The sequence below is a fragment of the Mus musculus genome, chromosome 3 (genome assembly GCF_000001635.26).
Source record: "Mus musculus strain C57BL/6J chromosome 3, GRCm38.p6 C57BL/6J".
In the NCBI taxonomy this organism is placed as follows: domain Eukaryota; kingdom Metazoa; phylum Chordata; class Mammalia; order Rodentia; family Muridae; genus Mus; species Mus musculus.
In genome coordinates, this window is record NC_000069.6 from 12,258,205 (window position 1) to 12,330,293 (window position 72,089).

The following is a 72,089-nucleotide window of genomic DNA, read 5'->3' on the forward strand; positions in this document are numbered from 1 at the left end:
AACATAAAGAAACAAGATGGACAAGCAGTTCTTTTTTAAAAATTCACTTAAATTACCTTCTTTAATCTCATTATTGCACAGTAGTTCTTATGCCAAACTTCTATTTATTATATTTTTATTATAAGCTCTGAAAAAAAAAAAGTCCTAACACCAGGAAGCAAATGAAAGCTAACATATCTAAGACCTAAGGAACTGAAGTAGAAGATTACAAGTAAGGAAAAAACAAAAACAAAAACAAAAGCAAAGAACAAACATACAAAAATACTATTTTTTTTTACAATCTCAATGAATTAAAGTGGATATAGATTGCATAATAAATTAATTTTGAAATATTTAAAGTAAAATGAGAAACACTGAACATATCACACAGAATTACAATAGTTAAATAAGCTTGCATAATTTGTATTATTTAATGGATTTCTTATATGCATAAATTTATGTTAAGTAATACTGTTTCTTTGATTTCATTACTCATTTATTTGAGGCAGACTAAGAAATAGTTATTTGAAATACTTTCTGTTTCCCATTGCTAATTGGTCACTACTAAGATAAGCTCTCTCATTGTTACTTTTGAGTTAGCCCATTATTTAATTACACATAAAACAGGAATAAATTATTCTGTTGGTTAAGTATAATTTGGTTATCATTAGCTACATATATTCTCTAAATATTTATAGAATCTGTGTCAAACAATGTAATGTATAGATTGTGGTACAAAACTAAATGGGAGCCAGTTTTATACATGCAACTCTTTGTTCTGATACATTTTTCTTCAATTGTTCTCTTTGCTGTAAGCCTTGTCTTTCATTGCTGTTAACACTACAATATTAAAAAAGGATAGTGAAGGCTAGCAATATAACATAGAATGTGCTTGCTTGCTATGCAAGTCTGGCAACCTGAATTTGATCCCTAAAACACATTTAATCTAATTCCAGTTCTGCACAAACTATTTCCCAAAATAGAAGTAGAAGGTATTCTACCCAACTCATTTTATGAAGCCACAATTACTCTGATACCTAAACCACAGAAAGATCCAACAAAGATAGAGAACTTCAGACCAATTTCTCTTATGAATATCCATGCAAAAATACTCAATAAAATTCTCGCTAACCGAATCCAAGAACACATTAAAGCAATCATCCTTCTGAACCAAGTAGGTTTTATTCCAGGGATGCAGGGATGGTTTAATATACGAAAATCCATCAATGTAATCCATTATATAAACAAACTCAAAGACAAAAACCACATGATCGTCTCGTTAGATGCAGAAAAAGCATTTGACAAGATCCAAAACTCATTCATGATAAAAGTCTTGGGAAGATCAGGAATTCAAGGCCCATACCTAAACATGATAAGAGCAATCTACAGCAAACCAGTAGCCAGCATCAAAGTAAAAGGTGAGAAGCTGGAAGCAATCCCACTAAAATCAGGGACTAGAAAAGGCTGCCCACTTTCTCCCTACCTTTTCAACATAGTACTTGAAGTATTAGCCAGAGCAATTCGACAACAAAAGGAGATCAAGGGGATACAAATTGGAAAAGAGGAAGTCAAAATATCACTTTTTGCAGATGATATGATAGTATATATAAGTGACCCTAAAAATTCCACCAGAGAACTCCTAAACCTCATAAACAACTTCGGTGAAGTAGCTGGATATAAAATAAACTCAAACAAGTCAATGACCTTTCTCTATACAAAGAATAAACAGGCTGAGAAAGAAATTAGGGAAACAACACCCTTCTCAATAGTCACAAATAATATAAAATATCTCGGCGTGACTCTAACTAAGGAAGTGAAAGATCTCTATGATAAAAACTTCAAGTCTCTGAAGAAAGAAATTAAAGAAGATCTCAGAAGATGGAAAGATCTCCCATGCTCATGGATTGGCAGGATCAACATTGTAAAAATGGCTATCTTGCCAAAAGCAATCTACAGATTCAATGCAATCCCCATCAAAATTCCAACTCAATTCTTCAACGAATTAGAAAGAGCAATCTGCAAATTCATCTGGAATAACAAAAAACCTAGGATAGAAAAAAGTCTTCTCAAGGATAAAAGAACCTCTGGTGGAATCACCATGCCTGACCTAAAGCTTTACTACAGAGCAATTGTGGTTAAAAACTGCATGGTACTGGTATAGAGACCAATTGGTATAGTAGACCAATGGAATAGAAGTGAAGACCCAGAAATGAACCCACACACCTATGGTCACTTGATCTTCGACAAGGGAGCCAAAACCATCCAGTGGAAGAAAGACAGCATTTTCAACAATTGGTGCTGGCACAACTGGTTGTTATCATGTAGAAGAATGCGAATCGATCCATACCTATCTCCTTGTACTAAAGTCAAATCTAAGTGGATCAAGGAACTTCACATAAAACTAGAGACAATGAAACTTATAGAGGAGAAAGTGGGGAAAAGCCTTGAAGATATGGGCACAGGGGAAAAATTCCTGAATAGAACAGCAATGGCTTGTGCTGTAAGATCGAGAATTGACAAATGGGACCTCATGAAATGCCAAAGCTTCTGCAAGGCAAAAGACACCATCAATAAGACAAAGAGACCACCAACAGATTGGGAAAGGATATTTACCTATCCTAAATCAGATAGGGGACTAATATCCAACATATATAAAGAACTCAAGAAGGTGGACTTCAGAAAATCAAATAACCCCATTAAAAAATGGAGCTCAGAACTGAACAAAGAATTCTCCCCTGAGGAATACCGAATGGCAGAGAAGCACCTGAAAAAATGTTCAACATCCTTAATCATCAGGGAAATGCAAATCAAAACAACCCTGAGATTCCACCTCACACCAGTCAGAATGGCTAAGATGAAAAATTCAGGTGACAGCAGATGCTGGTGAGGATGTGGAGAAAGAGGAATGCTCCTCCATTGTTGGTGGGATTGCAAGCTTGTACAACCACTCTGGAAATCAGCCTGGCGGTTCCTCAGAAAATTGGACATAGTACTACCGGAGGATCCAGCAATACCTCTCCTGGGCATATATCCAGAAGATGCCCCAACTGGTAAGAAGGACACATGCTCCACTATGTTTATAGCAGCCTTATTTATAATAGCCAGAAGCTGGAAAGAACCCAGATGCCCCTCAACAGAGGAATGGATACAGAAAATGCGGTACATTTACACAATGGAGTACTACTCAGCTATTAAAAAGAATGAATTTATGAAATTCCTAGCCAAATGGATGGACCTGGAGGGCAGCATCCTGAGTGAGGTAACACATTCACAAAGGAACTCACACAATATGTACTTACTGATAAGTGGATATTAGCTCAAAACCTAGGATACCCAAGATATAAGATACAATTTGCTAAATACATGAAATTCAAGAAGAATGAAGACTGAAGTGTGGACACTATGCCCCTCCTTAGAATTGGGAACAAAACACCCATGGAAGGAGTTACAGAGACACAGTTTGGAGCTGAGACAAAAGGATGGACTATCTAGAGACTGCCATATCCAGGGATCCACCCCATAATCAGCTTCCAAACGCTGACACCATTGCATACACTAGCAAGATTTTGCTGAAAGGACCCAGATGTAGCTGTCTCTTGTGAGACTATGCCGGGGCCTAGCAAACACAGAAGTGAATGCTCACAGTCAGCTATTGGATGGATCACAGGACTCCCAATGGAGGAGCTAGAGAAAGTACCCAAGGAGCTAAAGGAATCTGCAACCATATAGGTGGAAGTATATTATGAACTAACCAGTACCCTGGAGCTCTTGACTCTAGCTGCATATGTATCAAAAGATGGCCTAGTCGGCCATCACTGAAAAGAGAGGCCCATTGGACACGCAAACTGTATATGCCCCAGTACAGGGGAACGCCAGGGCCAAAAAAAAAATGGGAATGAGTGTGTAGGGAAGTAAGGGTTGAGGGTATGGGGGACTTTTGGGATAGCATTGGAAATGTAATTGAGGAAAATATGTAATAAAAATATTAATTAAAAAAAGTGTAAGGAGAAAACTAAGTATACTAATTTGTATTCTGACCTCTGTTGCACACCATGGCACACTTACCATATTAATACATGCCAAATCATTATAAAAACAGAAAAATTCATGGTGATACTTAACATAGTTTTAAAAAGCTGTCTCCATTCTGTTTTTTATTGAAGTCTCTCTGGATGAATTCATTAATTCTGCTTTCTACATTGTAAAACGGACAGTATGTCATTTCTGTAAATGTTGTAATTCTTTTTGCATCCACACCAAAGTCAACATTCCTTTTAAACAGAAATCTCATCTCCACATGCATCTTGTTGCTTCATCTAAGGAGCTTTGTATCCCATTCACCTCTGCTTGCTGGAACTGTTGCACAATGATCATACTCCAGAATTGATGACTCATCTTCTAAGACATCTGGGAACATTTATGGCCTTCTGCTGCTGCAGTTTCATTATCATTGACCAGCTAGTTCCTACTTCTTACTGTTTGTTCTTTACATAAAAACATTATTAGTTGTGACTACATGATATTCTGTTGGATGATAGAAAATGAATAGACTGATCTTAAAGTATATCAGTGTGCCCAATCACACCAAATAAATGTACATTTTAAGTAAAAATATGTGACTGTCATGTACACAGAGCTCATTGAAAATTCCTTTTTCTTTTTAATATATTTAATACTACTACATCAAAGATCTTACTTAAAAATGATAAGTTCAGTGCCTCTATATGTTGGAATATTGCTTTATTCATAGTGTTTTCTGTAGTAAGTGGAAAAGATGCTAAGTTTGTATTTGTTGAATAAATGAAAAAGGAACTTATATGCTGTATTTGAATATCAATACAAATTTAATTTTTTAGTAAGGAAATGTGTTGCACTCTTCAAGTTAGACAACAATTTCCATAGTTAGTATGAATAATATCATAACCCTTTCTAATAAAAAAAAGCACAAATACACTTGACGTAGCTCATTGCACATGTGGAAATCAGGTCTTGATTCTTTCTTATCAAGTGTATCAAAGCTGTAATGTTCTTCTATGAAAACTTTTAATGGCGATTGACTATGCAATTATCAGTAAAAAATTAAAGGCAAGTAAAGAAAGAAAGAAATTTCTTCCAAATAATAGTTTTGTTAGACTTTGGAATTTCATATAATAAGCAAACTTATAGAACATGAACTAGGAAGAAATAAAGGCACAATCTGCACCCAATCAGTCTACTTCAATAGCACCTGATGGTGCGTGACCCAAAAAGTGACCTACAAGGCTGATACACAGTTTTTATTTGCAATTTATAACTAGCTTTTGATCCCAACAGTAATCCTCCAAACAAAGGCTGACTAATAAAGAATGTTGATTGAAAAGAATCAGCACAAGGTATTAATTTTTATCTCTGAAATATAAAAAATAATCAAGACTAAATCAGACTGGAAATATCATCTCTTTTTCTCTGAACTTGTCCCTTAAAGTCTGTGTTTAAGTTATTGTCTTCATAATTACTGACTTTAAATGCCAGAACAACACATTATCATTATTTTTAATATAATACTTCTTCTGTCTTCTAAAGATTACCTATTGTTAGAAAAGAAAGGATGATGATAAATAAAGAAAGCTTACAGTGATGATCTTCTCTATCTAAATCTTCTGGTACATTTTTATGATAATTCCAAAGTGAACAGCAAGGAGAAGGAGTGCTTATATCATAACAGTGTGATGCAGAAAACTGAAAATTACACAGTTTAATATGAAAAAGAAACTCGACCTACCAGAAGCAAACCCAGGAACCTAGAACAGGTTGGGACTGAGATGTTTTTAAATAGGGAGGAATCACATAGGAAAGTGAAAATGTCTACTGGAAAGGTCTCCTCTTGCAGGGAAGGTGCCCAGAGGTCTCGAGCTCAGCTCTGCCTCCTGGCTGAAGATGAAGGCCTGAAAGGGAACCTGTCCCAGAAGCTATGTTGCTTCTGCAGCCCGTGTGCTCTCATGTGCAGACTGATCTCTGAAAGACCTGGGATACAAGCTGGCATTCTCACCTGGTCCCGTAGTCAGAGCCCTTCCTGGAGGCTGATTCAATGTAATATATTCTTACTGAGAATCTTTGAAAATAATCTTCAAAGCAAAAGTAAAAATTACTTATAATGTCAACATATGGAAGAATAGAGAGAAGAGGAGAACAAATAGTCCAAATGGCAAAACTTCATCTAACATAAATGAAAAACAAAACCAGTTCTACATAAGATCCAACATGATTAAATGTCCTTATGAAACATTTACAGGTATGTAAAAAAAATCTGGTCAGATTATAAATGCAAAAACTCCAAGAAAAAAAAAATTGGTTTAAATAGATAAAATCTTGACAAAGCTTCCATTGGAGAAAGTGCAGATATTGTATTCATCAAATCATTCAGACTAGTGTTATCAGTCAAAGTTCATCAGATAACCTTTCACATAATGGGACGAAAAGGGCACTTCAGCTCTGTGATATTAGCCTCAAAAATCTATAACCCAAAATAATAAGAAGAAAATATCAAGCAAAACCAAGTTAATAGAAAATTTTATAAAATGCCTGAATTTTTGGCTTCCAAATGTTAATTTCCTGAAAAGCAAGGCAAGACTAAAAAGCTATCAGATATTAAAAGACACCAAATTGTTTAACTACCTGAGATGCTGAAGTTGAAAGACATACTAATAGAAAACCTGGCAATATCCAACAAAAATTACAGAGTAATTGAGTGTTTTACTAATGTAATACTACTTAAGAGAAATATTATGTTAGTATTAAACAAAGATGCATGCTTGGAGCAGAGATGTCCTATTATTGCTTTGTTTGGCAGGAAATATAACATAATTTCAAAATACAAAATTAAATACTAATAAGAAAATAGTAAAAGTTAAAAATAACAATAATGTAAAATAGATTTTAGGAATAATATACAAAATATACAAAATGCTCAAGAAGTTGGACTCTAGAAAACAAAATCCAATTAAAAATGGGGTTCAGAGCAAAACAAAGAGTTCTCAACTGAGGAATCTCAAACTTCAGAGATGAACCTGAAGAAATATACAACTTGCTTGATCATCAGGGGAATGCAAATCAAAATGACCTTGAGATTCCAGCTCACACCAGTCAGAATCGCTAAGGTCAAAAACTCAGGTGACAGCAGATGCTGGTGAGGATGTGGAGATAGAGGAGAACTCCTCAATTGCTGGTGGGATTACAAGCTGGTACAGCAACTTTGGAAATCAATTTGGTGGTTCCTCAGAAAATTGAGAATAGCTCTACATGAAGACCTAGCTATACCCAAAAGATGCTCCAACACATAGTAAGGATGTGTGCTCCACTATGTTCAGAGCAGCCTTATTTATAATGGCCAGAAGTTGTGGAACCCATATGTCCCACAACGGAAGAATGGATTCAGACAATGTGAACATGGTATATTTACACAATGGAATACTACTCAGATATCAAAATGACATCTTCAAGAAGTGTGTAGGCAAATTGATGGAACTAGAGAATATTATCCTGAATAAGGTAACAGAGGCACAAATGGACATACATGGTATATTTTCACTGATAAGTGGATATTAGCCCAAAAGCTTAGAATACTGACCATCTAATTCATAGACCATTTGAAGTTTAACTAGAAGAAAAGCCAAAGTGTGGATACTTCAAATTCACTTAGAAGAGGGAACAAAATAATCACTGGAAGCAGAGGTAGGGAGGGGGAGAAAATGGGGGGAGCAGACAGGACCAGATATAGGAAGATACAGGAGAGAAGTCTAGGGGCCCAGGAGAATGAATAAAATATTTGTAGCAGTGTGTGTGTGTGTGTGTGTGTGTGTGTGTGTGTGTGTGCGTGATTTAGGGAACCACCAGAAAATCCTAGATACCAGGGATGCCAGAGGCTCCCAGGATTCAATGGAGATGGCTTTTGCTGAAATACACAACAGCAGAGAGACAGAACCTGAAGAGATCACTTCCAATAAATAGGCATGGGCCCCAGTGGAGGGACTTGGATACCATCCCACCTAAAATTTTTAACCTGGAAATGTCCCTGTCTAAATGTAATGCAGGGTCAAAAATGGAGTAGACACTGAAGGAAAGGGTATCCAGAGACTGCCCCACTTTGGGATCCTTTCCATCAGCAGACACCAAACCTCAAGAATGTTACTGATGCTAAGAAGCACTTGATGACAGGAGCCTGGTATAGCTATTCAGTGAGAGGCTCTGCCAGCAGCTAAGACAGATGCAGATACTTACAGCCAACCATTGGACTGAGGCAAGGCACCCCAATGGAATAAAGAAGCTGAAGGAGATTGCAACTCCATAGGAAGAACGAAGGTGTCAATTAACCAGACACCTCAGAGCTCCCTGGGATTAAACTACTAACCTTAGGGTATAAATGGGTGGGGCCATGGCCCCAGCTACATATATATCAGAGGATTGCCTCATCTAGCATCAGTGGAAGGGGAGGTACCTGATCTTATGGAGACTTGATTCTCCATAGAAGATGAATGCTAGAGAGGTGGAGAGGGGTGCCCTCTTAGACACTTGGAGGCAAAGGAGAGGGGTATGGGGTGGGGTGGGGTGATTGTGTAGGAGAGACCAAGAAGGAGAATAACATTTGAAATGTAAACAAATTAAAGGATTAAAAACAAAACAAAAAGTCACCAGATGCTGAGACTCAATAGAACACTCTGAAGATTCTAATTGGTCATATCAAATCATACTGTATAAGAACAATAAAAGCCCAAAGAAAACAAAACTGACATTAAAAAACATTGAATATCAGATGGGGTGTGGCTAGTTTGGAAGATAGGCAAGGAAGACATAATCAGTTCAGACACCTGGGCTCCTCAGATGTAACTGACCTTTAAATTGTGAATTTCAATGTTTTTGGAACTGAAAGAGAATCTCAATCTCTTTACTACAAAGGCCACAGCTAAGATTTGTTAACAAGATAATGGAGCTAAAATATTCCAGTGTCTCCAGCTAAAAACATCCAGTCACACATAAACACTATTCTGAGGGGCAAAGAGGAGACTGCATTTCAAAGTGGCATGGAAAGGGCATGGGTGTGTAGGAATGTGCAAGAGTGTGGGAATATGAGCAAAGTAGATCATATGGAATTCCCAAAAACTCTTAAAATATTTTAAAAGTTTAGAGATAAAGAGTATCAAATAATTTAGCAGAGTGCAATTTTTATGTCTAAAGATGCTTTATTACTCAAATGTAAAATGAGTCCAGCCATTTATTCTGTGTGTTAACCAATTGTCAAGTTTTCATATTTATTTCTATTATTGTTATTTCATGCTTTGAAGATGAGGATTCAACATGTGTGCAGAAATTAGGTTAGTAGGCTGCAGGATGACTACCATTAAGAGACATCTTGATGATAGCAAAATGGAGGATGGTGAAGATGGAGATAGGATAATCAATCTGACCCACTTCCCATGGAAGAATGTGCATTTCTTAATGTCTAGATTTGGTAAGAAGCAGTCAGAGCCTCAGGTCTTGTATCCCAGGTATCTCAGAGACCAGTCCAATCAGGAGAGCCTGTGGGCCACAGAAGCAACATTGCTACTTGGACAGGTTACCTTCCAGCATTCATCCACAGCCAAGAGGTGAAGCTAAGATCCAGACCTCTGGAAAACTTCCCTGCAACAGGAGAGCTTAGCTGCAGAGAAAGTTCTGACCTCGGGGACTCAGGAGAGAGATGGACTCCCAGGAGTGCTGACAGAGGCTAACAGGATCACAGGAGGAAAAAGCTCCAGCCAGAGACAGCTAGAACATCTAACACCAGAGATTTTCAGATGGCAAAGGCATCTTACTGACAGAAGAATCTTACTGATAGAAACCGAGACAACTTAGCATCATCAGAACCTAGTACGCCCACCACAACGAGTCCTGGATACCCCAACACACCTGGAAAGCAAGATACAATTTAAAATCATATCTCATGATGCTTGTAGAGGATTATAAAAAGGGCACTAATGACTCACTTAAAGAAATACAGGAGAACACTGCTAAACAGGTAGAAGCCATTAAAGAGGAAGCACAAAAATCTCTAAAAGAACTACAGGAAAACAATGCTAAACAGGTAGAAGTCCTTAAAGAGGAAACACAAACATCCTTTAAAGAAATAACAGGAAACCACAACCAAACAGGGGATGAAATTGAACAAAACTATCCAAGATCTAAAAATGGAAGTAGAAACAATGAAGAAAAGTCAAAGGGAGACAATTCTGGAGATAGAAATCCTAGGAAAGAAATCAGGACCCATAGATGTGAGCATCAGCAACAGAATACAAGAGATGGAAGAGAGAATCTCAGTTGCGGAAGATTCCATAGAAAAGATGGACACACTATCAAAGAAAATGCAAAATGCAAAAATAACCTAACTCAAAACACGAAGGAAGTCTAGAACACAATGAGAAAACCAAACCTTAGGATAATAGGTATAGATGAAAGTGAAGGCTTTCAATTAAAGGACCAGAAGATATCTTCAATAAAATTGTAGAAGAAAACTTCCCTAACCTAAAGAAAGAGAAGCCCATAAATATACAAGAAGCCTACAGAAATCCAAATAGACTGGACCAGAAAAGAAATTCTTCCTGTCACATAATAATCAGAACAACAAATACATTAAATAAGGATAGAACATTAAAAGAAGTAAAGGAAAAATGTAAAGCAATATATAAAGGCAGACCTATTAGAATTACACCAGACTTCTCACCAGAGACTATGAAAGCCAGAAGATCCTGGACAGATGTTATACAGACTCTAAGGGAACACAAAAGCCTGCCCAGGCTAATATACCGAGCAAAATTCTCAAATACCATAGATGGATAAACCAAAGTATTCCATGACAAAACCAAATTCACACAATATCTTTCCAGAAATCTAGTCCTTCAAAGGATAATAAAGGGAAAATGCCAACACAAGGACAGAAATTATACCCTAAGAAACACAAGAAAGTTATCCTTCAACAAACCTAAAAGAAGACAGCCAGAAGAACAAAATCCCAACTTTAACAACAAAAATAACAGGAAGGAACAGTTACTTTTCCTTAATATTTCTTAATATCAATGGACTCAATTCCCAAATAAAGAGACATAGACTAGCAGACTGGCTGCATAGTGGTAACCCATCTCAGGGACAAAGACAGACAGTACCTCAGAATAAAAGGCTAGAAAACAATTTTCCAAGTAAGTGGACCAAAGAAACAAGCTACAGTAGTCTCTCTAATATAAAATAAAATCGTCTTCCATTCCCAAGTTATCAAAAAGACATGGAGGGGCACTTCATATTCATCAAAGGTAAAATCTTCCAAGATGAATAGACAATTCTGAATATCTATGCTCCAAATGAAAGGGCATCCACATTAATGAAGGAAACTTTAGTAAAGCTCACAGCACACATTGCACCTCCCACAATAATAGTGGGAGACTTCAATACCTCACTCTCATCAATGGAGAGATCCTGGAAACAGAAAACAAAACAAAACAAAACAACAACAACAACAACAACAACAACAACAACAACAACAACAGAGACACACTGAAACTAACAGAAGTTATGAAACAAATGGATTTAGCAATTATCTACAGAACATTTTATGCTAAAACAAAAGGATATACCATCTTCTCAGCATCTCAGGTTTCCTTCTACAAAATGGACCCTATAATCAGTCATAAAACAGGCATTAATAGATACAAAAATATTGAAATTATGCAATCCATCCTATCAGATCAACATGGACTAAGGCTGATATTCAATAACAACATAAATAATAGAAAGCCAACACTCAAGTGGAAGCTGAACAACATTCTACTCAAAGATAACTGGGTCAAAGAAAAAAAGTAAAGAAATTAAAGACTTTTTAGATTTTAATGAAAATGAAGAAACAACATACCAAAAATTATGGAAAACAATGAAAGCATTCCTAAGAGGAAAATGCATAGCTATGAGTGCCTCCAAAAAGAAACTAGAGAGAGCACACAATAGCATCTTGACAGCACACCTAAAAACTCTAGAAGAAACGGAAACAAATTCACCCAAGAGGAGTAGACAGCTGGAAATAATCAAACTCAGGGCTGAAATTAACCAATTGGAAACAAAAAGAAGTATACAAAGAATTAACCAAACCAGGAGCTATTTCTTGGAGAAAATCTACAAGCTAGATAATCACTTAGCCAGACTAACTAGAGGGCACAGGGACAGTATCCTAATTAACAAAATCAGAAATGAAAAAGGAGACATAACAACAGAATCTGAGGAAATCCTAAACATCATCAGATCCTACTACAAAAGGCTATACTCGACAAAACTGAAAAACCTGGATGAAATGGAAAAATTTACAGATAGATACCAAGTACCAAAGTTCAATCAAGATCAGATTAATGACCTAAAGAGCTCCATATCCTCTAAAGAAATAGAAACAATCATTAATACCCTCCCAGGAGCAACAACAACAACAACAAAAAGCCCAAGACCAGATTGGTTTAGTGTAGAGTTCTATCAGACCTTCAAAAAAGACTTAATTACAATTCGCCTCAAACTATTTAACAAAATAGAAACAGAAGTTACTCTATCCAGTTCATCCTATGAAGTTACAATTACTCTGATAACTAAACCAAACAACATCAAAGAAAGAGAACTTCAGAACAATTTCCCTTATGAATATCTATGCAAAAATACTCAATAAAATTCTTACTAACCGAATCTAAGAACACATCAAAAACGATCATTCAGCATGATCAAGTAGCCTTTGTCTCAGGGATGCAGGGATGGTTTAGTATACGGAAATCAATCAACATAATCCACTATATAGACAAATTCAAGACAGAAACCACATGATAATCTCCTTAGATGCTGGGAAAACATTTGATATAATCCAACATGCATTTTGATAAATGTCTTAGAAAGATCAGGAATTCAAGGCCCATACCTAAACATAATAAAAGCAATATACAGCAAACCAGTAGCCAACATCAAAAGAATTGGAGAGAAACTTGAAGCAATCCCACTAAAATCAGGGACTAGACAAGTCTGCCCACTTTCTCCCTACCTATTCAATATAGTACTTGAAATCCTACCCAGAGCAATTAGACAACCAAAGGAGATGAAGGGGATACAAATTGGAAAGGAAGAAGTGAAAATATCTGTATTTGCAGATGATATGATAATATATATAAGTGATGCTAAATATTCCACTAGAGAACTCCTAAACCTGATCAACAGCTTCAGTGCAGTAGCCTGATATAAAGTGAACTCAAACAAATCAGTGGCCTTTGTCTACAGAAAGAATAAACAGGCTAGAAAAAAATTAGGAAAAGAACACCCTTCACAATAGTAACAAATAATATAAAATATCTGGGTGTGACTCTAACTAAGGAAGTGAAAGGTATGTATAATAAGAACTTCAGGTCTCTGAAGAAAGAAATCGAAGAAGATCTCAGAAGATAAAAAGATCTTCCATGCTCATGGATTGGCAGGGTTAATATCTAAAAAGGCTATCTTGCCTAAAGCAATCTACAGATTCCATGCAATTCCTATCAAAATTCCAGCTCAATTCTTCACTGAGTTAGAAAGGGCAATTTGCAAATTCATCTGGAATAACAAAAAACCTACAATAGCAAAAACTATCATTAGTGAGTTAACTCAATCACAAAAGAAATCATTAGATATGCTCTCATTGATAAGTGGACAGTAACATAGAACACCCAAGATACAATTTGCAAAACACAAGAAAATCAAGAAGAGAGAAGACCAACAGTTGGATAGTTCATTCCTCCTTAGAATAGGGAACAAAATACCCATGAAATGAGTTATAGAGACAAAGTTTGGAGCTAAGATGAAAGAATGGACTACCCAGAGACTACCCCACCCGGAGATCCATCTTATAATCAGCCACCAAACCCGGACACTATTGCATATGCCAGCAAGATTTTCCTAAAGGGACCCTGGTATAGCTGTCTTGTATGAGGCTATGCTAGTGCCTGGCCAATACAGAGGTGGATGTTCACGGTCATCTATAAGATGGAACACAGGGCCCCTAATGGAGAAGCTAGAGAAAGCACCCAAGAGCTGAAAGGGTCTGCAACCTTATAGTTGGAACAATATGAACTAACCAATACCCTCAGAGCTCATGTCTCTAGCTGCATATGTAGCAGAAGATGGCCTAGTCGGCCATCACTGGAAAGAGAGGCCCCTTGGTATTGTAAACTTTATATGCCCCAGTACAGGAAAACGCCAGAGCCAAGAAGTGGAAGTGAGTGGGTAGGGGAGCAGGGCATGGGGAGGGTATAGGGAACTTTCAGGATAGCATTTGAAATATATATAAAGAAAATATCCAATAAAAAAATAAGTAAAAAAAAAACTATTCTTAATGATAAAAGAACCTCTGGTGGAATCACCATGCCTGACCTAAAGCTGTATTACAGAGCAATTGTGGTAAGAACTGCATGGTACTGGTACATTGACAGACAGGTAGACCAATGGAATAGAATTGTAGATCCAGAAATGAACCCACACAGCCTTTGGTCACTTGGTCTTTTACAAGGGAGCTAAAACCATCAGTGGAAATAAGACAGGATTTTCAACAAGTGGTACTGGCACAACTGGCAGTTATCATGTAGAAGAATGCAAATTGATCCATTCTTCTCTTCTTGTACAAAGCTCAAGTCAAAGTGGATCATGGAACTCCACATAAAACCAGAGACACGGAAATTTATAGAAGAGAAAGTGGGTGAAAGGATGGACCATGTAGAGACTGCCATATCCAGGGATCCACCCCATAATCAGCATCCAAACGCTGACACCATTGCATATACTAGCAAGATTTTATCGAAAGGACCCAGATGTAGCTGTCTCTTGTGAGACTATGCCGGGGCCTAGCAAACACAGAAGTGGATGCTCACAGTCAGCTAATGGATGGATCACAGGGCTCCCAATGGAGGAGCTAGAGAAAGTACCCAAGGAGCTAAAGGGATCTTCAACCCTATAGGTGGAACAACATTATGAACTAACCAGTACCCCTGAGCTCTTGACTCTAGCTGCATATGTATCAAAAGATGGCCTAGTCGGCCATCACTGGAAAGAGAGGCCCATTGGACACGCAGACTTTGTGTGCCCCGGTACAGGGGAACGCCAGGGCCAAAGGGGGGGAGTGGGTGGGTAGGGGAGTGGGGGTGGGTGGGTAAGGGGGACTTTTGGTATAGCATTGGAAATGTAAATGAGCTAAATACCTAATAAAAAATGGAAAAAAAAAAAAAAAAAAAAAAAGAAAGTGGGGAAAAGCCTTGAAGATATGGGCACAGGGGAAAAATTCCTGACCAGAATAGCAATGGCTTCTTCTGTAAGATTGAGAATAGACAAATGGGACATCATAAAATTCCAAAGTATCTGTAGGGTAAAAGACAATGTCAATAAGACACAAAGGCCATCCAGAGATTGGAAAAAGATCTTTACCAATCCTAAATCAGATAGGGCACTAATATCCAATATATAAAAAGAACTTAAGTTGCTAGACTCCAAAAAATCAAATAAACTTATTAAATTATGGGCTACAGAGCTAAACAAAGAATTCTCAACTGAGGAATACTGAATGGCTGAGAAGCACCTGAAAAAATGTTCAACATCCTTAGTCATCAGGGAAATGTGCATCAAAAGAACCCTGAGATTATACCTCATTCCAGTCATAATGGCTAAGGACAACAATTCAGCTGACAGCAGATGCTGGAGAGAATGTGGAGAAAGAGGAACACTCCTCCATTGCCGGTGGGAGTGCAAGCTGGTACAGCCACTCTGAAAATCAGTCTGGCGGCTCGTCAGAAAACTGAACATAGTACTACCACTAGATCCAGCAATACCTCTCCTGGACATATACCCAGAAGATGTTCCAACTAGCAATAAGGACACCTGTTTCACTATGTTCATAGCAGCCTTATTTATAATAGCCAGAAGCTGGATAGAAGCCGGATGTCCCTCAACAGAGGAATGGGTACAGAAAATGTGGTACATTTACACAATGGAGTACTACTCAGCTGTTAAAAACAATGAATTTATGAAATTCTTAGGCAAATGGATGTATCTGGAGGAAATCATCCTGAGTGAGATAACCCAATCACAAAAGAACACACATGATATGTACTTACTGATACATGGATATTAGCCCAGAAACTTAGAATACCCAATATTCAATTTGCAAAACACATAAAACTCAAGAAGAAGGAAGATCAAAGTATGGATACTTTGTTCCTTCTTAGAATGTGGAACAAAATATCCTTGGAAGAAGTTACATAGACAACATTCTGGGAAGAGCCTGAAGAAACAACCATCCAGAGATTGCCCCAGTCAGGGATCCACCCCATAAACAACCACCAAACCCAGTCACTAGGCAGATACCAACAAGAGACTGCTGACAGGAGCCTGATATAGCTGTCTCTAGCAAGGCTCTGCCAGTAGCTGGCAAATATAGAAGTGGATGCTCACAGATATCCATTGTACAGAGCACAACGTCCCCAATGAAGGAGCTAGAGAAATACCCAGGGAGCTGGAGGGTACTGAAGTCCCATAGGAGGAAAATCAATATGAACTAACCAGTACCTCCAGAGCTCCTTGGAACTATACCACCAATCAAGGAAAACACTTGGTGGCTTTAGCTGTATATTTAGCAGGGAGCAGCCTAGCCTGTCATCAATGGAAGGAGAGACCCTTGGTCCTGTGAAGGTTCTATTCCCAGTATAGGGGAATGACAAGATCAGGCATGGGAATGGTTGGGTTGGGGAGCAGGGGAGGGGGGATAGGAGATTTTCATTGGGAAAACTAGGAAAGGAGATAATATTTCAAATCCAAATAAAGAAAATATCTAATAAAATAATAAAAAGTAAAAAAAGAAATCATAAAAAATAAAAGAAGATACAGTGTATAAAATAGGTAAAATCCTTTGGTATTGTTAAATGCAAGTAAGGTTTAAAATTAAAATAAATACTAAACTTCTATTTCAGAATTACCTTCAACAAATACACTAAATAAGAATAGAACATTAAAAGCAGTAAAGGAAAAAGGTCAAGGAACATATAAAGGCAGACTTATTAGAATTACAGGAGATCTCACTAGAGACTATGAAAGCCAAAAGATTCTGGACAGGTGTTATACAGACCCTAAAAGAACACAAATGCCAGCCCAGGCTACTCTACCCAGCAAAACTCTCAAATACCATAGATGGAGAAACTAAAGTATTCCATGACAAAACCAAATTCGCACATCTTTCCATGAATCGAGCTCTTTAGAGGATAAAAATAGGAAAACACCAACACAAAGATGGAAACTACACCATAGAAAAAGCAAGAAAGTAATCCTTCAGCAAACCTAAAAGAAGACAGCTGAAGAACAGAATCCCAGCTCAAACAACAACAACAACAAAAAATCAGGAAGCAAACATGACTTTTCCTTAATACTCTTAATATCAATGGACTCAATTCCCAAATAAAAATACATAGACCAACATACTAGCTACATAAACAGGACCCAACTTTTTGCTGCTTACAGGAAACCCACCTCAAGAAAAAAAAAAAAAAAAAAAAGACAGACAGTACCTCAGGGTAAAAGGCTGGAAAACAATTTTCCAAGCAAATGGTCTAAAGAAACAAGCTGGAGTAGCCATTGTAATATTGAATAAAATCGTCTTTGAACCCAAGATATTAAAAAAGACAGGGAGGGGCACTTCATATTCATCAAAGGTAAAATCTTCTAAGGTGAACTCTCAATTCTGAATATCTATGCTCTAAATACAAGGGCATCTACATTCATTAAAGAAAATTTAGTAAAGCTCAAAGCACATATTGCACCTCACACAATAATAGGGGGAGACTTCAACACTCCATTCTCATCAATGGACAGATCCTGGAAAGAGAAACTAAACAAAGACACAGTAAAAGTAACAGAAGTTATGAAAAATATGGATTTAACAATTATCTACAGAAAATTTTATACCTTCTTCTAAGCACCTCATGGCGCTCCAAAATTGACCACATAAATGGTCACAAAACAGTCCTCAACAAATACAAAAATATTGGAATTATCCCATGCATCCAATCAGATCACCATGGACTAAGGCTGATCTTCTTTTTTTTTTCTTTTTTTTTCTTTTTTTTTCTTTCCATTTTTTATTAGGTATTTAGCTCATTTACATTTTCAATGCTATACCAAAAGTACCCCATACCCACCCACCCCCACTCCCCTACCCACCCACTCCCCCTTTTTGGCCCTGGCGTTCCCCTGTACTGGGGCATATAAAGTTTGCTTGTCCAATGGGCCTCTCTTTCCAGTGATGGCCGACTAGGCCATCTTTTGATACATATGCAGCTAGAGTCAAGAGCTCCGGGGTACTGGTTAGTTCATAATGTTGTTCCACCTATAGTGTTGCAGATCCCTTTAGCTCCTTGGGTACTTTCTCTAGCTCCTCCATTGGGAGCCCTGTGATCCATCCATTAGCTGACTGTGAGCATCCACTTCTGTGTTTGCTAGGCCCCAGCATAGTCTCACAAGAGACAGCTACATCTGGGTCCTTTGCTGATCTTCAGTAACAACATAAATAATAGAAAGCCAGCATTCACGTGGAAGCTGAAGAACACTCTACTCAATGTTACCTTCATCAAGGAAGAAATAAAGAAAGAAATTAAAGACTAGATAGAGGAGAAAGTGAGGAAAAGGCTGGAAGACATAGGCACGGGGGAAAATTCCTGAACAGAACACCAATGGCTTCTTCTGTAAGATTGAACATCAACAAATGGGAACTCATAAAATTGCAAAGCTTCTGTAAGGCAAAAGACACTGTCAATAAGACAAAAAGGCCACCAACAGATTGGGAAAGGATCTTTACCTATCCTAAATCAGATAGGGGACTAATATCCAATATATTTAAAGAATTGAATAAAATGGACCCCAGAAAATCAAATAACCCCATTAAAATTGGGGTACAGAGCTAAACAAAGAATTCTCAATGGAGGAATACTGAATGGCTGAGAAGCACCTGAAAAATGTTTAACATCCTTAGTCATCAGGGAAATGCAAATCAAAACAACCCTGAGATTCCACCTCACACCAGTCAGAATGGCTAAGATCAAAAATTCAGGTGACAGTAGATGCTGGAGAGGATGTGGAGAAAGAGGGACACTCCTCCATTGTTCGTGGGATTGCAAGCTGATACACAACTCTAGAAGTAAGTCTGGTGGTTCCTCAGAAAATTGGACAGAGCACTACCAGAAGATCCAGCAGTTTCTCTTCTGGACACATACCCAGAACATGTTCCCACTTGTAATAAGGACACATGTACCACGATGTTCATAATAGCCTTATTTATAATAGCCAGAAGATGGGAAGAACCCACATGTCCCTCAACAGAGGAATGGGTACAGAAAATATTGTACATTTACACAATGGAGTACTTCTCAACATTTAAAAACAATGAATTTATGAAATTCTTAGGCAAATAGATTCACCTGAAGGATATCATTCTGAGTGAGGTAACCCCATCACTAAAGAACACACATGGTATGATAAGCAGATATTAGGCCAGAAACTTAGAATATCCAAGATACAATTTGCAAAACACATGAAACTCAAGAATAAGGAAGACCAAAATGTGGATACTTCATTCCTTTTTAGAATGGTGAACAAAATACCCATGGAAGGATTTACAAAGACAAAGTTCAGAGCTGATATAGAAGGAAAGACAACCCATAGACTGCCCCACTTTGGGATCTGTCCCATATACAACCACCAAACCCAGACATTATTGGATATGTCAGAAAGATTTTGCTGACAGGACCCTGACATAGCTCTCTCGTGTGAGTCTATGCCAATGCCTGGCAAATACAGAAGTGGATGCTCACAGTCATCTATTGGATGGAACACAGGGCTCCAATGAAGGAGCTAAAGTACCCAAGGAGGTTAAGGGTCTGCAACCCTATAGGAGGAACAATGATATGAACTAACCAGTACCCCCTAGAGCTGTGTCTCTAGTTTCATATGTAACAGAGGATGACCTAGTCGCCCATCAATGGGAGGAGAGGCCCTTGGTATTGCGAAGATCATATGCCCCAATACAGGGGAATGCCAGGACCAGGAAGGACGAGTGCAAGGATTGGGGAGCAGGGTTGGGGGAGGTTATTGGGGGGTAGAATTTGAAATGTAAATGAAGAAAATATCTAATAAAAATTATCAAAAAGGATAAGAAAGGATACTTCATAATATTCAAAGGAAAAATCTTCCACGATAAACTTTCAATTCTGAACATCTATGCTCCAAATGCAAGGACCCACATTCATAAAAGAAACTTTAGTGAAGCTCCAAGCACACATCATACCCCACAAAATAATAGTGGGAGATTGCAACACCTCACTCTCAGCAATGGACTGATCGAGGAAACAGAAACTAAACAGAAACACAATGAAACTATCAGAAGTTATGAACCAAATGGACCTAACAGACATTTGTAGAACAGACATTTGTAGAACATTACATCTTTTTATTTTATTTTATTTTATTTTATTTTATTTTATTTTATTTTATTTTTGGTTTTTGGTTTTTGTTTGTTTGTTTGTTTGTTTGCTTGTTTGTTTTTTCGAGACAGGGTTTCTTTGTATAGCCCTGGGTGTCCTGAAACTCACTTTGTTGATCAGGCTGGCCTTGACTCAGAAATCCACCTGCCTCTGCCTCCCGGGTGCTGGGATTAAAGGCATGTGCCACCATGCCTGGTTTAGAATATTACATCTTAAAGCAAAAGAATATATCTTCTTCTCATACCTCAACCTACCTTCTCCAAAATTAACCATATACCTGGACAGAAAAGTGGCCTCAACAGACACAAGAACATTGAAATAATCCCATGCACCTTTTCAGATCACCATGGACGAAGGCTGATCTTAAATTCCAACAATAATAATGGTAGAAACACATACACATGGAAGATGAACAATGCTCTACTCAATGTTAACTTGGTCAAGGAAGAAAGAAAGAGAGAGAGAGAGAGAGAGAGAGAGAGAGAGAGAGAAATTAGTGTTTTTAGAATTAAATGAAAATGAAGACACATCATACCAAAATCTATGTTACACAATGAAAGCAGTGGTAAGAGGAAAACTCATAGCCGAGTGGCTCCAAAAACAAAATGGATAGAGCTTACATTAGCAGCTTGACAGCACACCTAAAGCTCTAGAACAAAAGGAAGAAAATTCACCTAAGATGAGTAGACAACAGGAATAATCAAACTCAGGGCTGAAATAAAGCAAATAGAAACAAAAAGAACTATAAAATGAATCGACCTAGCCAGGAGATGGCTCTTTGAGAAAATCAACAAGATAGATAAACATTTAGCCATACTAACTAGAGGGCACAAAGACAGTATACAAATTAATAAAATCAGAAATGAAAACAGAGACACAAAAACAGAAACCGTGGAAATCCAAAAAAGTAATTAGATCCTAATATTAAAGTTTATAGTCAACTAAGTTGGAAAATCTGGGTGAAATGGACAATTTTCTAGACACATACCAGGAACCAAGTTAAAACAGGATCAGATAAACCTTCTAAACCATCCCAGATCCCCTAAAGAAATAGAAGCAGTCATTAAAAGTCTCCCAACCAAAACATGTTCAGGACCAGATGGGTTTAGTGCAGAGTTTTATTAGACCTTCAAAGAGGACCTAATACATATACTCTTCAAACAATTTCTCAAAATAGAAATAGAAGAGACTGCCAGGCAGTGGTGGCTCATGCCTTTAATCCTATCAGTTGGCAGGCACAGGCAGGTGGATTTCTGAGTTCGAGGCCAGCCTGGTTTACAGAGTAAGTTCCAGGACAGCCAGGCATACACAGAGAAACCCTGTCTCGAAAAACTAAAAAAACAAAACAAAAAAACAAACAAAACAAAACAAAAACAAACAAACAATAAACACTCAAAAAGAAAGAAACAGAAACAGAAGGGACATTACCAAATTCCTTACTTGAAGCCACAATATGCCTATACCTAAACCGCACAAAGACCCACAAAGAAAGAGAATTTCAAACCAGTATCATTTTTGAATATTGATGCAAAATACTCAATAAAATTCTTGCCAACATAGTCCAAAGACACATCAAGACTATCCTTCAACAGAATCAACTAGGCTTCATCCAAGGGATGCAGGGATGGTTCAATATAAGGAAATCCATGAATACAATCAACTACATAAGCACACTCAAAGGAGAAAAAAAAATTGCATGATTATTTTATTAGATGCTGAAAAAGCATTTGACAAAACTCAGCATCCCTTCTTGTTAAAAGTCTTGGAAAGATCAGGAATTCAAGGCCCATACCTAAACATAGTAAAAGCAATACACAACAAACCAGTAGCCAACATCAATCTAAATGGAAGGAAACTTGAAGCAATCCCACTAAAATCAGGGACTAGAAGAGGCTTAGCACTCTCTTCCTATATATTTAATATATTACTCCTAATCTAGCTAGAACAATAACACAACAAAGGGAGGTCAAAGGAATACAAATTGGATAGGAAGAAGTCAAATATGACTATTTGCAGATGATATATGATCATATATTTAAGTGACCCCAAAAATTCCATTAGAGAACTCCTAAAGCTGATAAACAACTTCAACAAAGTGGCAGGATATAAAATTAACTCAAACAAATCATTAGGCTTCCTCTACTCCAAGGATTAACAGGCCCAGAAAGAAATTAGGGAAACAGCACACTTCACAATAGTCACAGATAATATTACATACTTTGATGTGACTCTAACCAAGGAAGTGAAAGATCTGTATGACAAGAACTTCAAGTCTCTGAAGAAACAAATTGAAGAAGTTCTCAGAAGTTGGAAAGATCTTCCATGCTCATGGGTTGGCAGGATTAATATAGTAAAAATGCCCATCTTGCTGAAAGCAATCTCAAGATTCAATGCAATCCTTATCAAAATTCCAACTCAACTCTTCATAGAGTTGTAAAGAGTACTTCACAAATTCATTTGGAATAACAAAAAACCCAGGATACTGAAAACTATTGTCAACAATAAAAAAACTTCTTGGGGAATCGCTATCCATGACCTCAAGCTGTATTACAGAGTTATAGAGATTTAAAAAAAAAACCAAAAAACAAAAAAACAAAAACAAAATAAAACAAAACAAAAACTGTATGGCATTGGTACAGAGAAAGGAAGATCAGTGGAATAGAATTGAAAAGCCAGAAATGAACCCACACACCTATGGAGCTAAAACCATCCAGTGAAAAAAAGACAGCATTTTTTAAATGCATATTTTTTTCTTTCTCCAATTTTTTTTTTTTTTTTTGATTTTTCGAGACAGGGTTTCTCTGTATAGTCCTGGCTGTCCTGGAACTCACTTTGTAGATCAGGCTGGCCTTGAACTCAGAAATCCGCCTGCCTCTGACTCCCACACACGGCTTCCAATTTTTTTATTAGGTTATTTTCTTCATTTATATTTCAAATGCTATCCTGAAAGTCCCCTTTAGGCCCCTTGGTCTTGCAAACTTAAAAGGCAGCATTTTTAACAAACCAATCAGGAAAAGATCGTTAAGAATCCTACATCCAATAGAGGGCTAATATCCAATATATACAAACAACCCAAGAAGTTAGACTCTAAAATGTAATAAGCCTATTAAAAATGGGATACGGAGCTAAACAAAGAATTTTCAACTGAACAATATTGAATGGCTGAGAAGCACCAAAGGAAACGTTCAATGCCCTTAGTCATCAGGGAAATGCGAATCATAACAACCCTGAGATTCCAGCTCATACCAGTCAGAATGGCTAAAATCAACACTTAGGTGACAGCAGATGCTGGCGAGGATGTGGAGAAAGAGGAACTCTCCTCCATTGCTGGTGGGATTGCAAGCTGGTACAGTCACTCTGGAAATCAGTTTGTCGATTCCTCAGAAAATTGGACAAAGTACTACAGTAAGATCCAGCAATACCTCTCCTGGGCATATAGCCAGAAGATGCTCCAACATGTAATAAGGACACATGCTCCACCATGTTCATAGCAGCCTTATTTATAATAGTCAGAAGCTGGAAAGTACCCAGATATCCTTCAATAGAGGAATGGACACAGAAAATGTGGTACATTTACACAATGGAGATATTATTCAGATATTAGAAACAATGAAATTCTTAGGCAAATGGATAGAACTAGAAAATATCATCCTGAGTGAGGTAAACCAGCAGCAAAACAACACACATGATACACACTCACTGATAAGTGGTTATTAGCTCAAAGGCTCCAATTACCAAGATACAATTCACAGACCACCTGAAGCTCAAGAAGCAAAACCAAAGTGTGGGTACTTCAGTCCTTATTAGAAGGAGAACAAAATGCTTACAGGAGCATATATGGACATAAAATGTAGAGCAGAGACTAAAGGAAGGGCCATCCAGAGTCTGTCTCATGTGGGGATTCATCCCATATAGAGTTCCCAAACCAATACACTGTTGTGGATTCCAAGAAGTGCATAATGAAAGGAGCCTGATATAGCTGTCTCCTGAGAAGCCCTGCCAAAGCCTTATAAACACAGAGATGGATGCCACAGCCAACCTTTGGACTGAGTGTGTGGTCCCCAGAAGAGGAGTTAGCTAAAGGACAGAAGGAGTTAAAGGTACTGCAACCTCACAGGAAGAACAACAACAATATCGTCCAACCAGTCCCCCAAGAGCTCCCTGGGGCTAAGCCAACAACAGAGCAGTATACATGGCTCCAGCTTCCATATGTTGCAGAGGATGGCCTTGCCATGCATCAGTTGGAGTAGAGGTCCTTGGTCCTTTGAAGGCTCAATAGATGTCTCACTATAGGGGAACTGAGGGCAGGAGGTAGAAGTGCATGGGTGGGTGTAGGAATACCCTCATAGAATCAAGGGGGGGGGAGAATGGAATAGGGGTTTTGGTGGTGGAAAGGGATTTGAAATGTAAATAAAGAAAATATCCAATAAAAAACATAAAAAAAGAAAAAAGAAATATTAATAGTGAAAAATAATATAAAAGTAAACCACATTTTAAATGCTTATTTTTATACTATTATATAAGAAACAATAAGTATTTAAAAACTAAATTTTAGTATATTTAATAATAGCAAGTGCAGTAATATGAGTTCATTCAACAAAGTAAAATAGTCATATTCATAAATAATAAAAAATGATATATTATTTTATAAGTAATAAAACAATATTGTTTATGAGCAATAATATAATTTAAATAATAATAATTCATAAATGTTATTATAATTTCTGGCTAAATCATATACTCACTAATACTCTTACGTGTTGAAATATATTTCACTGACCAAAGAGAGAAGTGAATAATAGGACATTTTTTTCTGTTATATCTGAATGCTTTAAACTCCACTAAATCATTTCCCCCAGGTGTCAGATGCATGGCAGTGATTAATGACATACTAATAAAATTCACCTGGCAGGTTGAAACTAAAATGTCAATTCTATGGGTAAAAATAATTTTCCAGTAAGTAGAGCTTTCTGCCAAAATTAGATGTATGCTCTTTGAAATATTTCAAATATTTTTAAAAGCAACAAAATATAAATCCAATATAGTTGGAATTAATTTGAAATAACGTGTTTGAAACAATGTTTTTTCACTTGCTGCCCATTGGAGCTTATTTCATTGTTTTCCGAAAACCTTGCATTTCTCTTAGTTTCCAGGTATCAGGGAACTCACTTGTAGTTGTTGCTGTTGTTGTTGTTTTTTTGAGGCAGGGTTTCTCTGTGTAGCTCTGGCTGTCCTGGAACTCACTCTGTAGACCAGGCCGGCCTTGAACTAAGAAATCCTCCTGCCTCTGCCTCCCAAGTGCTGGGATTAAAGGCGTACACCACCACCACCCAGCTAAGGGAACTCACTTTAATCATAACCATCTATACCTGAGACCTTGAACATGTCTAACACTTATGGGCCTAGTTCCCTGTTCCAAACTCTACCTTTAAATGAACCCAAATAAACATAATCCTTTTTGTGCCATGGGAAGTTATCAACACTATGATCAATTTTATCAGTTCACAGTAGAAATACATTTTAAATGAAAACTTTTAGTATTTCTTAGATTTTAATTCTTTACACATAAAACAAGTAGGTTTAAATTTGAAATTAGGAGTTCTTGGTATATTTAAATTTTAATTGATACATACTTTGAAAATATCAATATGCTTCTTAGTATATGGGACTATACATAGTTTATAATAATTATTAGAGTATTGCACCTAGATTGCATAGATCCTCATTTTTTTTCCACATTTACAGTTGTCTTAAAAATCAAACACAAAACAGAAGAAAACAAAACAAAACAAAACAAAACAAAACAAAACAAAACAAAACAAAACACCACTTTGGATTACCAGCCTTTTAGTCACCATTTCTTAATGTATCTGTCAAATGCAAGAGAACAAGCAACATTGGTTCTCACAGGTTCAAGATGTTATAATGTTTATCTAATATTAGTTGTAATTTTAGTGTTAGCTTTTTCTAGACCCTTTGTACTATGCAGTTAACTGGCAAAGTTCAGTTAGCTGAATTAAACTGTATTGTTAAGGATTGAATAATGCTTCAATTTAGTCCTTGGAAATATAACTCCATGCAAAAATAGACCTATAATTAACTATCAATAGCATTACAATCATTTTTAAAAGTTTTTTTTTTAATTGTGTTTTTTCTTTATTTACTTTTGCTCTGATAAAATTCTCACCAAAATCACCTTGGAGAGGAAAGAGTTGATTTCACGATCTATTTGTCATGTGAAAAAATATCAGATAGTTCCCATTACCTAGGTATTGTAAATTGGAAGGCAGTCAACATGGCTGACCATGAAGCCGTGAAGTAAGATTCTGATGCTATTGGGGAATGTGTCAAGGGATGAATAGCTGAGGCACATGGTGCATCTACGTTTGAATTTATTTTTAATATTATTTATTTCATATTTAAGCCCATAATAAAATTATATCACTTCCTTTCTTCTGTTCAAACACTCCTATATAAGCTTCCTTTCCTTTTTATCAAATCCATTTCCCTGTTTTTCATCAGTTGTTGTTACAACAAACACATGCGCGCGCACACACACACACACACACACACACTTCTAAGTATACAAGTGTGTGTGTGTGTGTGTGTGTGTGTGTGTTACTTTTATGTACATCTTTTCAGGGTTGACCATTTGTAAACACTGTTTGTATTTTCCTGAGTAAGGCCATTTCTCCCATTCTCAGCATTCCTTAATGGCCTGCAGTTATTTGGCTAGAGCGTTGGCCCCTGAAATTTTCCCCATTTCATGTTAGTATGTATACGGGTGTCATCTTTGTTCAGGTCATATTTGACATGGTAAAATCTCAATGTCAAAATAATTTTAACTTGCATTGCCATAATTCCTAACGATGGCAAATGCTTTTAAAGTTGTTTCTTAGCCAACTTTATCATTTCCACTACTAATGCTGTGTTTGTTTCTGAAACATCAAAGAGCCATATGACCTATAAAACTTTAATGTGAATTATTAACTTCAAAATGTTTTGCCAAATTTTGATTTATAATAAAGTCAAGGAGCTTATGATTTTTTCTTTTATATAGTAGAGTTTTAGCTGAATTTATTTGCTCAATTTTCTTTACATTTCAATGCAAGGGGAATGTATATTTTTTAAGGTTCAGTAATAATTTATCAGATTTTGTAGTAAGTATTCTGTTGCCATAAAATATCAATTGTTTCATAAAATATGTTGATGTTTTATAAACATCGTTATAATTTACCTGGGCAGAAAGGTTTTTTTATTGGAAGGTGTGCACTTAGGTATTTAATTCTATGATTTGCTTAGTTTTCATTCTTTACTATCTATTTCTTTAGCTATGGTAATAATTCTATTCAAGATATTTTCTTTGACTTGTTTGTTTCATAATTTCTTAGGGTGAAAGTATATATGCAATTGTATAATCTATAGTCTATTGATGTTATTGTAATCACCATGCTTTCTTTGAAACCTCTCTAAATTATTTTATTTTACATAGAAAATTGTACTTCCAATTCCTGTCATTTTTAAAATTAATTTATTGGGGCAAATTAACTTGTGGTTACTCTTCTTAGCCATGTGCAAAAATTTCTTCATTAGATAAGTTGTATTACATAAGTTCTCAATCTTCATAGGTATGGATATTCTTGCATTTCACCATGTTGTAGCAACTTCTCAAGACAGAAGTCATTCCACAAATTAATATGTGAAGGTATTACATTGTATATTTGCACTTCATTTCTATGTAGTCTTCCAATACTGATAACTTTTGTCAGAAGTCGCAATGTTGGCAAAACTTGAGGATATATTACTTGGTAAAATTAGGGAGCCATTAAATGGCAAATATTGTGCATGCTCCCACATACAAGGCTTCTGAAATAATTAGACTCAAGATTATAAAGTACAATGCCATATAGGGCTATAAGAAATAATTCATGGATGACAACAGGCTTTGTATAACTGGCCCTGCCCCTCCATGGATGTGACATTTTTGGAGAGCTGGCCTATCTCTCAGTTGCATTCAGGAAAGCAGACCTAGGAAGCACAATGAAGTTGGATCTGGGTGAGCAGGGTGTGGGTAAGTTAATGCTAAGGCCATGATTCTGGGAGAGTTGACCCTGCCACTGACCTGACATGGGTGGCACAGGTACATAGATAATGCCCACTGCCTTACCACCTCAGGCAGTTGGAAAAGTTGTCCATAGGTTCTTGAGGTTGGGAAAGCTCTCTTTGCTCCTCGCCAGCTGCAGCACTCAAAAGACCAGGTCATGTACTATTTATAAGGACAAACTATCGAGCCTCCACTAAGTAGGCCCTACTATGGCAGCCATAGGGGACCTCCTTAGTTCTGGGTTATACATATTTTAAAAAGTTCAGAGGTGGCTCTCTGAGGTCAGAAGAAATTTTCCATAGCAGCTTTGGGCTTTCCAAAAGTGACTAAGACCTTCCATCTCTTCATGGACAAGAGATCTCAGATAGTTAAAGGTATACTGTCTCAGACTCTAGGCCCTGGCACCAGCCAATGGCCTACCTGTCAAAGAATTTAGACACAGTTGCCAGAGGGAACTTTTTACATATCATTACAGTCATGGCCTTCCTGGTCAAAGACGCTGACAAGCTGTATTTTGGCTAAAGCCTGACCATCACCAATGCCAGAATTACTCATTACCTGTCTCTGTTCTTACATTACCCCAAGGTAACCTTTCAGGCACGAACTACCTTAAGTCTAGCTACACTGCTGCCCAACATACACATCAATTACCACTACATGACTGCTCAGACATTTTGCTCCACATACATGGGGCCAGATATAAATATTTACTAGCCCATATTCTAGAGGTTGACTAAAACTTTATTGTACATATAGACACCAGAGTTCAGCACAGGTATAGAAAATAAACAAAACCATAAAAGAGACCTTAATCAAATTGACCTATGAGACTGATAATGACTAAGTAACTCTCCTTCCCTTTGCTCTCTACCCAGTGTGAAACTCCCCTTACCAAATGTGAATCACCCCTTTTAAAATCTTGTTCAAGGCACCTCCTCATTGCTCTTAATACACAAGCAGAGATCATTACTAAATTCAAAGATCTACATTTGCTAGATGATTTTAAAGATGTCCAATGGGCTCATAAACATGTTTGGCCTAAATTCTATTCTGTATGAAAAAGGTTCCCCTCCAGCCAGGGTTCATTAGAGCCTTGATAAAAGGTCCCTAGTTTATCATCTTGACCACAGCCATCATCCTGAAGGTTGAAGAAATTACAGTATGGATCCAGTACACACCTGTTTACAGTTAAAGAAAACCAGGACCAGCAGGAGAAAACAGCCTTAGGACTGCCACACTGTCTCCCACTGATGGGGCCACTACCCAAGCCACAGAGACACCATGAAGACTAGATAATGACAACCATGACCCCCTCTGAAATATGATGCTCCAGTTCTTTTAGGTCACCAATACATCCAGGCCTAAATTAACTGTAACATGAGGACATAACCCTGTTACTAGCTGTTTATTATGAGATTAGATATACTGCCAGTCCCTCTATAACAAATCCTACATGCTCCAGGAAGCCAAATAATTGGGCCTTCTAGTTACCAGAGAGAGTAAGAAACGTGAGGACAAACCTACTCCATCCTGGGAGACAGAGCACCCACCAGTCAGCTTACAATAGACATTAAATTAGATGCTTGCCTGGATGGACCCCACACACATACACACTTGCTTCCATTTTCTATAAAACCTTGTCCTGATGAGAGTTTGGGGCTGCTTCACCAAATTGTCTTGTTGGTCTTCGGTGAGTAAGACCATATATGAGTTTATAATAAAAAAACCCTAATGTGCTTATATTAAAACAAACAAACAAATAATAAACAAAAAAACCCAAAAAACAAAGCAAAACAGAACAAAAAAATCAGCTCCTTAGAGGTCTTTTGGGGTTTACTAATGTTTCCTGACACATTTTCTCACTTGGGCAACACAGTAGATCTGACCCTAATGGTGAAGGCACAAGTGAGCCAGACCCAAGGTTATGAGAGCAGGAGAGTTGGCCCAGCCCCTCCCAGGCTGCAGCACTTTGGAGAATGGGTCCTATATATTGACAGGGCAGCACAATGGAGCCATCTCTGGAGGCACAGGTGCAAGTTAGCAGGCTCCCAAGAGCATGAGAGCAGGAGAACTGACCATGCCTCCTGTTGATGTGCTCAATAGGTGGCCTGGCCTGAGCAGTGCTGGAGAGCTCAAGCTGATGGTGCAGATAAGGGAAAGCTGGTAAGCAGACCAGGTCCTCTATCACCCAGGCTCAGATCTAGGGCTCTGAAGTAACTCAGACCAACATCAATAGCAACTGAGAGCAGTTGGTGGTGAGGAGTAAAAAGGCCAGTCTTGGTGACTCAAAGCTGCAGGATCTCTCTAACACAGAGCAGCAACAGGATAATGGGAGGAATCTTGGTAAGGATCCAATTATTGATGCTGTCACAAAAGCCAGAGACAACTTCATTGCAATGGCCATATTCAAGTGAAGATATGTAGACAAAAGGAATATACTGTGGGACCCACTGTGACATACTGCAAAAGAGTCCATGTTGAGATGTTTTCTATACCTTAGTTTTGTTGTTACTGTTGGTGGTGGTGGTGATGGTGTTGGTGTTGGTAGTGTGTGTGTGTGTGTGTGTGTGTGTGTGTGTGTATGTGTGTGTTTTATTTTGAGGGAAAGTTTGCAAGAGAAAAAGTAGCCCATGATGGGACAGGGAAATGAGTGGGAAGGCTCCCAGGACACAACAGGGGTGATATTTGCTGAAATACCCAACAACGGGAAGAGAGAACCTATAGAGACTATATCCAGAGGTCAGGCATCGCCCCTGGTTGACAGATGGGGTCACTCACCCATCTCAAAAATATTAACCCAGAATTGCTTCTGTCTAAAGGAAATACAGGGACAAAGAGTAGAGCTGAGACTCAAAAAAAGGCCATCCAGAGACTTTTCCATCTGGGAATCTATCCCATATGCAGTCACCAAACCCAGTCACTATTGTTGATGCCAAGAAGTGCTTGCTGTGAGGAATCTGATATAGCTGTCTCCTGAGAGGCTCTGCCAGAGCCTGACAAATACAGATGTAGATGCTTGCAGCCAACCATTGAACTAAGTACAGGGACCCCAATGAAAGAGTTCAGGGAATGTGGGAACTGAAGGGGTTAGCAACCCCATAGGAAGAAGAACAATGTCAACCAACCAGACCACCAAAGAGCTTCCAGGGGCTAAACCACAAACCAAAGAGTAAACATGGAGGTACCATGGCTCCAGCTGGATATATAACAGAGGACTGCCCTATCTGGCATCAGTGGGAGGGGAGACCCTAGTCCTCTGAAGGCTAGATATCCCAGAATAGAGGAATGGTAAGGTAGGGAGGCAGATGTAGGTGGGTGGGTGGGGGAGCACCCTCATAGAATCAGGGGAAGGGGATAGGATAGGAGGTTTGTATCAAGGAAACCAGGGAGGATAATGTAAATAAATAAATGTAACAGGACCCCCAATGGAGGAGCTAGAGAAAGTATCCAAGGAGCTAAAGAGATCTGCAACCCTGTAGGTGCAACAACGTTATGAACTAACCAGTACCCCGGAGCTCTTGACTCTAGCTGCATATGTATCAAAAGATGGCCTAGTCGGCCATCACTGGAAAGAGAGGCCCATTGGACATGCAAACTTTGTATGTCCCAGTACAGGGGAACGTCAGGGCCAAAAAGTGGGAATGGGTAGGTAGGGGAGTGGGGGGGAGGGTATGGGGGACTTTTGGGATAGCGTTGGAAATGTAATTGAGGAAAATACGCAATAAAAAATATTTAAAAAAAGAAAGAAAAGAAAAGAACCAATGGGAAGGGGGACCTTCATTCAGGTTTTTGAAAAAAGAATTTGAAGAAGCTATCAGAAAATGGAAAGAATGTTCATGCTTATGGATCAGTAGGATTGACAGAGTAAAAAATGGTCATCCTAACAAAAACATTCAAGAGGTTCAATGAAACCCCACATCGATATTCCAACACTACTCTTTACAGACTTTGAAAGAACAATTATAACATCATTTACACAAACGAATAAGCAGCTAGCAAACAAAGAGGATAGCTAAACTAATCCTGAAAACAAAACAAACAAACAAAACAAACAAAAAAGAACTTCTGGTCTTACCATTCATGATTTCGAGTTCTACTTGAAAATTATAATATTAAAAACCTCATGGTATTGGCATAAAAATGAAAGCATTGATCAATGGAATTGATGTTAAGACTCATTTATAAATTCAAACACCTATGAACACCTGATTTTTTTATTTTGAAGAAAGCCAGAAATACATAGTGGAAAAAGACATCTTGAACTAATGGTGCTGCTCTGCTGGATGTCTGCATGTATTAGAATAGGTACAAAATCATCACTCTGGACAAAACTCAGGTCCAAGCAGAGCAACAAAAGCTTCAATATAAAACTAGAAACACTGAAGAGATAGTGGTGGATGGTGGCAACTGCACTGGCCATAGGGAGAGACTCTTTAAACAGAATAGCAATAGTCTTAACTGTAAGATCAGCAATTACTTTATGTGACATTTTGAATCTTAAAAGCTTCACTGGGCAAGGACACTGTCAAGTAGAAAAAAACAACAGCTTATAACATGTAAAAATATTTCTACCAACTCCATGTCTGATAGATGACTAACATGCACAATATATAGTAAACACAAGGAACTAGATTCCAGGGAATCATTCAGTTAGCTGACTTAGATTAACTGCCTTGAGAAGTATGCATCATAGTATTTTCAGGTTAGAGTCCATGACTTCTGGAGTACAGTATGCCTTTCAGTTCTTGAGAATCCTATGTATTCCCTTAGACAGTGAATCATTCAAACCACTCCAATGTACTTTGTGTTTCTCTGTATGTTTCCTTGGATGTCAAGCAAGCATGAAAGCTTGGCAGAACAGTTGGTCTTAGACATTAATTTTATATAACACATTAAACTGGCAAAAGTCATTGTATCATGAACTGTACTGATCCTGCCTATTGCCATTATATTCTTTTTCTGATAAAGGTATCAAAAGTTGATTGCTTTCAATAAAATTGTGACAGATTCAATCTTTCTTTGTCCTCTCCAACATGACCCTTGGGTTTATTCCTGTGGCTGTATCAGGTGACTTTGCTCTGGTAAGCAAGTACTTACTTTAGAAAAAAACAACAGAAACAAACAAACAAGCCCCAAAACCCAAATAGGGTACAGATGTAAATAAATATCCATCATGAAAACTCAAAAGGCTCAGAAATAGCAGAAGTGGGTCGGCAGGTCTGAAAGCATCCTCATGAAAGCAAGGGAAGGGGGAGGGAATAGGGAGTTTGCAGAGGGGAAACCTGGAAGTGAGATAACATTTGAAATGTAAATAAAATAACCAATAAAAAATAAATAGATCAGAAAAAAAGGAAAAAGAAAAGGAAAGAAAAGAAAAGAAAAGAAAGAAAAGAAAAGAAGAGAAAAGAAAAGAAAAGAGAGAGAAGAACATCTTACCATCATTAGCATCAAGGAAATGCAAATCAAAACTTCTTTGAGAACCAATCTTAAACCTGTCAAAATGGATAAGATCAAAGTCACAGGTGATAGATCATGTTGGTAAGGATGTGGAGCAATGGGAACTCTCCTACATCATGTGTTGGCAAGTGCAAACTTGTATAGCCATTATGGAAATCAAAATGATGGTTCCTCACAAAGTTGGGAATTGAACTACTTCAAGACCCAGTTATGCTACTCTTGAGCATATACTCAAAGGAAATTTCTTTGTACCATAAGAATAATTGGTCAAATATTTTTATTGTAGATTTATTTACAATATCCAGAAACTGGATAGATGTTCCTTAAGTAAAAAATGGATAATGAAATGTGGTACATTTATACAATGGAGTAATTCTCAGCTGTTTAAAAAATGACATCATGAAATTTACAGGCAAATGGCTAGACCAACAACAACAACAACAACAACAACAACAACAAATCCTGAGTGAGATAACTCCAACCCAGAAGGACAAATATGATATATAGTCACTTTTATGTGGATATTTCTGTTAAGTAAAGGAAAACAATGCTATAGTCCAGAGACCCAAATGAATAGGTAGAGAAGATGGAGCTTTGTGGGAACACATGGGCATCCCAAGTATATAAAAATAGAAAGAAGTTGTCTTGAGCTGTGAACAATGGAGACATGAGTTGGAGAATCAGGAAATGAGGTAGAGCCAGAGAGTATGCACAAAGACACTGGAAGTGGAGGGGTTTTGGAGGAGTTATAGAGACCTAGTTCACTGGAAACTTTTGGGAATCTATGGAGATACGGAGTATCAATAGACCTACCCATATTGCAAGAAAAGGCATTTAGTCATGAGAATAGGTTGTATTCACTTAAATAGATGGCTGAGGGATTCCTGTGTTGCAGAGACTGTAGGGGTCCATGCTCACTTTAGGACAGAAGGTCACTCTCTGAAAACTGATATTAGGAACCCATTGCTGAGGTCAACACCCACATAGATCATTTAACATACAGACATAAAACTGGTTCTTACTTACAACCCTCACCCCTATGTAGGCTTAGATTTTTTAAAACTTACTTTAGTAAACGTTCTCAAATGCCTTGACCTCAGCCCCTACCTAGTAGCTCACCATCCAAGGGTAGGAGAGAAAAGATGGGTAATAGGACAATGGAGGTGTAGACATGTTTAGAAGAAGTTCATTGTCAGGATATCAGCAGTCGAGTTCAGTAGTTTCAGAATATAAACAGTACAATTCAATGGGGTCACTAAACACCAAATAGCAGTGTTGGCAAGCTCAATCAGAAGCAGCCAGGCATCAGTCAAATTGATACAAGTCAGCAACAGCAACTAGAACCAGCCAGAATGCCAGAAGTTCTCTGCTGTGCTTGAAACTCCTCTATCTATGATCTATGTATCTATGTATCTATCTACGTATCTATGTATCGATGTATCTATCTATCTATCTATCTATCTATCTATCTATCCATTTTACAAGTTCTGATAGTCTAGAAAACTCCGAGTAATTCAGATTTTTATATTACAGGTTGTTATAGAGCAATAGAGTAAAAGGATGAATCCTTTTTTTTAAAGTATCAATGCTTATTTCAATTGTTTTTCACATTTTTTAGTTTTTCTTTTTTAATTGTTTTAGTTTTCACACTACAAATTTTGCCCTGCTTCCTGGACAACTCTCCAAGAGAGTTTTTCATCCCATATACACTCTCCTTTTCCTCTGAGAATGTCCTCCTCTTACCCCTCACCCTCTGCCCCCTTCACACACCCAAACTAACCAGGACCTCTAGGACCTCTGAGACTGAATCTGAAAGTTTCTGAATTAAAGTATTCTGAAATAAAATATCTGAAATAGGCTCATCAGTTTGCTAGCCTACATTTACCAAGCTCCTCCTGTTACTCTAGCCTTTTCTTGGAGCTCAAAAAATGACTGGAAGCAGTTGGTGTGAACAATATTGTATACTTAAGTATACACATGCATTAGATTGCCATCAATCATTAGGTAACAATGGATTTGATGACTCTGTATATAAAACATGTGAAAATTTGTTGAAAATCAAGCAAAAGTAACGGTGTTGATGAATTCCTCTTAGCATTTCTGGATAAATTGACAAAGGATAGGCATGAGTTCCTTAATAAAATTAATCAACTTCTAACATCTTACAATATGGTAAAGGACAACAGTGAACTTAGTAATGAAAATGAATCCATCCATATGTGTGTTCTACATTTTAAAGATTTATAAGAGTATCCTGGAAGCAAATTTTCTCGGAAATAACCATAGAGTTCAGGTTGTAGAAAATCGAACTGATGCCCTCATTATAAATTTTGCTAAATAAGAATGAAATTTCAAATCCCAACTTAGTCACTTAAAGTAAGAGTATTAATTGGTAGAGAATGGAATCATGTAGTTTGATATGGGAATGTGTAGGAAGACCCTACTAAATCTGAGAATTTTGAAACCTTGGATTCTCAAGAATTTATCTCATCTCAGGAAGTAGTCATTTCACCCTTAGGCTCACTGCTTGAGTTATTGTCTTTTTTACCTTTGACTCAGAAATTAATTCTGATTAATTATCTGTTAAACCACCACTGACTTTATCTGAAGGAAATGTCAGGCAGGAAAATATTGACGTACTTCAGGACCCACCAATATTTTTCTCTAGATATGTAAATGCTAAAGATAAAATAGACTCCTACAGGGAAGGTAAAAATTGTATTCTATGAGTTGGTGTCTACACTACTAAGTACCTTAATGGGTTTCCTGATTCATTCAACCATAAGACTGTGTAATACATGTGGGAATCAGTTTTAAGGATGAAGGGTAATGCTAGAAGTAACAGAGCTGGACCATGCTGAGTTTCCTCATATGGTCCCTCTGTGTGGAGGGTTTAGGTTTAGTATGCAAACTCTCACAGTTAAAAGTGTATCAAAAGTTCATTCCAGTGGTTGGCTGAAGGATTTCTAAAAAGATGACCTTCTGAAATGGAGTTGGAGATGTCTGATATCCCTTGGTTTCCTGACAATAAAGGCATTTTAACCTCAAGAAACTTTCAGTGTTAGAGTAGGTACACTATGTAAAACTTAATGTTCTACAATAGGAAGACACAGAAGACATACCTGTCAGTAATCCTATGTGAAGCAAAATGGTAAAATGGGCACCGGAAAATTTGAAGAGTGTTCTTGTCATCATTGTCATTGCACCAGACCATAGAGTTGGAGATAAAATATAATGGACATAATTGGGACTCAAGGTAACAGGGGCAAGATTACAGACTGAATGAACAATGGCAAGATGATCATAGATATTACATTGAGCAGCACAGACTAAGTAATGCTTATAATGGCCTAACATAATGGTCAACACAGGAAAAGCAAATTTTATGGTGTCATGTCTCATGGAGCCAAACACAGTGTTTCTGGGCATGAAATATATATTCATGGTACTGAATTTTGCTTGATCTGATAAGCACAAATTTTCTCAAACAAAGAAAAGAAAGGGTACATTGTGTCATGGCAAAAAGGAATCTTTGCCCATAGTTATTTTCCCGACTTGAGCCTATTTTCAGACCTGTAACCTCTTGAATGAAGCGACAGTACTGAGGAAGGACTTTGTTCAAAATCTAAAAGTTTCACTGTTAGCCTTTATTCAGTCCTTTCCTAGAGAGGCATATGGCCCTTTACAAGGGTAACTGTACAGTGTAGTGGGTGGGAAACAATGAGAAATTGTGGAATATACTGGATACTGGTTCTGAATTAACACTCCTGTTAAAGTAGGGGTTTTTGAAGGTCATGCGGTTAGTAGAAATTCTGCCCATATTTGGCTCACAGTAGGTACACTGAGTCTCTGAATTCACTCAATGATTATTTCCTCAGCCCAGAATATATCATTTGGACAGATATACTTGGAAGTTGTCAAAATTCTCACATTTGTTATTTGACCTGTGGAATGAGGGTTATAATGATTGGAAAATCTAGAGGCCTTTAGAGGCCTCTGAGAAGGGAAATTGTGAGTCAAAACAAAAACAAAAACAAACAAACAAACAAAGCATGGTGTTGCATTCATGGAGGAACTGTAGAAAATGGTGTCTCTATCAAAAACTTGAAAAGCAGCAGGGGTCCTGGTTCTTACCATATTTCCCTTTAACTCTCCTATCTGGCCAGTACGATGACTAATACATCTTGGAGAATGATAGTTGACTATCAATACTCAATCAAGTGTGATTCCAGTTGCATATTAGTTGTATAGGTGGTGTCCTTGAGTAAATTAACATGTCTCCTGGTAATGGTATGCTGCTATTGATATAGTTGTGTTACGTTTTTATTGCTGTGAAGAGAAAAACATTTAATTGGGGATGGCTTGTAGTTCATAGTTTTAGCCCATCATCACACTTGTGGAAACATAATGGCACTCAGGCAGATATTGTACTAGTGAGGTAGTTGAGATTTTATATCTGGCTTGGTTATCAGCAGAAAGAAATCATGACACTAGGTCTGGTATGAGCATCTATATCCTCAAAGCCCATCCTTTGAGGTTTCAAAGTGACATTATTCCTAAAATAAGACCACATATATTCCAAAAAGGTCACATACCCTAATTCCCTAATCCTTGCCTTTTTCTTGGTATCTGGTTAAGGAGCTGGAGGTTTTACTTATTTGTTTTTGTTGTTTTTTGTTGTTTGTTTTTGTATTCAGCTGGGGCTTCTTAAAAGCACTGCTTTTCTATTCAACTCTGGAGTTATCCCCTCTTTATATGTAGCAGGCCTCAAGCCTTGAAGCACCTTCCTGGAGCACCAAGGAGCAGTGAGCTCTTGCTTATTAAGTAACCATTTTGTTTGTTTATTGTTTTGTTTTGTTTCTTGTTTTTTTGTTTTTTGTTTTGTTTTGTTTTGTTTTGTTTGTTTGTTTGTTTTTTCCGTACTTCTTTCAGCTACTGCTTATCTGGAAATTTTTGCCTGGCTGTCTGAGCTTTCTCAGGTCTTTTGCTTGGATGTATACATTCTTGTCTCAACTTTCCTATGCCAATTGTTAGTGCAAATTTGAAAGAGACAGTTTCTGCCCAGCCAGTGGCACAGGTTTCTTCCCGTCTGAGCCTATGCCCTGAGCATACATTGGGTGCTACCTCACCACCCACTCCTATAACATCCAGGGGGAGACTGACTTCCAGGTGCTCTGAAATGCCTGAAGGACCCTACAAGATTTTGACAGCCTTATACCCACCCACTCAGGTCAAGGCCAGGCCAAGTTCCATTCTTAACACAGGTACATTCTTGAGTAAAAAATTCTCAGAAAAACTACAGAATGTACTGACTGATAGTCACCTGACCATCTGGAAACTCCTTGGTAGAGTTCAAATGACCATACTTGCTAGCTAATAGATTTAAAGGTAAATATGCTTAGCCAATAAGTTTGAACTGTAACTTTGGTGATGCAACCTGTGCCCCTAAAAAGAATAAAAACTACTTGTAATAGCCCTTTGGGGTCGCCTTCTAGTCACTTGCCTTGAGGGACTAATTGAAGGTTGACCCCAATACACTGGAAAATAAATCTCTTGCTTTTGCATCAATCTGCACCTTGGTGTCTCACTCAGTAAATACCACTAATTGAGGTTCAGTGTTTTAGAGCCCAGAATCACAGGAGAGGCCACAACATCTGCCCCAACACCAGAGATCCAGGGATACAGGAACCCCTGCCCAGCCTGCAGCACAGGTTCCTTCTGGGCTGAGCCTAGGCCCTGAGCAGACCTTCGGTGCTGGCTCACCACCCAGTCCCACAAAACCCAGAGGAAGCTCAATTCCTAGGTGTTCTAACACACCCAGGATCAAAGGTGAGACCACAACATCTGCCCCAACACCCAGAGTAAATGGGACACCCAGGATCCAGGGATGCAGGAATGCCTGCCCAGCAACTGGCAGGTTCCTTCTGGTCTGAACCTGTACCTTGAGCAGAACTTAGGTTCTGGCTCTGCACACATTCTTAAAATACCAAGAGGGAGCCTGACCCAGGAGGTCTGAAATCCACCAGTCTTCTCACCAGAGACTATGAAAGCCAGAAGATCCTGGGCAAATGTTATACAGACCCTAAGAGAGCACAAATGCCAGCCCAGGCTACTATACCCAGAAAATCTCTCAATTACCATAGATGGAGAAACCAAGGTATTTCATGACAAAACCAAATTACACAATATCTTTCCACAAATTCAGCCCTTCAAAGGATAATAAAGGGAAAACTCCAAATGAGGAGGGAAACTATGGCATAGAAAAAGAAAGTAACCTCTCAGCAAATCTAAAAGAAGATAGTCACATGAACAGAATTCCACGTCTAGCAACAAAAATAACAGGAAGCAACAATTACTTTTCCTTAATATCTCTTACTATCAATGGATTCAATTACCCAATAAAAAGACATAGACTAACAGACTGGCCACATAAACAGGACCCAGCATTTTGCTGCATACAGGAAATACACCTCAGTGACAAAAACAGACACTACCTTAGAGTAAAAGCTGGAAAACAATTTTCCAAGCAAATGGTCCCAAGAAACAAGTTGAAATAGCCATTGTAATATCGAACAAAATCAACTTTCAATGTAAAGTTATCAAAAGAGATAACTAGGGACACTTAATACTCATCAAAGGTAAAATTTACCAAGATGAACTCTCAGTTCTCACCATCTGCGCTCAAAATGCAAGGGCATCCACATTCATAAAAGAAACTTTACTAAAGCTCAAAGCACAAATGGCACCCCACACAATAATAGTTGGGGACTTCAACAAACCACTTTCATCAATGGACAGATGATGGAAACAGAAACTAAACAGGGACACAGTGAAACTAACAGAAATTATGAAAGAAATGGATTGAAGAGATAGCTACAGAACATTTTATCCTAAAACAAAAGGATATACCTTATTCTCAGCACCTCATGGTACCATCTCCAAAACTGATCATATAATTGGTCACAAAACAGGCCTCAACAGATACAAGAAGATTGAAATAATCCCATGCATTCTATCAGATCACCACATATTAACACTGATATTTAATAACAACATAAAATAATAGAAACCCCACATACACATGGAAGCTGAACAATACTCTATGATAACTTGGTTAATGATGAAATAAGGAAAGAAATTAAAGACTTTTATAGTTTGAGGAAAATGAAGCCAAAACATACCCAAACTTATGGGACACAATGAAAGCTGTCCTAAGAGGAAAACTCATAGCTCAGAGTGGCTCCAAAAATAAACTGGAGTGAGCATACACAAGCAGATTGACAGCACACCTAAAAGCTCTAGAACAAAAGTATGCAAATTAACCCAGGAGGAGTAGACAGCATGAAATAATCAAACTCAGAGCTGAAATCAACCAACCAAACAAAAAGAACTATATGAAGAATCAACCAAAACAGGAGATTTTTTTTGTGAAAATCAATAATAGATAAACCCTTAGCCAGACTTTCTACAGGGCACAGGGACAGTATCCTAATTAACACAATCAGAAATGAAAAGGGAGACATTAAAATAGAAAATGATGAAATACAAAAAATCATCAGATCCTACTACAAAAGGCTATACTCAACACAACTGGAAAACCCTGGATAAAATGGACAATTTTAGATACAGATACAAGGTACCAAAGTTAATCAGGATCAGATTAATGATCCCCTAAAGAAATAGGAACAGTCATTTACAATCTCCCAACCAAAAAAGCCCAGGACCAGTTGTGTTTAGTGCAGAGTTCTATCAGACCTTCAAAGACCTAATTCCATTTCTCCTCAAAATATTCCACAAATTTGAAACAGAAGGTACTCTACCCAATTCACTCTATGAAGCCACAATTACTGTGGTAACTAAACCACACAAAGACCCAACAAAGAAAGAGAATTTCAGACCAATCTCCACTATGAATATCTATGAAAAAATACTCAATAAAATTCTTGCAAACTGAATCCAGGAACACATCAAAACAATCCTTTAACACAATGAAGTAGGCTTTCCCAGGAAAGCAGAGATTGTTCAATATATGTAAATCCATCAATGTATAAACAAACTCAAAGAAAAAAATCATATGGTCATCTCATTAAAAGCTGAGAAAACCCTTGACAAAATCCAATGCTCTTTCAACAGAAGTCTTGGAAAGGTCAGGAATTCAAGGCTCATAGTTAAACATAGTAAAAGTGATATACAGCAAACCAGTAGCCAATATCAAACTAAATGGAGAGAAACTTGAAGCAATCCCACTAAAATCAGGGACTAGACAAGGCTGCCCACTCTCTCCCTACCTCTTCAATATAGTACTTGAAGTCCTAGCCAGAGCAATTAGACAACAAAAGGAGTTCAATGAGATACAAATTGGAAAAGAAAAACTCAAATATCACTATTTTCAGATTATTTGGTAGTATATATAAGTGACCCCCAAAATTCCACCACAAAACTCCTAAACCTGATAAACAGTTTCAGTGCAGTAGCTGGATATAAAATCACCTCAAACAAATAAATGGCTTTTATCTACACAAAAAAGGATTAACAGGCTGAAAAAGAAATTAGGGAAACAACACCCTTCTCAATAGTCACAAATAATATAAAATATCTCGGCGTGACTCTAACTAAGGAAGTGAAAGATCTGTATGATAAGAACTTCAAATCTCTGAAGAAAGAAATCGAAGAAGATCTCAGAAGATGGAAAGGTCTCCCATGCTCATGGATTGGAAGGATTAATATAGTAAAATTGGCCGTCTTAGTGAAAGCAATCCCCAGGGTCATCAGAATCTTCATCAAAATTCCAACTCAATTCCTCATAGAGCTAGAAAGAGAAATTTTAAAATTTATTTGTAATAACAAAAAACCCAGGATAGTGAAAACTATTCTCAACAATAAAAGAAAGAAATTTCTGGGAATCACAATCTGTGACCTCGTGCTGTATTACAGAGCAACAGTGATTAAAAAAAAAAACAAAAAAACAAAAAAACAAAAAAACAAAAAAAACAAAAAAACAAAAAAACAAAAACGTATGGTATTGGTACATAGAAAGGCAGTTAGATCAATAGCATAGGTTTGAAGACCCAAAAATGAACCCACCACCTATGGTCACTTGATCTTTCACAAAGAAGCTAAAACCATCAAGTGGAAAAGACAGCATTCTCAACAAATGATGCAAGTTCAAGTGGCTGTCAGCCTGTAGAAGAATGCACATCAAACCATTCTTATCTCCTTGTTCACAGTTCAAGTTCAAGTGGATAAAGGACCTCCTCATAAAACCAAAATTAATAGAAGAGTAAGTGGGGAAGACCTTTGAACACATTGTCACAGGGGAAAATTTCCTTAACAGAACACTAATGGCTTATGTGCTAAGATCAACAATAGACAAATGGATTATGTAGACTCTATCTTGTGTATTAGGTGTGGGTTTTTTTTCTTTTCTTTCTTTCTTTCTTTCTTTCTTTCTTTCTTTCTTTCTTTCTTTCTTTCCTTCCTTCCTTCCTTCCTTCCTTCCTTCCTTCCTTCTTTCTTTCTTTCTTTCTTTCTTTCTTTCTTTTTTTTTTTTTTGCTTATATCCACTTATAAGTGAGTGCATACCATGCATGTTTGCATGTCTTTCTGGGTCTGAGTTATCTCACTCAGGATGATATTTTCTAATTCCATCCATTTTCCTGCAAAACTCAGAACTCCTTGTTCTTAATAGCTGAGTAGTATTCCATTGTGTAAATGAACCACATTTTCTGTATCCATTCTTCTGTCATGGGACATCTGGGTTGTTTCCAGCCTCTGAGTATCACAAATAAGGCTGCTGTGAGCATAGTGGAGCACATGCCCCTGTGGCATGGTGAGGCATCTTTTGAGTATATTCCCTAGAGTGGTATAGCTGCATCTTCAGGTAGATCTATTTCCAATTTTCTGAGGAACCTAAAGATTGATTTCCATAGTGGTTGTACCACCGACGGAAGAATGCTTCTCTTTCTCCACATCCTCTCTAACATGTGTTGTCAATTGAGGTTTTGATCTTAGCCATTCTGACTAGTATAAGGTAGCTTTGACCTGCATTTTTCTGATCACAAAGGACTTTGAACATTTCTTTAGGTGTTTCTCAGCCACTTGAGATTCCTCAATTGCGAATTCTCAGTGTAGTTCTACATCCTATTTTTTTTATTGGATTGTTTGGTTTTTTTGGTGATTAACTTCCTTAGTTCTTTATATATTTTGGATATTAGCCCTGTATTGGATGTGGAGGTAGTGAAGAATCTTTCCCAATCAATAGGTTGCCAATTTGTTTTCTTGACTATTTCCTTTGTCTTACAGAAGCTCTCCAGTTTCATGAGGTTCTATTTATCCATTCTGGATTGTAGAACATGAGCCATTGGAGTTCTGTTCAGGAAATTCACCCTCTGTGCTAATGAATTCAAGGCTTTTTTTTCCACTTTTCAGTTAGATCAGCACCATTTATTGAGGATGCTTTGTTCAAGAGAGGAAGCCTCAGTCACACTTGTGATAGAGAAGAAAGCAATCACAAGTGCAGAGGGAGGGTTGAACTTGGGAGGGAAAGCAGATGGGTTGGGGGTTGGAGCAGTTAAGGGTAGAGAGGAACCTGATCTGGTCTTGGATGAAGGAAAAGGACTAAAGCCCTGAAGGCCAGCAGAAGGAATGTAAACAGGCAACCTCAGGATTTGGAGATTGGGGGGCCCCCCAGAGTACACCAGAGACCTGGGAGGTGAAAGACTTCCAGAATTCATATGGAAGGACCTTTGGTGAATTGCCCAACAGTAGGGAGAGGGAAATTCCATAGCACACATCCTGCAGGAAGACAATACATCAAGTGAAGGATAGGGTTGCCATGCCACAATCACAACTCTGACCCATAATTGTTTCTGTCTGAAAGAATTACAGAGATAGAAATAGAGAGGACCCTGAGGAAAAGAAGGTCCAGTGACAGGCCCAAAGTCAGATTCAGCTCAGCGGAACATCCCATGGCCTGATACTATTATGGAACGATCACAAAACGTGATTGAGTGCCCCCGAAAAGCCCTAACAAGCATCTGAAAGAGTCAGATCAGGTATTTGTACCCAACCAATGGCCAGAAGTAGCTGACCCATGTTTTTGAATTAGGGAAGGCTGAAAGAAGCTGAGGAGATGGGAGATACTGTAAGAAGACCTGTAGCCTTAATTTGGCCCCTGAGATCTTTCAAATACTGGACCACCAAACAGATATCATACCAGTTGATATGAGTCCCCCACCAAACATAGAGTAGAGGACTACCAGGTCTGTGTTCATTCAGAAATGATGCACCTAACTCTCAAGAAACTGGAGGCCCCAGGGAGTTTAGAGATTAGGTGGGGTGGGGGTTTGGGGTATCCATGTGAAGACAGTTGGGGTGGGGAGGAGTTATGGGATGTGGAACAGTCAGAGGGTAGGTGGGGAGGCATAGGTGTTGGAATATCGAGAGTAAAAAATGAATTACGAATAAAATTAAATTAAAAAACAATAGACAAATGGAACATCATAAAATTGCAAAGCTTCTGTAAGGTAAAGGATATGGTCAATAACATAAAAATGTCAGCCAACAGAATGGGAAAAAATCTTTACCAACCCTACATCCAATAGAGGTCTAATATCCAACATATACAAAGAATTAATGAAGTTAATCTCTGGAGAATAAAATAACCCTATTAAAAATGGGGTACAGAGATAAACAAAGAATTCTCAACTGAGGAATATCAAATGACTGAGAAGTACCTAAAGAAATGTTCAACATACTCAGTCATCAGGGAAATGAAAATCAAAACAACCCCGAGATTCACATCTTACCAGTCGCAATGGCTAAGATTAAATACTCAGATGACAGCAGAGGCTAGTGAGGATGTGGAGAAAGAGGAACACTCCTCCATTGCTGGTGAGATTGCAAACTGGTAAAAACCATTCTAGAAATTAGTCTGGCAGTTACTCATAAAATTAGGCATAGTATTATTAACTGAAGACACAGCTGTTCCACTCCTGGCCATATACCCAAAATATTCTCTAACATATAACAAGGACACAGGCTCCACTATGTTCATAGCAGCCATATTTATAATAGCCAGAAGTTGGAAACAACCCAGATGCCCTTCAACAGAGGAAAGGATACAGAAAATGTAGTACATTTATACAGTTATTAAAAACAATGACTTCATGAAATTCTCAGGCAAATGGATAGAACTAGAAAATATCATCCTGAGTGAAGTAACCCAGTCACAAAAGAACACACAGAGTATGCACAAATGTTCAGAGTACCAAAGATATAATTCGCAGACCTCATGAATCTCTAGAACACGGAAGACTAAAGTTTGGATGCTTTGGTCCTTCTTAGAAGGGGGAAGAAGAGACTCCCAAGAGGAAATATGGAGACAAAGTGTGGAGCAGAGACTGAAGGAAAGGCCATCCAGAGGCTTACTCACCTGGGGATCCATCCGCAGATACAGTCACGAAACCCAGACACTATTGGGTGCCAACAAGTGCTTGCTGACAGGAGACTGAGTTAGCTGTCTCCTGAGAGGCTCTGCCAGAGCCTGACAAATACATAGAAAGATGGTCATAGCCAACCATTGGAATGAGCACGGGGTCCCCAATGGAGGATTTAGAGAAAGGACTGACTGACAGAGCTGAATCAGTTTGCAACCCATAGGAAGAACAACAATATCAACCAACCAGACCTTCCAGAGCTCCAGGGATTAAACCACCAACCAAAGTGTACACATTGAAGGACTCATGGCTCCAGCTCCATAAGTAGCAGAGGATGGTCTTGTAGGGCATCAATGAAAGAGAGGCCCTTGGTCCTGGGCAGGCTCCCTGCCTCAGTGTAGAGGAATGTCAGGGTTGGGGGGTAGGAGTTGGTGGGTTGTTGGGAATACCCTCATAGAAGCACCAATAGGCTGGATGGGATAGTGTGTTTTTTCAGGGGGAAACCAGGAATGGGGATAACATTTGATTGTTATAAATTTTAAATAAAGGTAATATTATATATAAAAGGCTCAAAAAGTGACATTTTTTAAATCCAGCTAGGTCCCAAATAATTGAGTCATGGACCATAAGATGTATTTAATAAGCTTTATGTCATAATAACTGAGAAGTTATTAATCTATTCTAATCCTCTTATCTAATCTGGCTACCTCCTAGCCAAAATCCCCATGACACTTTCATTTTAGTATTCATCTGGCTCTCTGTGTTCCAAACATGCTGTCATAATTACTCTTGGACACTCTCCTAGTAGTGAATCTCTCTCTCTCTCTCTCTCTCTCTCTCTCTCTCCCTTCCTTTCCCTCTTTCCTCCCTCTCCCTCTCTCTCTCCCTGTGTGTGTAAGTGAGTGTGTGCATGTGTCTCCCCCACTCATTGGGATGAGGCATTCAGCTATATTTTCTCCTCTCCTCAGTTATTGGCTATTGATCTCTTTGATGACCAGTCAGGGAATTATTGAGAAGCGATGGGTACACAAATTTAAACATAAGCTTCTTACAATAAGAATGGTGATGCTTTGTCCAGACTGGAATCAGATATGGGGACACAAAAAATCAGCATTTGAATAGGAACAATCTTTACATAGTACACAACAGCATTATGCCAACAGTAACACATTTTCACATCACAGGGAAAAGAAACACAAACTGAATTCAGTAACCTCCTACCTTCATGAAATTTTTAGGCATCAGGTAAAGCCTTATAGATATTCTCTGCAAGGTGAGGATACGTTATATTACCTGACTGCCCATCACCAGGGAAGAAGCACAACATTTGGTGGACATATTTGGATCCTGGAGATAGCACATTTTCTCTTTGTGTATGGTACTCTGGCCCATATACCAAGTAACTTTAAATGGTGCTAGCTTTATGTGGGACCTGAGACAGGTGATGGTTCTTCAACAGTTCCAGGCTGCTGTGAAGATTGTTGTACTACTTGGACCATATTATCTAGCAAACCAAACGATGCTTGAGGTTACAGTGGCAGAAAGAAAAAACGCTTTTTGACATTTGTAGAAGGCCTCTATAGGTAAATCACAGAAACAACCAGTATGATTTTGGAGAAAGCCTCTCCCATCATCTACAGACAAGGATTCTTCCTTTGAAAGACAGCTCTTTGCCTGCTATTGAGGCATAGTTGGAACTGAGCAACTGACAATAGACCATCAAGTTGCCATGAGACCTGAACTACTCATCACAAACTGGTTATCTGACCACACTCTCCTCACAAAGGAGGTTGTGCACAAGAGAAGTCTATTATTAAAAGGAGGTGAGACACACACACACACACACACACACACACACACACACACACACACACGATCAGACTCAAACAGGACCTGAAAACACAAGTAGGTTAATGAAAAATTCACTCAATAGCCTACAGTTTTACTTCCATTACAATGCCAATATTATACCTGTAGCCTCAAGGGATGTGATGCATAATTGATTGACTAAGGAAGAAAGACTAGGGTCTGGTTTAGTGACATTCTCTCATTTATACAGGCACTACATGAAAGTGGACAATTGCAGAATAGCAAGCCCTTTCTGAGACAATACTAAAAGACATTAACAAAAAAAAAAAAACAACAACAAAAAACAAAAAACAAACAAACAAAAAAAAAAAACAAACTTCCCCAAAGGCATAAGCTTGGATAGTAAATATCATATGGTAATACATTTTGTTTAAAAGGTGAAAGGGCCAGATGTGAATTTGTTCATTGATTCATGAGCTGTAGTCAATAGGTTGACTGAATGACCAAGGGATTGTAAAGAGCATAATTAGAAAATTGGTGAGAATATCATCTGGAGAAGTAGTATATGAATAGATATCTCCAAAATGGATAAAAAAAGGTAAATATATCCCATGGAAGTGTTCATCAAAAGTAACCAGCTAAGGGGGAGCTCAGTAATCAAGTAGATAAGTTGGCCAAATCTGTAGTTAGCCTCTTTCTCCAGCCATTTTTATCATTGCCCAGTCAGACAATGAACAAATAGTTGTGATGGGAGACGTGGGGGTTATCCATGTGCTCAACAATATGGACTTCCACTCACCTAGGACAACCTGGTGATACCTGTTGATGAGTGTCAAATCTGCCAACAGCAGAGACAAACACTAAGCCTCAGATATGGGACCATATCTCATGGATGCCTGCTATGGGACAAACCATATCATATATTGGACATTAATTGAAATCATATACTGCCTTCTTGAGGAACCTGCCCCAGCTTTCCAGGATGATGATACCTAATTAGCATGGAAACTCTGTCTCCAAAGATAATTCTATCTTCTGTATGACTAGATGCTTCAGAATGATGTGGGACATGCTAAGACTAAACAATTTCATGATCATGGGCACATTGTTTCACTTCTCTGGTTATTACATGAGTTTCCTGCTCAGAAGCAATATTGAATGAAATAGTCTGGTAGTGTATAAGGCATTCTGCCAGTCCATGAACTGTGGTTTTGGTGGAAGCATTACATACAACAAAAATAAATTCATAACTTGAATGACTATGTACTCCAGCAAGGATAAAGCACTGTCCTTTCTGTGGAGAAAGGAGCCAAACTGGCTCAAAGTTCCTGGAGAGTCATAGCAAATATTCCATTGAACTGAAAGCTCATACTACCCCTAGATACTTTGGGGTTCTGAATCCCTCAAAACCAAATAGGCTAAGAAAGGAGTAACAGTGTTAGGAGGGGTGATTAACTCAAATTATCATGGTGATAATGAATTGCTTCACCACAATAGAAGCAAGGAAGTTTATATCTGGAATGCAAGAGATCCTTTAGGGCATCTTTTGGTACTACTATGTTCTGTGATTAAATTGAATGAGAAATTATAACAATCTAATCCAGGCAGGATACAGTGGTCATAGATCCATCATGAATAAAGTTATGAATGACTCCTTAAGGAAAATAATAAAGACCTGCTGAGATGCTTACTGAATCTGAAGGATCCTGTCCCAGGTTTCCAGGCTGCTGATAACTAACTGGCATGACAACTGTGTTTACAAAAGTAATTATAGCTTTTGTATGACCAGATGTTTCAGGATAGTGTGGGTCATGATAAGACTAGTCAGTTTCATGATCATGGGCTCACTGACTCACTATGCACTTCTCTGGCTATTATGCCCTTCCCTCAGCCTTGAGCAGACTAAATAGACTTTAAGAGTTTGCCACAGTTGGTCTTCCACTGACCTAGATGGACTCTTCTGCCTTGCTGCACCTGCAATTTACTACGGGAGAAAACTCCCCATCCTTTTTCATTTCCAGTTCCCCTTTCAGGTACCCAATTCATCCATGGATGCTGGACAGATATAGGCTATTACACAAGTTTTCTGGTCAGAGGCAATATTCACTGTAATGGGTATTATGAAAAGGGTAATAAAGGTAATAAATACTAGCTAAGGTCACATGATCAGTTGCAGAAAAGAGGATCATAATTGACATGAGTGTTTCTGTCATATTTTGTTAAGAATTAGTTTATACATATATTTGTATTTGTATTCCTCAAGTTTGGTATAATGTGATGTAACATCAGTTAAGAGAATATCATTGGTTACTGTATCTATTTTGAGATATTCCTCAAGGAATATTGTCAACTATTCTAGACTTAAATGCATTTACAGTGGTATAAGGGATAGTTACATCACTATAATAAATCTTGAATATAGATATGTATCTGCATGTGTATTTGTGTGTGCATATATATCTCTTTATATATCTATATCCTATTCTATCCATATTTATATCTATAGGAGTTATTAGAATGCCATATAGTTTGTAAGTCAATATATACATATATACATATGTGTGTGTGTATATACATGTACAATCACACAGATACACACAACACACATATTATATATATATATATATATATATAGAGAGAGAGAGAGAGAGAGAGAGAGAGAGACTGCATATCATATTTACTTAATGCACATTATTCACTATTTGGTTAATTTTCATCATGATGAAGAGTTTTCAAGAAAACAGTTTTAGACAGTTATACTCTGCATGCCTGAGTTTCATTTTATCAAGTGTTTGACTATACCCAACTTTCTTGTGCCTAGGACTATACATTTGCCATTAGATATTACTTAGCCATTGTTCTAAATTTATATAAAAATTAGAAAATTATTTTACACAATAGCTTGTTCAAAGTGTAATCTTGTGAATTCTCAACATTATTTTCACAATATTAATAACAGCAGCTTTTGAATCCTCTGGATTTTAGATATGTATTTCCCTTGTCTTACTATGTATATTTTACTTGTGAGTGATCATTACTTGAGACACTGTTATTAAGGAATATGTTCTCAAATTTATTGTTCTATTTTCCCCATATTCATTACAATGTCATCTGGTTGATAGAATTGCCTTATTGATACTTTACAATAACTGTGTTAGCAAATTTCTGATTATTGAAAACTTTGTGCTTCTAAACATTACTTTAATGTACTTCTGAAATTTCTATGCATTTTCTTAGAAGTAAATAAAATTGTCCTTTCAATTATACTAGAAAAGGTTGAGGTTTTGCTTGAGTATTCATACTTTGTATAATGATAAACACTATATATAAAATATGTATAAAGATTTTGTTAGAAGGCTTGTGAAAACTATTTTTAGAAGAAATAAGACATATACATTTATTTATTTTTAATCACTTTCCAACATTGACATTGTGGTTATATTAGATATTTAATGACTTATTTTCTTAGATTGAAATACTAATATTCATTCTTACCTACATTTACTTATTGTGCATAATTTTGAAGATATACTAAAATGGGTTTATGATTAAATATGTGTATGAAGTATGACTGATGAGTATTCTATCAACTTTTTTTTTTCAAAATTGAAAAGTTTCAAGCATATGGTTTGATATTTTCATATCTTAGAACTAGGGAGGTGATTCTTACACTTGATAGCTTATAGACAGCATATTATGAATTCAAGGGTAGCTTGAGAAACACAATGAAATCCCGTCACCCTATCTTCCAAAGACCACCTGTGACTGATGATCAAGTGGTTCTCCATATGCCTTCATTTATAAATAAATTTAAATAAGTTGGACACTATTTTGTGAACCATTTTTACACACTCCTCGTGGCTTTCTGGGAAGTAAACTCTTATATCCTAAAGGGTGGTCCTTTCAGAGTGCTCTCTCTCTCTCTCTCTCTCTCTCTCTCTCTCTCTCTCTCTCTCTCTCTCTCCCTCCCTCTTTTCAACCCTAACACTGCTCCCTCTCCTTGTCCTTCCCTCACAGAATCCCTCTCCCCATCTCCTCTCTTAGTCTCCTCTAAGAGGGTTGAGATGGTCCCAGGAACCCAGCATGTCCCCATTCTGAGACATCAAGTCTCAGCCTGATGAGACACATCCTCTCCTGAACAGAGAGAAGGCAGCCATGAAGACTGAGCTCACTCTCTGCTATGTGTCAGGGGTCTTGTTTCTGACAATGTATGCCCTATTTTAGTGGCACAGACTGAGAGATGCCAGGAGTCCAGGATTATTGACTCTGCTCTTCTTTTTATGAGTTTCCCATCTACTTTAGGGCCTTCAATCCTTCATTACAAGTCTTTTTCATAAGTGTCTTCCACCTCTGTCTAATGTTTGGCTGTGGGTATCTGCATTTGTTTCAGTATGCTACTGGGTAAAGCCTCTCAGAGAATGGTTATGCTAGGCTCCTGTCTGCAAGAATAACAGAATATCATTAATAAGGTCAGGGATTGATTCTTCTCCATGGAATTTGTTTTGAGTAGAGCTGGTTATTGGCTGGCCTTTCATTCAAGTCTTCGTTCCAACCCTGAATTTGGGTTGAAAGTGTTCTGGGTGGGTTGGTCCTTATCATATGTCTAGGGATCCTGCCTTGCTAGAGGAGATGGCATCTTCAGTCTCCATCTCCCCACTATTTGACATCTTACCTAAGGCCACCCACATTGACTCCTGGGAGCCTCATTAGCCAGTTCTCTAGGACTTCCTTGAGATTCTCCCCTCCTCAACCCCTAGCAGTTGCATATTTCTATTCATTCTCCTGCATTGCTGTCCCTCCTTGTACATGATCCTTCCTTCCCATGAGCTAATATCAATACTGTGCAAACTATTCCACAAAAAGAAATAGAAGGAAGACTATCTAAGGCATTATATGAGGGCACAGTTATCCTGATACCCAAACCACACAAAGACTCAAGAAAGATAGACAACTTCAGACCAATTATTACCATCTATGCAGAAATTCTCAATAAAATTCTTGCAAACTGAATTAAAGAACACACCACAAAATGTCATTTATCATAATCAGTAGGCTTCATCCCAGTGTACCAAGGGGATGCAAATTGGCAAAGAAGAAGTCAAGGCACCACCATTTCCAGATCATATGATAGTATACATAAGCTACCCAAAAAATTCTACCAGAGAACTTCCACAGATGATAATCAACTTCAGCATAGTGGCTGGATGAAAAATCTACTCAAAAAAATTAGTAGCTTTCCCTTATACAAATGATAAATGACTGAGAAACAAAATAGGGTAAGAACACCCTTTACAATAGTCACAAATAATATAAAATATTTTGGTGTAACTCTAACCTAACAAGTGAAATATCTGTATGACAAGAACTTCAAGTCTCTCAAGAAAGAAATCCAATAAGCCCTCAGAGAATTCAGAGATTTCTCAGGTTCATGTATTGGTAGGATTAACACAGTAAAAATGGCAGTCTACTGATTCAACACAATCCCCATCAAAACTTCAACACATTTTTTACAGATATGGAAAACACAATTCTTAGTTTCATTTAGAAAAAAAAAAAAAACCCTCATAACAGAGAAAACAATCCTTAACAATAAAAAGTCTTTTAGGACAATCATTGTCCCTGACCTCAAGCTGTACTGTAGAGCAATACTGATAAAAACTGTGTGGTATTAGTACAGAGACAGACATGTCCATAGAATAGAATTGAAGACCCAGAAATAAAACCACACACTTATGGACAATTGATCTTTGATAATGAAACCAAAAAATATACAATGAGGAAAAATTATTTTCAATAAATGATTCTAGTCTGTCCGTTTGTATGTAGAAAAATGAAAATAGAACCATAGTTTCCATCTTAGACAAAGCTTATATCCAAGTGGATCGAGGATCTCTACATAAAATTGGAAACAATGAATCTGATAGAAGAGAAATTGGAAAAGAGAATTGAACATATTGGCACAGGGAAATTTTCTAAATAGAACTCAGACTCTAAGATCAACAATTGAAAAATGGGACCTCATCAAGCTGAAAAGCTTTGGTAACACAAAGGACATAGTCAATAGGACAAATGGGCAACCTACAGATTAGGAAAAAAAAATCTTCACTAACCCCACATCTGATAGAGGGCTAATATCCAAAATATATAAAGAACTCAAGACACTAGCTCCAAAAAACCTGAACAACCCAATCAAAAAAATGGAATACAAAGCTAAAAAGAGAATTCTCAACAGAAGAATATCTCATGGTCAAATGGCTGAGAAACACTTAAAGAAATCTTCAAAGTCCTTAGTCACCAGGGAAAGGCAAATCAAAACAATCCTGAGATTCCACCTTGTGCCAATCGGAATGGCTAATATCAAAAATTCTGGTGATGACACATGTTGGCAATGATGTGGTGAAAGAGGAACACTTCTCCATTGCTGGTGGAATTGCAAACTGGTACAACCACTCTAGAAATCAATTCAAAGTTTCCTCAGAAAATGGAAATAAATCAACCTGAAGAACCAGCTATAGTACTCTAGAGTATATACCCAAATGATGGCCCACCATACCGAAAGTCCATGTTTTCCACTATGTTCACAGAAGACTTATCTGCTATAGCCAGAACCTGGAAACAATCCAGATGTCCCAAAATAGAAAAATTGATTCAGTAAGCATGGTTCATTTACACAATGGAATACTACTTGGCTTTTAACCATTTCTATCTCCTTGTACTAAGGTCAAATCTAAGTGGATCAAGGAGCTCCACATAAAACCAGAGACACTGAAACTTATAGAGGAGAAAGTGGGAAAAAGTCTCAAAGATATTGGCACAGGGGAAAAATTCCTGAATAGAACAGCAATGGCTTGTGCTGTAAGATGAAGGATTGACAAATGGGACCTCATGAAACTGCAAAGCTTCTGTAAGGCAAAAGGCACCATCAATGAGACAAAAAGGCCACCAACAGATTGGGAAAGGATCTTTACCTATCCTAAATCAGATAGAGGACTAATATCAAATATATATATAAAGAACTCAAGAAGGTGGACTCCAGAAAATCAAATTACCCCATTAAAAATGGGGCTCAGAGCTAAACAAAGAATTCTCACTTGAGGAATACTGAATGGCTGAGAAACACCTGAAAAAATGTTCAGCATCCTTAATCATCAAGGAAATGCAAATAAAAACAACCCTGAGATTCCATCTCACACCAGTCAGAATGGCTAAGATCAAAAATTCAGGTGACAGCAGATGCTGGGGAGGATGTGGAGAAAGAAGAACACTCCTCCATTGTTGGTGGGATTGCAAGCTTGTACAACCACTCTGGAAATTAGTCTGGCGGTTTCTCAGAAATTGGACATGGTACTACCAGAGGATCCTGCAATACCTCTTCTGGGCATATATCTAGAAGATGTTCCAACCGGTAAGAAGGACACATGCTCCTCTATGTTCATAGCAGCCTTATTTATAATAGCCAGAAGCTGGAAAGAACCCAGATGCCCCTCAAAAGAGGAATGGATACAGAAAATGTGGTACATCTACACAATGGAGTACTACTCAGCTATTCAAAAGAATGAATTTATGAAATTCCTAGGCAAATAGTTGGACCTGGAGGGTATTATCCTGAGTGAGGTAACCCAACCACAAATGAACTCAAATGATGTGTACTCACTGATAAATGGATATTAGTCCAGAAACTTAGAATACCCAAGATATAAGTTACAATTTGCAAAACACATGAAACTGAAGAAGAACAAAGGCCAAAGTGTGGACACTTTGCCCCTTCTTAGAATTGGGAACAAAACACCCATGGAAGGAGTTACAGAGACAAAGTTTGGAGCTGAAACAAAAGGATGGACCATATAGAGACTGCCATATCCAGGGATCCATCCCATAATCTGCCTCCAAATGCTGACACCATTGCATACACTAGCAAGATTGTGCTCATAGGACCCTGATATAGCTGTCTCTAGTGAGAATATGCTGGGGCCTAACAAACACATAAGTGGATGTTCACAGTCAGCTATTGGATGGATCACAGGGCCCCCAATGGAGGAGCTAGAGAAAGTACCCAAGGAGCTATATGCAACCATATAGGCGGAACAACATTATGAACTAACCAGTACCCTGGACCTCTTGACTCTAGCTGCATATGTATCAAAAGATGGCCTAGTTGGCCATCACTGGAAAGAGAGGCCCATTGGACTTGCAAACTTTATATGCCCCAGTACAGGGGAACGCCAGGGCCAAGAAGTGGGAGTGGGTAGGTAGGGGGTTGGGGGGAGGGTATGGAGGGCTTTTGGGATAGCATTGGAAATGTAAATGAGGAAAATACCTAATTACAAAAAAAAAAAAAGATTGAGGACACCATAAATTTGGAAGGAAATGGGTGCAACTAGAGAATATAATCCTGAGTGAGGTAACTCAGACCCAAGAGAATATTCATGCCACATACTCACTAATAAGTGGATTTTAGCCCAAAGCACCCAGGATACAGTCCACAGAACTCAAGAAGTTAAAAAGCCACAGGATCCAAGTGAAGATTAAGGACTTTTGAAGTAAGATATACTTATTTTTTCTCAGTTTCTGTTATGTCTCCCATAACATTCCTGATTTTGTTAATTCAGATACTGTCTCTGTGTATTTTAGTTAGTTTGGCTAAGGATTTGTCTATATTATTAACTTTCTCAAAAAACACTATCTTGGTTTTGTTGACTCTTTGGATTTTTATCTTTGTTTCGAATAGATCGATTTCAGACATGAGTTTGACTATTTATTCCCTTCTACTCTTCTTGAGTGTGTGTTTGTTTGTTTGCTCTAGAGTTTTCAGGCATGCCATTAAGTTGCTAGCATGTAATCTCAGCAATTTCATTATGAAGTCACTCCTTGCTATGAATTTTTGTTAGTACTGCTTTCATTTTGTCTCATAAGATTGGGTATTTGTACCTTCATTTTCATTGAATAATAGAAAGTCTTTAATTTTTATGTCTTCCCTGACAAAGTTTTTTATTGAGTAGATAATTTTTCTGTTTCCGTGAGTATTCAGGCTTTCTATTGAAGTCCAGCTTTAATCCATGGTGATCTAATAGTATATTAGAGGTTATGTTTCATCTTCATTCACAAATACATGATTAGTTTTGGAGAAGTTTCCATAAGGTGATGAGAAAAAAATACATTCTTTTGTTTTCAGGTGGAACGTTTTAGGTATCTGTTAATTTGATTTGGCTTACAGCATCTGTGTATCATCTAGCTTCTATGGGTTGAGCAGCCACTGTCCTGGGTCTTATGGATCACAGATGAAATACACATATACATAGCTCTGTCTTGTGGCTTAGCAGCAGGGCTCTTTTAAGACTACCAGGGCTCCCATGGTTCAGTGGCTGGCTTTTCTAAACCTCCTGCAGCTAGAGTGCCTTTCCCTTTACTCTTTGCTCAGCACCCTACATCTACTTTCAGCTTAGTTGTGTTTCTAACCTCCCACCTGGGTAAGCGGTCAATGGCCACTCCACCTAAGATGTCACATATCTGTTGATGCTCTTCCTCCAAAGCATGGTGAATCCCTTTCATCCTGCTGTGTCCCTAGCCTGCCTGCAGGAACCTAGAAGTCCAGCTTCTTCCACACAGTCATTGGCCACTGGCATCTTTATTGATCAACCAAGAACCATTAGAAGAATAGGACCTTCAGCATTCACATGCAGATTCCCCCTCAAATCACCAAACCACTCCCTACAAATTTGTTCTTTTCATTTTTTTTTTCTATTTATTTTCTGTTTGATGTCCTGTCCATTGGTAAGAGTCTGGTTTTGACGTCCTCCATTATTGTGTGGAGGAAAATGTGTATTTTTCACTTTAGTAAAGTTTCTTTGATGAAAGTGGGAAGCCTTGCATTTCGGGCACAGATTTTCCAAATTATGCCATCAGCTTAGTGGGTTTTTCCTTTGATGAGTATCAAGTGTCTTTTCCCATCACCTTTATAACTTTTGGTTAAAAGTTTATTTTACTAGATATTAGAAAAGCTGCTACAGCTTGTTTCTTGCGTTCATTTGCTTGGAAAATTATTTTCCAGGCCTTTACTCTGAGGCAGTGTCTGTGTTTGTTGGTGAAGTGTGTTTCTTGTATGCATCAGTGCAAGGGATCCTATTTAAATATCCAGTCTGTTAGCTTGTGCCTTTTTATTGGTAAACAGAGCCCATTGATATTCAGAGATATTACTGACCAGTGATTGTTACTTCCTATTATTTTGATGTTCAGGTCTCTTCTTTTACTTTTGTTGTTAGATGATTAATGTCTAGTATGTTCTTGGGTGTAGTTACTCCCTTTGTGTTGGAGTTTTCATTGTTACATCATATAAAGGTCTAGATTAGTAGGAAGATCTTGTTTAAATTCTGTTTGTCGTTGAATGTCTTGGTTTATCCATCTATCATAATTGAGAGTTTTGCTGAATATAGAAGTCTGGGCTGACATCTCTGGTCTCTTAACATCTGCAAGACATCAGTCAAGGATCTTTTGTCTTTTAAGGTCTCTTTTGAGAAGTAAGGTGTAATTCTGATAGATGTTTTTTATAGGTTACTTGATCCTTTTCTCTTGCTGCTTTTAATAATCTTTCTTTGATTTGTACATTTAATGTTTTAATTATTATATAGTAGGAAGATTTTCACTTTTAGTGGAAATTATTTGTTTTTTTTAAGCTTCTTGTACTGTTATCACCCTCTCTTTCTTTAGGTTAGGGAAGTTTTTAATCCATGATTTTGTTGAAGATGTTTTCTGGCTCTTCAAACTGGGGATCTTCACCCTCTTCTATTCTTATCATTCTTAGGTTTGGCCTTTTTTATAGTGAGTCTATATTTCCTGAATGTTTGGGTTAGGAATGTTTTACACCTGTCAGTTTCTTTGATCAATATATCTATTTCTTCTATGATATCTTCTTCAACTGAGATTCTTCCACTTTTTGTAATCTGTAGGTGATGCTTGTGTATGTATGTTCTCTTTTCTATGTTTTCCATTTACAGGGTTACCTCCATTTTTTGTTTCCTTTATTGCTTCTATTTTCATTTTTAAGCCTTGAACAATTTTATTCATTTCCCTCACCTGTTTGATTATATTTTCCTATATTTCTTTAAGAGATTTATTTGTCTTCTGTAATGGCTTCTACTTATTTGACTGTGTTTTCTTCTATTTCTTTAAGGGAATTATTATATCCCATTTAAAGACCCCTATCAGCTGCATGTGATGGGTTTCAAGGTCTTGCTCTTCAAGTGTGTTAGGATACCCAGGACTTGCTATAGTAGGTGAGCTGGGTTCTGATGGAGTCATATTGTATTGACTACTGTTAATTATATTCTGTGCTTACCTTTTCCCATTTAGTTATCTCTGATGTTGGTTAGATTAAGTGTCTGGAGTTCACTGAGGTATCTTGGGAGGCATCTGGAGCTATGTGTCTTGTATTTGGGGAGACAGACCTCCTGTGTCTGTCAGTTTAGATCTGTCTCTTGGGAGGTAGGCAAACTATGGGTTATGGAATAAGATGCACTGTTCCAGAACTACCACTGACTCAGAACTGAAGCTGAGTTATTTCTAATCTTATGTATTATATATTTTGCTAATGTTCACCACTGGACTCTCCTGACACTTGGTTTTCTTCTGTTTTCTTTATTCTTTCACTTGCTACCTAAATGTACCTGTTGGGTGATCTTATGTAGTTAATGTTATTGATGATAACCCTATGAAAATTCTATCAATCTCTCCACTACATGCTCCAGATGTTTGCTTTAATATTTTATTGGCATTTATATTTTCCTGATAAATCATTAGTAAATTGCAGTTCATGAGTTACATCATGATAGGATATATCTATATCCTTTGGTTGGAGTTATTTTTTTTATAAATATGTCGATATTAATCACTTTGTCACCACTTTAAGCCATGTTATATAAAAGAATGATTTTTATATAGGTAACTTCGAATATGTGTTTGTTAAGTAAATAAATTTGTTTTAGGCCTTTTCTTATGCTATAGATGGACATAATTGAATTTTTCCTTATTTCTTGGTTACATTATACAATTATATTTTCTGTTTATATGTGATAAATCTTTATAATTGTATTCCTGCTTTTGAATACCCAATGACAAAGATATAGAAATGGTTGAATGAAAAAGTTATTCTCCTAGACCTAGAGAAATGGATTAGCAGTTAAGAGCACTGGCTGATTTTCCACAGCAACAACATGGTGCTCTTAGCACGTATGTGGTGGCTCACAACCATTAGCTCCTTCCAGTTTTAACTATTTGTAATTCCTAACCTAGGGGATCAGTTTAGGATCTCTTGTCCTCTGCTGGCACTGGCATACTCATGGTGCACAGATATATGCAAAACATCCATACATGTAAAATTAAATTATAATTACAATTAACTGCAAACCATTATTCTCTTTTAACTCTATATTTGGGTTCTCAAATTGCATTGTTTACACCAAGAGATGTACATTGCTAGCATTTCAAAGTATGAAATTGCTTATTATTTTAAACTATTAAAATGGTTTTTTAATTAGGTATTTATTTCATTTACATTTCCAATGCTATCCCAAAAGTCCCCCACCCTCTCCCCCACCCACCCGCTCCCCCACCCACTCCCCCACCCACCAATCCCACTTCTTGGCCCTGGAGTTCCCCTGTACTGAGGCAGATAAAGTTTGCACAACCAATGGGCCTCTCTTTCCACTGATGGCCAAGTAGGCCATCTTCTGATACATGTGCAGCTAGAACTATTAAAATGTTAATATTGTAATAATTCCCCTTAAATAGTTTTTCCCAGTACATCCACATAAGTCATTATTATAGCTTCTATTTTAAATAAACATGAATGAAAGATAAAAATTTATAATCAAGTATTGAATATAATATTTATAAAGGAATATGTGAATTGGTTAATATACATTTTAGTTTATACAAATTTATCATTATAATTCATGTATAGACTTTATGAAGCTGCATTCATTGACAAAATAATGAGTAAAACAAACCAGAATTGATCACTGCATTTAAAGTGTGTTCACAAGAACCTATCATGATATTCTTGAATCATCCACAATTTCTTTGATGATTTTATTTTGTAGTTGATCTAAGAATAAAGAAATAATGTTAAAAAAATTGTCACTGTGCTTATGCATACTTTGATGTTTCGTCTACTTTGAAGCTTTATAAAAAATGGATCTTTTAATTCCTCCAATGAAGTGATGTACTGTGCAAAGCATGATTTAGGCTGATCCCAGAAAATTTCCTTTCCTGTTCTCAGTAACCCTAGGCCTAGGCCAGGAAGCTTCTAGCCTCAACAATCTAATCTTTCAAACTGACTGATTCAGTCTGGCTTGTCTCAGATTCTCACTGAATTGTTCTGCTTGTACTCATGCTAATCTTGGCAATATATTTAATCTTCTGGCTCCTCATTCTCTACATCTAGCTTATTCCCTCTATAACCTGTCATTGTCAAACTGTCTCATACAACACCATTCTTTTTTTCTCTCTCACTGCTCTTAAGTAGCCTATTTTCCTCTGTTATATATTGGGCATATTTTATCACTTACTCATTCTGTCAAGTCTTTCACTTATTTGTCACTTTGTATGCCCCTCAATTAGACATCACTTTCAAATATGCCTGATTCCTTCTACAAACTTCTAATCATAATAACATTTTGAGAGTAATCCAGTGCACAGGAGTGCTATGAACTGTTAAAATAGTCTTTTCTCAGAGTATTTTCTCTCAAACCACTGTAAATGCTCCTCTAACGGTGCAAGGTAATCCTAGCAACTATGAGGAATAGTCTCACTTAGTAGCTGTCTGATTTCCACTAACTGAGGACTTATAAATAGCTAGATTCCAAGTCTGGCATTAAGGAGCATTTCCAAGAAGGAGTGTTTCATAGTGCTCATTGTTCATCCTAGGTGGTAAGAAGGGGTGGTATGCTTGCATACAATGGCAGGGATTTTGCTTTTTGTTTTTTCATATATATATATATATATATATATATGTGTATGTGTGTGTATATGTGTGTGTGTGTTCTTTTGTTTTTCATATAGATATAGATATATGTGAATATATATATATATATATATATATATATATATATATAATTAAAAAGTTAGCTTCATTTATCAGATAGTGAACTAAAAAATTAGCCTGAGAACTTTCCAAGAGTCTTTAAGATAAATTGACAATATTAGATAGAGCCTAATTACAGCAGAGAAAAATAATGGCAACCCAGGTGAATTTGATGAACATAGAAACTAAAAATTAGCAATTACGCTTTGGTTTAAGAACAGTATTCAAGAGTATGTAAAATTAGTTATAATTTTCTTCAATTATCTCAGACAAAAATCAATAGAAACTAAGTTTGAAGAAAAAGCTAATGAGAAAAAGCTGCATAATTTTAATTATCACAGAATGATAAATGGCTCTTCTTGTAAATTGCCATCTGCAACTTCATTTTCTTTCTCTCTGAAAATTATATTTAATGTTTTCATAATACCTAGTCTGTAATCGAAAAAAAATAGCAAAAAAGTTAATAGGCATTCCACTTAACAAAAAGTTTATATTTAAGCATAATCATGTTACTTAGTACTGCATAGGGTTACCCAAATATCACAGCAGAGCAATTGAAGGGATAAATTAAAATTTATTTTTGAGCCCATGGCTTAAATTCTTATGATGCCCTGTGGAAAAACAGAGAGTGCTATATGGCATGGTTTTTGCTTTTATGGAAATACAACTCATGTTAAAAAGATTAAAAAAAATCTTTATCTCATACAGATAGTGTATGCTCTAATTAATATAAAATGATCCAAAAATAGAACATTTCTAGTCATTACCAAAATATGTGAACTTTGATTTTACAAGAGACATAGTTTTGTTTTGTCTCATCTATGTGTTTGTCTTCTATTTCTCAGTATGGTATATATATATATATATATATATATATATACATATATATATATATATATATATATAGTTTCTATATATACTTTTTTTTTTTTTTTTTTTTTTGGTTTTTCGAGACAGGGTTTCTCTGTATAGCCCTGCCTGTCCTGGAACTCATTTTGTAGACCAGACCAGGCTGGCCTCGAACTTAGAAATCTGCCTGCCTCTGTCTTCTGAGTGCTGGGATTAAAGGCATGTGGCACCACAACTGGCTCCGATTTTTTATTAGGTATTTACTTCATTTACATTTCAAATGCTATCCTGAAAGTCCACAATACCCCCCCCCCCCACCAGCTCCCCTAACCACCCACTCCCAATTCTTGGCCCTGGTGTTTCCCCTGTACTGAGGCATATAAAGTTTGCAAGACCACAGGGCCTCTCTTCCCAATGATGGCCGACTAAGCCATCTTCTGCTACAAATGCAGCTAGAGACAAGATTTCTGGGGGTACTGGTTAGTTCATATTGTTGCTCCACCCATAGAGTTGCAGAATCCTTTAGCTCCTTGAGTACTTTCTCTAGCTCCTCCATTGTGGACCCTGTGTTCCATCCAATAGCTGACTGTGAGCATCAACTTCTGTGTTTGCAGGCACTGTCATAGTCTCACAAGCGACAGCTATATCAGAGTCTTTCAGCAAAATCTTGCTGGTGTATGCAATAGTGTCTGCATTTGGAGGCTTTATATTTCTAAACTTAAATTTCCCAATAAAACTTAGCTGTATATGCTATTCCAGTTATACTACACAAATGTGTTCTAAAATGTTATTTTATTATATCAAGATTGTTTTTTTCTCTGCAGACAAGGATTGTTTAGTTCAACCAACAAATAGCAATGAAATTAGATAACTATTGATGATTGAACAATAAAAAGGTAGTTATAACTAATCATGAATTTTATCCCTCAAAGGAGAATATATAGATGATAAGCTAGAACCAAAATCCATTGACTATATATAGGCTAACTGCAAAGCATACATTATTCATAGACTTAAATTATAATAGCCTGATATAACTGCTATTTATAGTTTTAATGAATAAAAGAGGCAATTTCTTTAAATCTCTGAATATTTTCTTCATTTGGTAATGCCATAGTCAAGAATAGTTACCACTTTCACTACTATATCTACTTTTGGAGTATCTCTCTAGAATTTTATCTTTCCTTTCTATTGCTCTTTAGAATCTACTGTAGCATGGGAAAATTTCAGTGAATTACTGATGTGGCAGAGCTGGATATGGTTTCTTTTCTTTTCTTTCCTTTTCTTTCCTTTTCTTTTCTTTTCTTTTCTTTTCTTTTCTTTTCTTTTCTTTTCCTTTCTTTTCTTTTTATCATTCGTGATTCCTTAATGCCTTTTTCAGATAAATACTACCAAATTCTGTTTGAATCCTTCCACTATCCATACAATGCCTATAAATTCTCTGTCAGTCTTAGAATATTAGTGTCATCAATCAAAATGAAACATTGGTGCTTTGTGTTGAATAGATACTTTATGAAATACATGAATAACTAGAATGGTTTTATTTAAGCAGTATAAAAAGTACAATTTTTATTCAGATGATGTGTAACATTCTTGCTCAGCAAATGTTCACAATCTATGTGAATTCTCCAAGGCTTTTTATTGTCTGTAAAAAGGCAAAAGAAAAATCAAAATACAACAAAATTCTTTGATACTCCAATCATTGTTTGGGAACATTTTCCTTTGATTTCCTCTGCTTCTGTGCTCCTTGTCTTCCCCACCCTACCACTTTTCTCCTTTTCTTACTTTGCATTTTGTACTTTACCCTTCATAGGGTGATTAGTAATTATTGTATATACTGTCCTAGTTTTCTCCTGACATTGCAGAATCAAAAACTCTAAAAACTACTGTCATCGTTTCTGAAGGAAAATGAAGCAGTAGATCCAGGAGAGATGTGATGGGAGAGGGAAGGGGCTGGGGTGGGATCAGGAGGTACTAGGAGGAGAGGGAGGGAAGGCTGCAATGAGGATGTATCATATGAGAAGAGAATAAAGAAAAAGAAAATTTAATAATAACTCTTAAAAATAAAAAAAATCCCCTGGTTTATTTGCTACTTAATATAGATAATACACTGTTGTACTGAGGATGACACAACAGACTGAAGCACTTTGATGAGAGAAGATTTTTATGTTTGGCTTTTTATCATTTTTTAGGACAAACAAAATATATTATTCATATAAAACACAGTAGGATTTTGTTGTTTCATTTGACTAAATAAACAGATTACAACTTGTCTACATACCTTTAAAAATAACATTTATCAATTTCTGATCTCTATCTTAGAGATAGTGATTGCACTCTTTGTCTGAGGATTAATCACCAAATAAAATACACATCTGTGCCCTTCCTCAGTGCTTGAGCAGGCTAAAACAGATCTTAATTTTTTGCCATAAGCAGTGCTTCACTGTCCTAGCCCACCAAGGGTGGAGACTTCCGACTGAGGTGGAGGTCTTCTCCCTTACTGCACCTGCAGTTTCCTGAAGGTGCAGACTGCCTGCTGAGCTTCCTTTGCAACATAACCCAGCTGAAATAAAAGGATGTCTGTGGAGTTTTCCCTATATAAACGAAAAGATGAAAATGAATGTTTTTCCAGAGGCCCTGAGTTCAATTCCCAGTAACCACATGGTGGCTCACAACTATCTGAAAAGTGATCAGATGCCTTCTTCTGAAGTGTCTGACCACAGCTACAATGTACGTATATACATAAAATACATAAATAATTATTTTAAAAACAAAATGTTAAGCTTTGATCAGAAATCTTTGTCTTGGCTACATTCTTCTCTGACCCAACAGTCCTTTTTCATTCACAGCCTCCCTTAAGTTGTACTCAGTTTGCCTGAACAAGAGAGATTGGGGAGGATCAACTGAGAAACACTGTTTTGGTAGAGCTCCACAAAAACCGGAAGTAATGGTATCATGTACAGTAGTAAGCAACATCCAACATTAATGTTAGCGCTAGCCATAAATTTCATCTTTTGAAGGTCATTGTAGGAGGTGCAAAAAGGACAAAGACTAGGCCAAATTGGTGTTGACCCAATGCCAAATTCACCTAGGGGTGATCGTTCATTGGGATGGGAGAGTTTTATATAGATATTTGTTCACAGCAAAGAGCTGCATCAGTTGAGAGGAGTAGGATTGAGAGAGAGACAGAGAGACAGAGAGAGAGAGAGAGTGAGAGAGAGAGAGCAAAAAATGTTAGAAAAATTCCTAGCTCAAGTATATTTATGCTGTGCATGGTTACCAGAAGTATAAATGGTAAATATACATATGACAAGAAAAAAGAGAGAGAGAATATCTTTCAGAAAAGCAGTTGTCCCTTTTCTGGTACATGTTAGCAAAAGAGAAGGAAAATGTATTTCAGAGCTCTCCTAGGGACAGGAGGAAATCGGGAGACATCCTGCTTCCTCTCTGGCTCCTCCTTAGCTCTGGTTACATCAAGTTTTCTTACCTCTCTGTGTATTGTCTGTCCTTGGTGCACCAATCTGTCCATGTGTCAATGTATGTCCCTTTTTGTTTTGTTGTTTGAACTATTGTTGTTTTATATTTCATGTTCAAGAGGAAGAAAATGGTTAAAACTTTATCTGCTGGCTATCCATCCCTTGATTTAGTTTAACTTGTTTAAAAGGAAGTCTCAGTTTTCACAACAAAAAAATGATGTTACCCTGCATAGTTAGGTAGGAGTCAAGCAAAGCAGGAGAAGCCCTTCCAGGAGCTGAAAAGCTGCTTTTAAAGGGGCAGCGGGTTCTCTGGTTCTATGGCAAGTAAGCTGATAGCTATTTTCTCCTAGAAAACTCTCTTCAATTTTGTTTATTGAAGTTAGAAGGTAAAAAGGTGCTCCTGTCTTGAAATTACAGTTAGAAAAAGCAAGAAAATTTTGTTTGGTCTAAATATATAAGATGTGTGTAGCCACTTTTTTTTTCATTTTTGTTTCTGATTGATTTTAAAGGTTTTAATATGTTCTGCACATTTTGGTTATAAAGTATTGGCTTATAAGTTATTGGGTATGATTTAAAAAATTGTAACATTGGTAACAAGAAAGTTAGCTTAAAACTGGTAACTCAGTGGTGGGGTAATTTTAAACAACACGTGGAATGAGCCAACACAGGAAAAGAGTTATCTAACCACACTTTTAAATTGGAATAAAATTTTATGTAATTCTTATCCTAGAAATCAGACTAGGATTTAGGGCAATGACTCTTTAATGAGGTATTGTCATGCATTCATATATAGGAACTGGCAGCCCAACTTTGTAACTTTGAAATTAATGCTCTTAGTATTGCTTTTTAAAGAGAATAGGTTTACACTGTTAAAAATTGGGTTTTGCTTTCCGAAGTTATAGTTATGGTCTGATGTTGCAAAAGAAACTTAAATTATGGTTAATCTGCTAGTGTTTCATTGGCTGCAGTTTGCTGTTCCATTGCAGGCTCAGGATTTTTAACTAACCCATATTTGTAATTAAGATGGCTGCTAGAGTAATAAAAACAGCTGTGACCAATATGGGCCTGCTGCCCTTTTTACACAAGGTTTACTGGATCCAGTGGTAGAGGCAAAATTTAACACCCCCCCCTTGCCCCTACACCCTGCCCCAAGATTGAAAAGGATGCCTCAGTGGGAGTTTATCTAACCGAGTTCCAAGGAACTGCTTAAAAAAAGCAGCTGGCAGAATTTTTGGAGATCCTCAGGCAGGAATTCTTTATGTTACACAGTTGTCTTATGAGAATGCTAATGTAGTCTGCCACTCTGCCAACTGGCCATACAAAGCACAGATAGACTTATCAGGATACATTTGTCTTTATGCAGAAAGTAGATCCTCATGCAATCAGGATCTGGCTATGGCTGCTGCCTTACAGGGGAACTACAGTACAAGCAATGCTTTCACAGTCCTGAGGTGATAGGAATGTTTTAATTATGGGAGCAGAATCATTTTAGTAAAGACTGTCCAAAAAATTAGAGACAAAGACAGATAGCAGAATCACTCCCCTGAAATCTGACCTTGCAGGAGGGGTAATCACTGGGCCAGGCCTCAGAAAATAAGCTCATATTAAGAAATGTTTACATTTGAGTTAATGCAAAGCTCAGAGCGCCCTCAGTGGAGACTTGTGTGGCATCCCTTTTGTCTTGCAAACCCTGATAATAGAAGTTTTGGGGCCCTGACACTTAGCCCAAAGCAGCATTGTTACAGATTTATCAAGGTGGTATTAAAAACAAAGTTCAAACTAAGATTTATGAAGGCTAATGAGACTATGGAACTTGCAATCTGGCCTTCCCATTCTACGTGCCATTCAAGGAAATGCATATAGAATTATTATAGATTTGGAAGAGTGTTTTTATACGATTCCTTTGCATCCTGGTGACTATGAGAGGTTTATATTTAGTGAGCTTGCTTGTAATTTTAAAGATCCAATAAAGTGATACCATTGGAAAGTTTTGACTCTATGAATGGATAATAGCTCTACATTATGTAAAAAGTTTTTGTCTCTGCTTCAATCCAAGAAATTATGATTTTGAATCTTTCCGTGTATATTATTCATTTTATGGAGGGTATTTTATTAGCTGATATTTCTGAAGGAGTTTTACTACAAAGCTTTGCTCTATTACAATGAGCTTTAAAATTTTGAAGTAGATGTTGCTCCAGAAAAGAGTCAAAGGCAATATCTTTTTCTTTGGTACCTCAGGTATATCCTAGACAAGTTGTGGCACAAAAAAATTCAAGAAAGGAAAGATGATTAGATTATTTCAAATTATTTTAAAAAGTTTCTAGGAGATGTTAATTGGCTCACCTTATGCTCATCATAGAAGGACTTAAGCCTCTGTAATCTTTCGTCACCTCCAGGTAAAGTTTGAGCGCCCTATTATGAAGCTATTGGTGTGTTAATACAGAACTATAGGATAGAATCATGAAAGTATTTTGGAAAGAATGTCTTAAGTACCTTAAGAAACATTTATTCCTTATTCCAAACAGCAATTAAATTGATTATTGCAGAATACTGATATTTGGCCTATTGCATGGCAAAGTTTAGGCAAAATTGATCATCATTATCTAAAAGACAAGTTGTTACAATTTGCTTCTATGAATGCTTTTGTATATCCTATAGCTTTGTATAGATAGCCAATAAAGAAAATGTTTACTGTATTTATAGATGGCTCATCTAATAGGAAAGCAGCATATGTAATTGGATCACATGTTTATTCTCTTGAGTTTCCCTCTACCTTAACACAGATTATTAAATTACATGCTGTAGCCACTGTTTTTGAAATGTTGAAAAATCAAGGTTTTAATTTGTATATTGATAGCTCATGGTTTGAAATTGCTTGAAGTCTCATATTTTTCAACTATGTATGCAAATACAAATCAAGTTAAGAGAAAGTACTGTTCCTTTAAAGGACTGTCTTTGGACATTTACGAGATCATACTGGATTGTCTGGTCAGATCCCTTAGGGTAATGCCTCAGCAGATTTGTATTTGATTTTAGAAAAGTAAAACAATGCCCTAACTGCCTTACATTATCTCCAGTTCCTCATTTAGGGGTTAGTCCATGAGGCCTTATGCCCAATCATATTTGGCAAATGGATGTAACTCATTATGCAGAATTTGGAAAATGGAAATGTATACATGTCTGTATTGACACTTACTTGTTCAGGATTCTGTTTTGCTTCTCTACATATAGGAGAAGCCTCTAGAAATGTAATTGATCATTGCTAACAAGCCTTTAGTGCTATGGGATTATCTATAGTCATTAAGACAGATAATGAGTCAGTTTATAATGGAAATAACTTTACATCATTTTGTAAGCCAGACACATACATCAAAAGGCTATGTATGTAGTCCAGTTCAAGATAGATAAGAAGAGGCAAAATAAATCTTGACCTAAGACATACAAGGTTGCCTAGCCACTCTACACCCTAGACAGAATCATGGAAAACAAGTAAATCTTTTGCCCCATCCAGCTCATCTTTTTTAAAAAAGAAGGGGGAGTTGTGCCCTTCCCCCATGCTTGAGCAGGCCAAACATCTTAATTGTTTGCCACAGCCCATGTTGCACCAACCTAGCCCACCTAGGTGGAAGTCTTCTGCCTTGCTGCACCTGCAGGAGCAGACTCCTGCTGAGTTTCCTTTGCAACATAATCCAGCTGAAAGAAAAGAATAGATCTGTGTTTCCCCGCCCCTCCCCCACCCCTATATAAACACAGAACTGAAACTTAAGCTTTGAGCCTTGATCAGAAATCTTTGTTTGGCTTCATTCTTCTGTCACTTGCCTGTACTTTTTCATTCTCAGTCTCCCTTTCATGTGTACCCAGTTCTCCTTGGCTGCTTACTTTTTTTAACTCTTGAAATGTTGATTTGAGTCCGATGTCTTGTTGTTAGGAAAAAAATATAACACAGACAGACACAAGACACACAGACACACACACACACACACACACACACACACAGACAGTGTAGTGGCTATTCCTGGTTGTCAACTTGACAATATTTGGAATGAACTACAATCCGGAATTGGAAGGCTCACCAGTGACCCTTATCTGGAGGCTTGGAGATCCTTATCTGGATCTTGGTTTGAAGATCTTGAGCCACAGTGGCTATGGATTCCAGAAGATTGAATCTCCGAGTTTAAGGAACACACCTTTAATCTGGGCTACACCTTTTATCTGGGATTAAAGGTGTGGTGGAACACACCTTTAATCTGGGCTACACCTTCTGCTGGAGACAATATAAGGACATTGGAAGAAGGGAGTCTAGCTCTTGCTCTTGCTCCTTCACCTGCTTGCTGCGTGAGACTGAGTAACTGCTAGATCCTTGGACTTCCATTCACAGCTGCGACTGAATCATTGTTGGGAATTGGGCTGCCGACTGTAAGTCATCAATAAATTCCTTTACTATCTAGAGACTATTCATAAGTTCTGTGACTCTAGAGAACCCTGACTAATACAGACAGAGAGGCAGAGAGACAGAGAGACAGAGAGGCAGAGAGACAGAGAGACAGAGAAAGCATCATTCCATAGAGTACATGCTACATGACTCAATGTCATTTTTAAACAAAATATAACTGCTACTAGATACAATTTTATCTACAAAATTCTTGATATTGGGGGTAATTATTGGTTTTTTTAGCACCTCTTTCAAGTCTCCAAAGTGCCTGGATAATTTGATATACTCATTCAAATTTATTTCAAATTGTCTGTCATTTGACTAATTTAGAAGATAAACCTATCATATTAAGAAATTTTAAGGAAAGACCTTTTAATCTTTTCCATAACTTTCAATATCATAACACAAATTGTTCAACTGTCCTTACTTTTGATTAATATTTTAGAACTTACATATAGTGTGCCTATATGTTTGTACATATGCATGCTATAAGACATGTATATGGAGAAGAGAACTTAGTAGAATCAGGTGACTCATTTTAAAATTTGCATGGTTCCTGTGATCAAACTTAAGTCATCAATCTTAGAAACAAGCAACTTTATCTACTGAGCCATCACACTTGTCCACTTGTGTTCCTTTTCTCCCTCATGTGATTTCTAATTCATGATTTCTCATATTTACTTATTCTGTATATATCACTTAATATTTTATTATAAACCATACTTAAATTATTCAAGCAAATTATAATATGCTACATTTCTAAGAAAAATAATTGTCTTCAGAAGTCAAGTACTATATAACGTTTGGACTAAAAGAAGTAAAATAGAATGAATCTCATGAATATGTATTGAAATCACAAAACATGATGGAAGACTTGCTGACTGCTGATTTTCACCTTTCCTTCT